General features: G+C 52.9%; 3 protein-coding genes across 6 annotated transcripts in view; 2 read left to right on the top strand and 1 right to left on the bottom strand.

Moving 5' to 3' along the window:
- The window catches only part of NUAK2 (NUAK family kinase 2), a 17913-nt gene extending 5627 nt beyond the window's left edge, over window positions 1–12286 (top strand). Inside the window, exons 2-8 of one of the 2 annotated variants that reach the window (XM_082865605.1) lie at window positions 3465–3585; window positions 6162–6313; window positions 6668–6733; window positions 8657–8776; window positions 9326–9458; window positions 10142–10711; window positions 11758–12286. In XM_082865605.1, the coding sequence (XP_082721731.1) occupies window positions 3465–3585; window positions 6162–6313; window positions 6668–6733; window positions 8657–8776; window positions 9326–9458; window positions 10142–10711; window positions 11758–11912 (1317 nt within the window). In that variant the 3' untranslated portion in view covers window positions 11913–12286. Of the gene's footprint in view, window positions 1–3464; window positions 3586–6161; window positions 6314–6667; window positions 6734–8656; window positions 8777–9325; window positions 9459–10141 lie in introns of both variants that reach the window. The other variant, XM_082865604.1, reaches the window with a different exon arrangement.
- A 3048-nt stretch (window positions 12287–15334) lies between these two features.
- On the top strand, window positions 15335–15901 carry LOC309976333 (large ribosomal subunit protein bL32m-like; the record flags this gene model as incomplete). The annotated part of the gene is made up of 1 exon (XM_082861909.1): window positions 15335–15901. The coding sequence occupies one exon, from the start codon at window positions 15335–15337 to the stop codon at window positions 15899–15901; it is 567 nt and encodes a 188-aa protein (XP_082718035.1).
- An 18061-nt stretch (window positions 15902–33962) lies between these two features.
- On the bottom strand, window positions 33963–69288 carry TMCC2 (transmembrane and coiled-coil domain family 2; the record flags this gene model as incomplete). Of its 3 annotated transcripts, XM_082833388.1 has the most annotated exons (5): window positions 33963–34274; window positions 34536–34671; window positions 35872–36812; window positions 56813–57343; window positions 69082–69288. In XM_082833388.1, the coding sequence occupies 5 exons, from the start codon at window positions 69286–69288 to the stop codon at window positions 33963–33965; spliced, it is 2127 nt and encodes a 708-aa protein (XP_082689514.1). The 3 variants fall into 3 exon arrangements, with proteins under 3 accessions (XP_082689514.1, XP_082689516.1, XP_082689515.1); XM_082833390.1 differs by lacking the exons at window positions 56813–57343; window positions 69082–69288 and adding an exon at window positions 44949–44975; XM_082833389.1 differs by lacking the exons at window positions 56813–57343; window positions 69082–69288 and adding an exon at window positions 43941–44123.
- Window positions 69289–70000: the final 712 nt, after the last annotated feature.

Raw genomic sequence — 70000 nt, 5'->3', positions numbered from 1 at the left:
TGGTGTTCACATTTATATTGTCATTGTTGTGCCTCTGTTTCCTGCCCCCTCTGAGTAGGGTGGCCGTATAATATAACATCTCACCTCGAATACTTTGCGGAGTAAAAGGGGCACTGTTAATAATTATACGGGATGACCCAGGATTGTCCCCAGGGAGGTGGCCTTCCTACCTCTGGGTGATCCATTCAGCGACTGTTTTTCTCTTCCTTTCCTAGTCACTTTCCTTTTCTAGTCACTATATTTGAATGGTTGCTCAACTATATTGCAGATGAGAACAAAGGTCACTCAAAATGAGTTCTCACAAACATGGCTGACTCTCCACCCATGCCTTGGAAAAAGGGCAGAAAGTCTTATCTGGGCACTGGTGCCATCAGTCAGGGATCAGCCCAATGACTTAACCAATAAATATATATTTGTGATTTGTGTTCACCAGTAAACAGTTGAGGTCTGTCCAGTGGGACTAGGATAGATGGGGGAACAGTGGCCCAGCCCCACCATGGCAGTGATACATGGCTCTTCTTGTCTGTCACCTGCTTGGGGACTGGTGGAGGCATGAGGACCTAAGTTGTTTCTTTCCTGGGAAGTACCAGCCAAGCTGTGGTCTCCTAAGACCTAATATAGACAATGCGGGGTCGGGGGGTGGGGGGGGGTCCTTGACCTCACCCCCTGAGGCCAGAGCATGAGCTTGCAGGAGGACGGAAGTGTCCACTAAGGATCAACAATTCTGATTTTAAACAGTAGACTTCCAGAGTTGAAAGAAATAGATCTCAGGATTCAACTTGTACACCCTCTACCCATGCAGGGACTCCTTCTAGCACCCCTCAGAGCCCTTTATTTTTTTGAAACCTCATTTCTTTTAGGCCTTGTCTTCTTTAGAGCTCTGCCTCCTAGCCCACGATGATTTATCTCATTGTATATGTTTGTGTGTGTACAACTGTACATCCAAGATATGCCTAGTTTTTGCATATGTGTGTTTCTTAAGCTCTCAGATATTTGTTTCATTATCTAGGTATGTGATTTACATGTGATTTTTTTTTTTTTTGCTATCTATTAATTCAGTTTTATGGGCCTTTATCTGAAGAGCTCATGGCATTTTATCTATTGTCTGATTTTTTTCTTTTTAACAGGAGAAAAACAAATTTAATTTCACATGTACAGGAACCCCCCCCCCCCAATTATGTGGCTTCCCAACAGTCAGGCAATTGAGGCTTACCTGCCATCCTGAGCTAAGGAGAAGGGGGCAGGGGTCTGGCATTGGAAAGGGGAGGACGGCAATTCACAGAAAGATGGGAAGAGCGAATGCTTGGTAGATAAATGTTTGCTGGGCCATGCAGATAAGTCTTCCTGATGAAAAAAGTTATCTCTGCTAATAGCGCTCTCTCTGGTACAAGCCTCCTATCTAACTTCTTTAATGCAGTTAAGGGAGGGATAAAAAGCTCTTCTTGAGTCAGCTTCATTGTCTTCAGCTCAAAATCATCCACATGCCAAAGTGACAGTCTGGGGTAGCCTGCCCTGAGCCCCACCACCAAGTAATGCAATTACGTTTCAGTGCAGGCATTTATGTTCATATTTATAATCATCATAACATTTAAAGTCTCGGCAAACATGTTTAGTTGCCACTGGATTGGTGTGTCCTCATGTACAAGTGACAACTCTTTCATTTGTACCTAGAGTTCATTTTTTGCAGTTATAAGACCATAATTCTTTTCTGCAGTGATAATTCATAACTGAAAAATTATTAGAACATTATCTGATATATCAAGACAATTGCAGCTCTGGAGTTTCTATGTAGGAGAGACGTTAATGGCTCTAGTGGGTTGGAATTAGGAGCAACAAGAGTTGTCTTGAAGCTTCACTGTATTGTCTGATTTTTAAAACAAAGAATTCAGAGAGAAAAGAACGAGTCCATAAAATCTCCCCTTCAGGGAGAGAAAAAGGGTCTGGAGAGGTGTTCAGGAACCAAGCTCCAGGCCGGTTGGAGGAGGATTTAAGCCCCTTCCCCCCATCCCCACCCCCTGGGCAATTCTAAGCCGGGGATTTTTCTGCTTAGCTCATTGGGGTGGTTTGGAGCAGAAGGGGTGGGGGGCGTGAAGAGAGCGCCTGAGGTGCAGCCCGGCCCCTGCAGCTGCAGCGTGGGCCCCTCCAGGGGCTTGGGCAGGAGACTCCATGGTGACCGTCCCTCCTGCTGCCATTGTCCTCCCTGCCCTGCTCTGGGAGGGCGAGAGAGCCGGGCCTCCCCTCTTTCATGGATGCAGCTCCAGGGGAGGAGCGGGGCGGAGGGCACGCCATCCCTGGCCTGTTGCCGGGGTGACCAGGCCCAGGGCATTGTGAGCTGCTCCTCTTACAGGATTACGGCTGTTCCGCATTCTTGTCTGAGGGGGACATAGGCCCGAGGCCCGCGGTCCGCAGCGGAGCCGGAAGCCTTTGTCTGCCTCCAGAGCCCTGTGAAAGGGGGATTAGAGGCCCCGCCCCTTGGGCTCTGGGTTCCCTTTTTTCCACCTCCTTTTGAACCTTGAGGGGAGGCAAACCCTCCTGGGAAATGAACGAGGAACTGTTTTCCTCAGCCTGTGCCTCGGGATTTCTCCTAACTTGCCCCGCTCCTGTGAAGGGGAAGTCTTATATTTACCATTTGTGTCCTTGGACAGGACTTGTCAGGAACTGACCAGCCCTGTGACACCCCACCCCATACCCGCCCAGCGCCTGATGCCAGAGTTGTAGCCTCCGAGGGCCCCGGGGCATTTATATGGTCACTTCACAAAGTCAAAGAAGGAAAGCACCCCAGACATCTTAGTCCAGCCTGTTTATTTCACAGAAAACGAGGCTGGGAGAGGGCATGGGCCTTGCCCATGAGCACAGCAACAGAGCCTGGAGGGCCCAGGTCCCCTGAGTCACCACGCGGTGTCTTCCCCACACACTGCATGCGCTGTTGGTACTCTGTCACCATCGCTGCTCAGTGCGGTGGAACAGAGAAGGGGGCGAGATGCCTCAGTCTCTAAGAGCTTTGCTTAAGCTGCTTCTTGGCGGTTCATTCTCCACTTCCTCTTGCCTCCCTCCACCCTTCCTGAACCCACCACATGTACCAGCCAGAGAGTTTAATCCTTAAATGGCATTTTCACCTTTACGGACAAGATAGCAAAGCCCAGAGGACTCTGTTTAACTGTCTAGTTGTTTGTTTGTTGCTGGGGGAGAGACATTACTTACCTAGACCGAAGAGACTAGCATTTTTTCCATAACTTTTTTGGGTGATTTTTGTGTGTGTGATAAAGCATATGTAACATGAAAGGTACCCTCCAGCCTCTCTGCCGCCCGCCCCAGTGAAGGGTGGAGAGGCTTCTCTGGGTGCGCGCTGTGGCCTTTGCAGCGGCTGTAGGCAGATCACCAGGGTCAGGGCTCCCAGAGTGTCCTCAGGGACGCCTTTACCTGCCAGACCTTTCTCCTCACTCTCCTGCATTCTCTGCTCCCAGGTGGCCATCAAGTTGATCCAGAAAGACAAAATCAAAGACGAGCAAGATCTGATGCACATTCGGCGAGAGATTGAGATCATGTCATCACTCAACCACCCCCACGTCATTGCCATCCACGAAGGTACAGAGGTGGAGCATTTGAAGCTGTGTGTGTGTGTACGTGTGTGTGTGTCCAGGTGGAACAGATGACACAGAGGTAAAAAAGACACAGGCTGGATTTGAAACCCAGCTATATGACTTTGGGCAACTAATTTAATTTTGTCTCTGGGCCTCAGTTCCTCATTTGTAAAATGGGATAATCCCACCTACATCACAGGGTTGTTGCAAAGATCAAATTAAATGTCACCAGGGAATTCCCTGGTGGTCCAGTGGTTAGGACTCTGTGCTTCCACCTCAGAGGGCACGGGTTTGATCCCTGGTCAGGGAACTAAGATCCCGCATGCCCTGTGGCACTGCCGAAAAAAAAAATCAAATTAAATGTCACCAAGTGCTCCTCTCATGGGAGGAACTCCACAGATTGTAGGCATTTTTGTTCTTAGGTTTTCCGTACTGGAACACTGTTTCCCCAGACCAATGAGATCCTTAGCAATCTGGGGGAGGCTGAAACATACGGGGACCTGCACGTGTCTCAGGTGTGTGGGTGCTGTTTTTCTTCATATACAGGAGCCAGACCTCCTGTCCTCTGAATCATTCCCGCCATGGGGCTGGCTTCTACTTCTCCTCGTCTCTTGGAGCCTCCTCTTGCTCTGACATCGGTGCTGGCTTTCCACTCCAGCTGCCCTGTTCCCTGTGACCCAGACAACAAAGTGAGCAAGAGAGGGTGATGAGGGAAAGAGGGGGAGCAGCCTCCCACACACACCTGTCTGCTTCCAGCCTTTACCTAATATCAGTTAGACAGGAAGCGAGGAACGGCAGGAACAGCAGGAAGGAGGAAAGGGAGCCTGTGGCTTTGCCCTCAGTCTGAATATTCCTGATAGGAAGAAAGAGAGGTCTCCTCTCTTAAGTTCTGTTTAGAGGAAGACTTAGGGCAGAGCCACTGACATGGCCCTGTGGCCTGAGCCTTTCCCATGAGCCCTAGCAGGTGGCTGGAAGGCTAATTGTTTCTCTGTTTATTTCCCCCAGGGAGGAGTTGGTTAAGCCAGGCTAAGCTTGGTGATTGGGCTGTGTGTGTGTGTGTGTGTGAGACTTCTTCCCCACACCCATTATCTACAGCTAGGTCTGGGAACTGAGCTCTGAAGCTTAGGATGTAGCTGCTACTTACTGCACCTTCAGATTCAGCAAATGTTGGGGTGTCATAGTTACTGTGTATCTGGTAGACCTCCCCCAGATCCATCCCCATCCACAGACTTCAAGAGATATGGACTGGGGGGAAGGCTGCAGTCCTGGGAACTGACTTCCAACATAGCTGCTCTCCAGAATGTGCCCTGGCTGGCTCCTGACCCCCAATTTTACGGCACAAAGTTTGCACACATCCTGCAGAGATGTGGAGAACCACAGGGGTGGAGCCTCAGCTAGGCACCCCCCAGCATTCTGGGCCACTGTGCTCCCCTAGGAAAAAGCACAGTCCTCCTGACCATATATCCAACTGCCTGGGAGCTGGGACTCTTCTTGGGAGAAGCCTCCTCTCTTAGCTCCTTCTCACAGGCTAGACAGTAATCTCTCTGGGGCTGGCTGAGCAAGCCAAACTCATAGGACTCGTTTGACACAAAGATGCAATATCACAGACACATGTTTTGACACACACCCTGCTGAAGGGCCAGTTTGGTGAACCAGCCATTCCCTACTTTTCCAGGAGGCAAGACAAGGCCTGAGGTGGCAATAGGGCCCCTTCCTCACATGGAGATGAGCCAGCTGGAGTAGGCTGGCTGCCAGGAGCCCAGCCAGTCAATTAATTACCAAATATTTATTGATCGTTTCTATGTACAAAGCCCCAGCCTGGATATTCTGGACGGGAAGTCAAAGATGTTAAGGGTGATCACTATCTCAGCTTTCCATGGTACTTTACAGTCTACAAAGCACTTTCATACTTTTATTCCTCTTCTCATCCTCAAGTCAGGCATTATTATGGGCATTATTTTTCAAGTTTATGCGTGAGGATGCTGATAATAAATATAACAGTAGGTACAGTCTGTTGAGTGCTTGCTTGTAGTCAGAGCCCACACCAGCTTGCTCCGCCAGCCTGAGAGCTGTGACTAACTTTTATCTATTCCTCGCCCCAGCTCTGTGACGTTGCTATCATTATCCCTCTTCAAATGAGGAAACTGAGGCACACTGATTGAATAACTTGCCGTGGTCACCCAGCTAGTAAATGATGGGGGCAGGATTCAAATCCCAAACCTACATTCTTACTGATGTATCTAGAAGAGATTTGCCCAAGGTCACGAGGCAAAAAAGTACTGAACCAGAGAGCCTGGTTTTTCATTCTCATCCAGTGATGTCTCAGAATTTGCAGGGTAGTGTTAAGAATCCTCCAAAGCCTGAACTTCCAAGGAAAGGGAGGGTGAGCCAGTTCCCTTGGCCTTAATTCGTTGCTACTGGAAGGTGTTGGGAGCATCAAAGGGCACTGTCCTCCCTCATTAGCAGATGTCTCTGGTGGGAGGTCCTGTCTGGTTTGGGGGCCTGGGGGTGATCCGTGTTCCCTAGTGGGGAGCAGTGCACTCTGGAGGGGCCTGACATTCCTGCCTTGCTCTGCCCCAGTGTTTGAGAACAGCAGCAAGATCGTGATCGTCATGGAGTACGCCAGCCGGGGCGACCTATATGACTACGTCAGTGAACAGCAGCGGCTCAGCGAGCGCGAAGCCCGGCATTTCTTCCGGCAGATTGTCTCCGCCGTGCACTACTGCCACCAGGTGAGCGGCACCTGCCTCAGCCCTGTGCTGAGGGGGTGGTCCCTGGGGCTCGGGGGCTGGTTTCACCAGAGAGATTCCATGACTGGTCCAGGATCACACAGGGAGATCGAAAGGGGCAAGACTCAGTTCTGGACTCAGCCTGGGGAATGTTGGTGTCTCTGGCTTCAAGTCTCTTGGCTGGGGTTGGAAGGACCATGATTTGTTGTAGTACGTACCAGTAAAGATGGGCCTCCCAGCCTACCTGTGCTCACCCCCACGCGGCCCCCTTTGTGTTTCCCTCACTGTCCAGACCAGGTCCTCATGTCCTTCTCTCCCTGGTGGCCTTCCCCTGACCCTCCTCCCTCCCTCTTTCAGAACAGGGTTGTCCACCGGGATCTCAAGCTGGAGAACATCCTCTTAGATGCCAATGGAAATATCAAGGTGAGCCTCAGTTCTTGTCTAAAGCTGCTTCCCTACCCCTCCCCAGCCTGTCTGCACTGTCCCTTGCCAAGCATCTCTAAGCCCCTAGGGGGTTCCAGAAGGAGTTGAGCAAAGCTCAGACTCTTATATGGGTGCCGATAAGGACCTTAGCCATCATCCGCTTCAGTACCTCATTCTATGGATTGAAAGCTGAGGCCTTATGATAAGCAGTGATTTGCATAAGGTCCCACGGCTAGCAAGTGGCTGAGCCTCAGCTAGAACCAGAGTCTTCTGACTCCCTGACCAGTGCTCTTGACGTCACAAGGCTGAAGGAGTCTAGATCTAAGGTTGGCTTCTGCTCACAGCCTTGGGACTGGCACAGAGAGGCCATGGCCTGAGTTCTCCCCACCTGCACGCATGCACATGCACGCACGCATGCGCACTTTAATCTGCCGCAATTAGGTAGCCCTTTAGCACCTTTCACCACAGCAAGCACTCCAGAGCCAGCTTCCTGCTTTCTGCAGCTGCTGAATTCCCGTGTCTAAGTAGTTAAATTTAGGCCTGAGAAGTTCAGGTCGATGTGATAAACTCAGGTCTTGGGGCTGGAAGGGGAGACGGCAAGGGCTGGCCCCTGCAGATACCTGGAAGGGCTCTGACTCTGCAGTCGGACCCTCCTCAGAATCTTCCCGAACCCAGATCATAGTCCTTTCCCCAGTGGCCCCTGACCTGTGCCCTGAGGTGCCCTGAGGCGCCCTGGCACTGAGTTCATTTTCCTTACCAGTTCCCGGAGTAGGTGGGGCTCTCTTTGATGCTGACCAGGAAGGGGGAAGCCAGAGCCAATAAATCCACACAACCCAGGCAGGCACGAACTTTCCCATCTGCACCAATCATCTGCCTCATTATAGGCTTCAACTGGTAACTGCCTGATAGGAGGCCGATAAAACCCATAAATGAAGGAGCCAGAGTTCATAAACAACTTCTCCCCACCCTGGGCACACGTGACCGTCTGCTGGGGATGAAGAGGTTGGGAGCAAAAGGGCATTGGCCTCAGCCTTTGTCTGAGGATAGCTGGCGGAAGGGTCTTTCTGAGGAATGAGAAGATGGGCTTGGGGCCCCTCAAACCTTCAATATCAGAGGGCTCAGGAAGTCCTGTAAGAAGATCCCTTCTACTGGGCTATAGCCATGACCGTAATCTTTGTTCTTCCTTCAGTACTGCTTCTCAGCTATACTGGGCTGACCCCACTCCCGCCACCACGTTCCTGCCCGGGTGTGGGCAGAGAGATGCATTCTTTGCTGGGAAGGGCAGCCCAAGCCCAGGTCATGGGGTAGCTTGCTTCTGAGGTTCATGGCATTGGCATAAGACACTGTCTGTCCCCCTCCAACTGGTAGACCCTTCCTTTAGTCAGTAAGTGGCCATTAGTCCCACCCATGGGTCACAGCTGTGCTAGGAGTTGCAGGAGGGGTGGGGGCAGGAGGTCAGCATGGGAAGCATATTGACGTGGCAGTATGAGGAGACGGAACTGACAAGCAGGGGCTACCGTGAGCCACTGCAAATGGTAGGGCTTCATGGGAGGAGGAGATCTCAGGGCAATGGAAGGCTTCCTGGAGGAGGTGGGCTTGCTGGGTCAGGAGGATGTGTGTAGGCAGAGAGAGCATCCCTGGAGTAGAGTACAGCGTGAGCAAAGGGGCCTGGGGAACAGTGAGGACCCTGGAGCTCCCCGACACCTCTGCCTACGCTTTCCTCATTGACACAACCTCCAAAGGGCTCTTTCTTCCAGGGCCTGAGCTGTGTTGGTGGTGCCCGGTATGGGGTAGGGGTCATGGGCACCCTTTCCTGCTGCTAGGGCCTGGGTTTCCCCGGGGTCTGGCGGGGGGCAGACCAGGAGCTATAGAACAACACAGGCCTTGGTGTGACCCCTGCCTGTGTTTGACCCAATTCTGCAGATCGCTGACTTTGGCCTCTCCAACCTCTACCACCAAGGCAAGTTCCTGCAGACATTCTGTGGGAGCCCCCTCTATGCCTCGCCCGAAATCGTCAACGGGAAGCCCTACACGGGCCCAGAGGTAAGTGTCTGGACTCCTCCGCCAGCCTGCCTCAGCTTAGATCCTGAGAGAGGGATGCGCTACTTTTCTAGTTATTCCCTTTCTCAGATCACAAAACTCACTTCCCCACCAAAGTAGTGTGTGGCCGGGTCTCTAGCGGGAGTGGCAAAACTGGAACAAGAGTCTTCTGACCCCCAGTCTGGTTCTGTGCCCCTCACCTTCCACATTCCCATTTCCTTTCCCAGCCCCCAGCCAGCCTCCCTGGAGGGATGGTATCTGTCACAACCAGCACTCCTGGCCCAGAAGGGATGACCTTGTCACTGATCTTATGTTTGTGGCTGCTCCTCCCAAGGGGAGGCAAATGACAGCAGCTCTCCATGAACCTCAGTCCCTTCTGCAGCGTCACCCTCTCTGCCCCTGGGTACTAGAAGGAGGTGGTCCTCAGATACACTGGGCTCTGGGTTCTCCAACATGGGCTCCCTTTTCCCCATGGTACTGAATGAAGGTGAGGCTGGAAGCCCTCTAGCCTGTGGCATGAGGAGGTCCTGGCTGATCCTCTCTCTCCCTCAGGTGGACAGCTGGTCCCTCGGTGTTCTCCTGTACATCCTGGTGCATGGCTCCATGCCCTTTGATGGGCAGGACCATAAGACGCTGGTGAAACAGATCAGCAATGGGGCCTACCGGCAGCCACCTAAACCCTCTGGTGAGTGAGAGGTGTAGGTGTTCTCATCTAGGTGCTGGGTGTCCTTTGCTCAGTCCTGAGGCAGCAATTAAACAGTGACAGTAAAGTGAAGAGGGCAGCCCACTGTAGCTGGAGTGTACCTTCCACCTCAACTCCTGCTGTCATCTCTTTGCCTCCTATGTCTGTGACCTCTGAGGAAGGAAGGGATAGCTCCTTCCTTCCTTTATGGGCAAGCTTTATCATATTTGGAAAGTGCTTCCTAAGGTCTAGCTTAGATCCTCTTTGCTACAATCGTCTCATTTCCTACTGCTTTTGTCCTTGTCCTTAGAAATCTTTTTGTCCTTTCATGTACGATGTGTAAGGCAAGAAGAAAGATGTGAGGACCTTGGTTTACTCTTGAACAGTCCCTCCCCTCAGAGGGTTGCATGTCAGTGGAGCAAAGGAGGATACACACTAACACATAAACATGGCTGTGGTCCTGAGGGGTGGTGGGATGGATGAGGAAATCCGACAGTCAATCCAGGGAAGCTGGAGACTGGGGGGCCGGCCCGGGCTGCAGCGTGTCTGGAGCCCTAGGTGGGAGTGGCATATCTGACACAGGAGTGAGCAGTGTCTTAGCACAAATGGGGGTGAGCCAGTGAGGGGGACTGTGGGTGCCCATGCTCATGCCTATGGATCTGAAACCCTTCTCCTTCTTCTTTTAGATGCCTGTGGTCTGATCCGGTGGCTATTAATGGTGAACCCTACCCGCCGGGCCACCCTGGAGGATGTGGCCAGTCACTGGTGGGTAAACTGGGGCTATGCCACCCGTGTCGGGGAGCAGGAAGCTGTGCACGAGGGAAGGCGCACCGGCGGTGACTCTGGCCGGGCCTCCGTGGCTGACTGGCTCCGGCGGTCCTCCCGCCCCCTCCTGGAGAACGGGGCCAAGGTCTGCAGCTTCTTCAAGCAGCACGCGCCTGGAGGCGGGAGTCTCGCCCCTGGCCTGGAGCGCCAGCATTCGCTCAAGAAGTCCCGCAGAGAGAATGACATGGCCCAGACTCTCCAGGGGGACCCAGCTGCTGATGCCTCCCCTCGCCCTGGCAAGGGCAACCTCAAGCTGCCGAAAAGCATTCTCAAGAAGAAGGCATCGACCTCCTCAGAAGGGGCAAGGGAGGGCCCTGAGCTTGGCCCCGTCCCTGTGAGCCCAGGACAGACTGCCCCCCCGCTCCCCAAGAAGGGCATCCTCAAGAAGTCTCGCCAGCGGGAATCCGGCTACTACTCCTCTCCTGAACCCAGTGAGTCTGGGGAGCTCTTGGATGCAGGGGACGTGTTTGTAAGTGGGGATGCCATGGGGCACACGCCCCCCCAAACCTCAGGGCTGCTGCTCCATCGCAAGGGCATCCTCAAACACAACAGCAAGTTCTCCCACGCAGCCCTGGAGCTCACAGCCCACACCGCTTTTGGTTCTTTGGATGAACTGGCCCCACCTCACCCTCCAGCCCGGGCCAGCCGCCCCACGGGGGCAGTGAGTGAGGACAGCATCCTGTCCTCTGAGTCCTTTGACCAGCTGGACTTGCCCGAACGGCTCCCTGAGCCCCCACTGCGGGGCTGTGTGTCTGTGGACAACCTCGTGGGGCTTGAGGAGCCCCCCTCAGAGGGCCCTGGAAGCAGGTCCCTGAGGTGCTGGCAGCAGGACCCCCTGGGGGACAGCTGCTTTTCCCTGATGGACTGCCAGGAGGTGACAGAGGCCTACCAACAGGCACTGGGGGTCTGCTCAAAGCTCAGCTGAAGGTGGGGGGCGTTGCCCCATCCCGGCTGGCTCTAAGACGCAGCTGGCTGCACCCTGAGGGGAAACTGCCTTCTTCCCTGCCTCCCAGGACCAGCATCCCAGCCCAGAAGGCAGGGATGGTTTGCAATTGAGCCCTGGGGAGGGCTGGATGTGGGAAGTGGGCAAGTGAAGTGTACTGAGGGTTCAATGTCTTCAGCCGCATGGAACCAAGAAGGTAGTAGAAGGGAAATGAGTAGAGAAGTAGAGAGGAAGGCCCAAGGCTGAGTCCAGGTTGCCTGTTTCTTGTACACATAGTAGGGCCGCAGAGAGCTGGAAAGAGCGCTCCCAGCGCCCAGCTCCTATAAAGAGTAAGTTTTGTGCATGGTGCCCTCCTGCCAAGGTGGGGATGGAAACTCTTGAAGTTCACATACACATTCCCATCTCCACCAACCACTCAAACTGGAGTGTGGCACCCCCCTAATGTGCCTGGGGTGTCCTGGGAGTGGTCTTCTAGAGTGTGCCCTTCCTTATTTATCTGAGCAGTAAGAGAACACAGCCTCTGTTTCCTCAAAGGTTCTCTCCCCTTTCGCATCCTCCAAACCTGGCCCAAGCCTCCTGGAGTCGCTGCTATGAATCTAAAAGACTTGAAAAGGCTCGGGCTGCTACTGGACATCATCTCAAGGGGCCCGGATTCCCCTGGACCCCACCTTGGACCTCAAAGACTCTGAACTTCTCTAGCCTCCCAGCTGCTCCTGCTACTGAGAATGGATGTGTCTGTTTCTCTGGGCTTTCAGGGCCTAGAATGTTCTTATTTATTTTTATGTTTTCAGCTCTGCATTTTTAAAATAGTGACTCTTACTGTTTTCAATAATGTGAATACTATGTTCTGGGGAAATGCACTATGACATCTTAAGTTTTGTGTACAGGGAGATATTTTTGCAATGATTCCCTACTGATCAAGGGGAAGCCGGGGGCCTTTTATAAATCTACATGTCCGATCGCTCTGTCTGGAAGGGGTCTCTGGCTCCCTCACTCCACGCCCTGATTCTATCTACCTGATGGTCCCTCTTCCCTTCTGTGGTGGCTAGAAAGAGCCACCCATTAAAAACCAGAACGATGATTGGAAAATAGCTTCTGTGGTTCTCTTTGGGGAAGTGGGGGCACAGGTCTTCGAGTTTTCTCTTAACACACACTCCCTTGGGCTCTCACAGATGGAAAAAAGAGAACCTGCTTCATAAAAACAAAACACACACCAAAAACCGAGCTCTTAGCTCCAAAGGACTCCCTGTTACACCTCCATCAGCGGTTCTGCCCTTGTAAACACCCAGCGGGGAAGGTGCCCTGGGCTAAGGGTCCCAATTTGCTCCTCCTGCATTTAGCACTAAAAAACTGGGTTTGGCAGACTATACAGCCCTGCCCCCACCCTTCCCCCTCCTCTCCCATCCCTCCCCCATCTAGCTCCGTCCCCTGCTGCTTGTAGGCACCTCCACCGCCTTTATTCTCTCCCTCCAAAGAAATCCCTTTCCCTCCAGTGCAGGCAGCTGCTCCCCACTCCGCCCCCCAACCGCCTGACTCTTAGAGGAAGTAAAGAATGCTTGGAATGCCCCCCTCGTTGGCCGTCCCTCTCCACCCCCTGCAGAGCATTCCCCGGACTCCCGCTCCATTGAGAAACTCCCAGGCTCTGAGGGCTAGGATGAAAGGGAGGATAAGGACAAAGTGCAGGCAGGCAGCCGGCTGGCTCCAGCTTCAAGCAGGCTCCCTCCCCCATACCTCCCCCGGCTCTGGTGTTCGCAGGCCCCCAAACAGTCTGCTCCCCGTACACCTGCCCGCCTGCCGGTTTGGAGCGTCTGCACTGCCCTCCCCCTCCCTGCATCTGGGGAGCTGGCAAAGTTGCTGAGTCTGGGGAAGAAGTGGGGAGGCCAGGCAACTATGGGATCAGGATGGGAGAGTAAACAAGAAACCGTTTAGGCTACAAATGGGGTATTTCAGTCTGAAAATTTTGAAAAGGCTCCACATCTCCTGGTGATGGGGTTCCCACCTCCAGCCTTTTCATGGAGACTGTTCAAAGCTCTTCCAGCCCCGAGGCTCCACCACTTGAAAACAAGGCAGGTCCAGCTGAGGGCTGGAGCTCTGGGCTAGACTGTGGGTAGACACAGGAAAAATATAAGGGAGGGTCTTTACCCAAGAAGCATAGAGTTCAGATGTGGAGTTAACTGTGTTCATTTATTCATTGACTCAGGAATCAAGCCCTATTGTGTGCTAAGCTAGCTCCGCATAAGATCCTAACCTCAGAGAGGTTGCACACTGAACAGCAAGCCAGCATGCATAAAAATAAGTAAAATTCAACAGAAAAATTTTTAGTTCAGAGAATGTTGAAGGGGAGTTGGGATGATGAGAGAGAAGAATTGCAACTTAGGAGGTAACAGGGCTACCATTTTTTAAGTGCTTATGTATCAAACACTTGATATGTTATGTAATGCCCAGGAAAGCCTTGCTAGTTCGGCACAATGTTTATCATTCTCGGGTCACAGAGGAAGAAATTGAGACTCAAAAACATAAAGTAACTTGCCTAGTTAGCAGGTGGGAAAACTCAACTCAGATCCAGGTCTGAGGGATGCCAAATCTTAGCGGAGTGGGCGACGGGGGGGCTCATTTAAACTAGATTGGGTTTGGAGAGTTGGGAGTATATCAGTGAATGGAACTACAAATACTTATTGAGACACTATTACATGCCACACTCTCGTCCAGGCACAAGGAGTATGGCAATTCCTTCTGCCCCAGATGCCTTCCCCTTACCTCCAAAGCCCCAGAAGGGAGCTGGGAAATAAAGGGTGAGTGAGAACACGGAGAAGCTAGAGTGGGGAGACAGGACAGGAGGAGAGAAGGGACGCCAAGCCCCTGCAGCCCATCCTACTAACACTGCTGGCGGGGCGGATTTCTAGGAAGAGGAGGGGACACAGAAGTACTTGGTCCTGAGATCTTTGTCCTCTTTGAGGTCTGTTTGCTTAACCTCTTCCAAGCCAGGGGCTGGGAGGGGTGGGCAGGAGAGGGGATGGATGTGGCGGAAGCCCGCTGGGGAAAGAGACTCTGGGTGGGAAGAGAATGTCTATTACTCCAGCCCCTAGAGACCCAGGCTCGGGGATTCCATTTGCACGGAGTTTCCTTCCCCTCACTTGCCAGGATGCTTCCCCTCACTTGCCAGGATGTTTCATACCAAAAACATTCCAGAAAGGAGGCTCAAAGAGATGACTCTGGGCCCCAGGGGGGAAGGCTGAAGCCCTAGGAATATTTAGTGCCACATCAGTGCTTCTGGAATGTGAATAACCCAGACAACCACCGGGGGCAACTTGGGGAGACAGGAAAGGGCCTTCAGAGACCAAGGCAAGAAAGTCTTGGTCAGAATTCTCACCTTAGCCTCAGCCCTTTCCTGGGGCAAGTCCATCCAGGCTGTCCCTGAGTGGAAACCCCCTCACTGGGTAGTACCGAGGCTCCTCTGCGCAGAGCGGGGAGACCCCCACAGCAGGCATGTCAGGAGGAGCCCTTCCCTTCTCCCCAGACCCCAGTCAGGCTGCCTTGGACCTTCTGATGGGCTGGTGGGAAGGGGAAATGGCGATGCAACAGTCCCCTGCATGGCACAGTGCCCACATCCCACTAGAGCGTCTGCTCAGCTCTGCAAGCCAGAATCCAGAGACTCACTGACAGCCAGAGCATGTCTGGACTGTGATGAAGCCAGGACAAAGGGCGAGCTGAGGAGCCTGGGCATTTTTAAGAGGAGACTGGGGTTGGGGGGATACATTTGTATACAAAACGGACAAAAATCTCTACCCTTACGCGGTTTCCATTCTAGTGGAGGAAGATAGACAACGCAATACATATAATAAATAGGTGAATTATATAGTATATTAACAGGTCATAAGCATATGAGGAGAATGGGAAGGGGACAGGGAATAACGTTTTAAATTGGGGTGATCAGAGAAGGGCTCATCGAGAAGGTGGCATTTGTGCAAAGACCTGAAGGAGGGAGGTGCTAACCACATAGATATTTGGGGGAACAGTGTCCCAGGTGGAGGGAACAGACAATAGAAATGCCTTAAGTGGGAGCAGGTCAGGCTAGTTCTAAAACAGCCATTGAGGTTTTCGGTCGAGCAACATGGCACCTGCCATGCCTATGCTAATGGTTCCGCCGTGGCCTGCAGCCCAGGGACTCCTCCGGAACTGTTGGGAGCAACTGCAGCGGAAACTTCGGCAGAGCCGCCCAGGCTTTCCCAGTCCTCAATGGGGACCAGCATTAGCGGTCCAAGGTCCAGCTATATTTACAGAACCAGCAACTGATACCAATGGAAGGAAGGAGATTTCCAGTTTTTTGGAGAGCATCTTTTGGATGGCAGCTCCCAAAGACAGACGCAGCATTGAAGTTAACAGGTGTAGGAGAAGAAACCCTCATAAGCTTATTAAAGTTAAGAACAATATAGACGTTTGTCCTGAATGCGGTCACCTGAAACAGAAACACGTCCTCTGTGGCTATTGCTATGAGAAGGTGTGTAAAGAGACAGTGGAAATCAGAGGACCGATAGGGAAGCAAGAGGGAGCCCCTTTCAAGGCTCCTACCGTGGAGATCATGGTGCTGTACTTGGGGGAGACACCCTCCGAGCAAGATCAGGGTAAGAGGATCATTGAGAGAGAACAGAAGTGGCCATCCTGGTTCACCCAGAATTGACACCAAACATGTTTCGAGAGGATAACTTCACATAAGATGTTTCTCCTGAAAAAGAGGAAGACTTTGTTTTTATGTTGGTTGTGTGCTTGTTTTTAAATCATCAGCATAGCCTAAAGCATTCTCTATAAGCAGTTAGGTTTTTTGCGGGTAATTTGAAGAATGCCTCAGGAGTAAAGTCTGAAAATGTTCGTTTATGCAGAGGCTCAATGGATTTGTGTGTCTGTTTCTATTATACTATGCAGTTTTAGTACACAGAATTTTCAGGACAGAAAAATAAAACCTAATTTAAAATTCATAGCCAGAATTATGCGTCTGGGCTCTGGTTTTGTTTGCCACTGGTTTTGCTTACAAGAATACTTACACAAATGCTTTTGTTTAAGTAACACCTGAAAATAGGTTATTTAAATTCTGGGTATCGCTTTTTTAAGATGGTAGATATAGCAGTAAGAAAAAGTTCGTTCTGTTTGGTTTTTTGTTTGTTTGTTTCAGCAAATTAAAATTGCCTTTGTATAGCACTTTAAAACAAAAAAAGCCATTGAGGCTGGAACAGAGTGAGTGAAGGAGAAAGTAACAGAGAGAGGGTCAAGATAGGAAGCAGGGGTCGAGCAGTAGAGCACCTAGGGCCTTGTGAACCATTATACAGGTTATGGTTTTTTTCTGAGCGAAATGGGGAGCCAGTGGGAGGTTTTGAGCAAAAGGAATGGTGTAATCGGACGAAGGATTTTTTTTGTTAACTCCTCCGGCTGCTTGTTGAGAATAGCCAGGGGGTGGGGGTGGCCTGAAGGACTTGAGGGATGTTGCGTCCACTATTTGAGTGGGAAAGGTGGCAGGTGGAGGGGGGTGGGGGAAGCTAGGGAGCACTTCAACCTCCAGCGGCGATGAGAGGTATAAGGAGTCTGGAATTTGGGAAAGAGATGTGAGTTGGAGATAGAGATTTAGGAGTTGTTGCTAGGAAAGAATTTCTGCTTTGGGTGGAAAAGCACCTTAGTTGATCTCTGAAGTCCCTGAGTTCTAAAGGTTCTAGGATTTTATTGAATAGGAAAGCAGTTATTTGTATAGCTGATCAGTTGTTGGTGAAAGCTTGACAGCCTTGACAGCGGGGGAGGTGGGTGTTGCTGAGCTGGGGAGGCAGTTCTGCCTGTTTGCAACTGGCTTTCTCCTCCTGAGGAAGACAACGGGGCTTCTCCCATCCTTGGGAGAAGGCTGGGGGGCGGGTTGGGGAGGAATGGTCCGTTGTAGAACTGAGTCTTCCTGTACGAGAGGGCTGTACTAAAAGACTTCTCAAGACCCTCCCGCTCTGAAACTTCACGGCTGTGCATCTTCTAAGGCTTTTACAGGTTTTATAAGAACATGGGAAATGTCACCCTTGGGCCAGGGCTCTGCCTCTGACACTGGCAGAGGGGATGGGAGTTGCCTTGTACAACCCAGGCCCCAGAGAAGAAGCCGGCTCCCGGATTCCCAGTTCTCTTCCTGTGTTTCAGAGCTTCCTGCTTCAGATCACTGGGGAGCTTGAGCGCAGCCCACAGGGGCCTGGGAATCTGCATTTTTAACAGGCCTGGTGATTGGTTCTGATGACACCGAAGTTTGAGAACTGACTCCAGGTGAGAGCCTTAACTTGCCTCTACAGAGCTGCTGCCTTTAGAGGAATTTTATGCCACTGGGCACACAGCTTCTCTCTGGGATACAAACCTCTTTCTCTTTCTCCCTCTCTCACTCTTATTCTGCCTCCTTTTGGCTCTAAAATGCTCCCATCACTGATTGTTTCTCGGAAGAATTCCCCATGCTTTTCAGGCTCTTCCCTCCTCACTCCAGGCACCAGTCCTCTCCCCCAGCTAATCCCACCTTCTCAATTTCACCTTTTCCCCTCTGGGGGCATTTAGGTCATGTTGGGAGAATGAGTCATCCTAGGGTTGGGGAGGGGGGCTTTAAGTCCATAAATGGGCAAAAACTCTGATTTCAGGTCTCAGTCTCTAGGAAAGAGCCAATTTCTCCCCACCGTCCCCCGCCCCCAAAGGAATTCCCCAGAGAAAAGGAAGGCGTTGGGAGAGGTACTGACCAATGAAATTCTAGAAACAGCAGTTTTTTAGGAGATAGGAGACTGACTCAGCTTCCCTGATAGACAGTGCGGGCCAGGATTTTCCCAGCCCAAGAGGCCAAAATCCCATTTCCGGGCGGAAAGGAGGGCCCAGCCAACACCACCCCCTCCCTACTCCTCACTGCTTTCCCCTCCTAGGAGAATGCAGCTCCAGGCGGTGCTGACCCGGGCTCTGGACAGCACAGGCTCTCAGCTATCCCAGCAGGGCTGACCACATGCCTCACCCAGACCCCGGGGAAAGGGTGCTGTGACTTTTTAAAGTTCCCTGGCTGCATTCTGAATCACCCTCCAGCCTGGCCTGCAGTGTCTTCCTGATCCTTGGCTGTGCCCATCAAGCAGGTGGGCCCCTGGTTGGTAGCTGACCAGCCGCTGGCATGGAGCCCCCCCTCTATTAAGGGACCCCTGGCTTGCTCTGCCTCCCAGCCCAGTGCTCAGTTCTCTGTGAATGGAAAAGCCATCGGCCAGGTGGCACCTGGGGAGAGCGCGCTGTCTCCTCCTCAGAACCTCACACAGTGGCCAGGTCTCCCTTGAGATCCTTTCACAATTCAGGGTCTGGGCCTCCTGTGGCTCCTCAGAAACCTTGCTTGCAACAGGCCCAGGAGACTAGGGGGCAGACTCACAAACCTCCAGGAGACGGACAGACACAGCCAGAATGCCAATTTGTTGATTCATAATGAAAAATAGAACTGCTGTGAAACCCACCAGACACTCGGGTTTGCTGATGAGCACGTTCGCCGTCTGTTGGCCATTTCACACGAGGGGAAGCCGAGACTCAGTGGGACGGTTACTCGGGCAGCACAGGAGCTGGGCAGGGAACGCTGTGGCCATGAAGGGTCTTCGTGGAGTACCAGCCTCTCAGCCAGGACGCACCAGGTGGCCGTGCTCAGGACGCGCTTCCCCCGTACAGCTCTGGAGGACATCCCACACATGTATTTGTTGCCCCAGAGACAAGCTCCTGGCTTAGCACATTCCTCCTTTAGGCAGAACACAGGGCAGTCACTTAGAGAGCCCCTTTCACAGTACACTCACACCAGTCCTGTTTCCCCAAGGATTAAACTGGGTGACTCATCAATGTGCTTTGTAAGCAACACCTCCCCAAAGAAACTAAGGAGTGGGAGAAGGTACTCAATAAGTGTTTAATAAAGGGCCTCCACCTGCTCTCCTGGCCCCAGCGCCTTAGAAATGGGAATCTGATAGTTGAATCAGTGAAAAGCCATCCCCTAATAAACCCATCAATGTGTATTGAGACCTTACTTTGTTCTAGGTGCTGTGGAAAATACGGAAGCAATAAAGGCATGGTTCCCTCCCTCAAGGAATTTGTATATAATAAAGTTGAAGCTATAAAATAACATCTACAGGATGATCGTGAACAGCCCAGAGGTGAGTGTGCTAAGGGTGTATGTCTGGTACAAAACATGTGTAGTATGCTCATGTTCTATTGGACTTGGTAGTAATGGGACCACTTGTGTGGATGAGGGATGGACCACTGGCTGTTTTGGGTCCCCACTCTTTTGTCACTAGATTGGTCAGTAAATGAATAAGCCCCCCACTAACTAAAGTCTCTAGGTGTCTAGGCCCCAAGGCAGGGTCTCACTTGCGTCTACTCAGTTGAAATGCGAGGGCCCAGCTGTCCTTCCTCACAACCACTAGCCGTGGCAGGAAATGAGAGAGAGGGTCAGAACGAGCAGATGAACACCAGGGAGGGACGGGGGAGTAAGGTGGTTAGCTCCCTCCTTGCCAGCTATGGCTGGGGCCGGTTGGGGCAGCGAGCACACTGGTTCTTTGACCCTGTCCCCAGCAGCCCATCCATTCTTTTCTCGCTGCCTGGAGGAGTTTACCTTCTTTAGAGCCTCTCAGAGCCTCAAGATGAGGCAGAATTGTAACTCTCTCTCTGAGTCAGCTTGGTCCACTTCATAACTTGTGTGCCACCCCTAGGGCCCTTGGGTCCAAGTCTTTCTAGACCCATTTTTTTCCATCCCTGCTAAGGCACTAGACGAGATCCGGCCTCAGCCTCCTCCCACCCCCACTACCTATCTCGGAAATAACCAGCTTGGAGTCACATTAGATTATGTGTGCAGTGTGTCATACACCCACCCCAAATCAATGTCAGGGGCAAGGCTGCTGCTACCGGTCAGCACTGAAGTCTCTGGTGTTGCTCTAGAGCACCAGCTCTCAAAGTGTGGTCAGGGACCCCTGGGGGTTCCCCAAGTCCTTTCAGACGAAAACAAGGTCAACACTGTTTTCATCATAATATGAAAACATCATTTGCCTTTTTACTTTCATTCTCTCATGAGTGCACAGTGGAATTTTCCAGAAGCTTCATGGTGTGTGATATTATAACAGACCGGATGCTGAAGGAGACATAAGAATCCAACTCTGCACGGCAATGTGAACATACTTAATACAATCAAACTACACACTTAAAACAGTTCGGATGGTAAATTTTATGTTATGTATTTTGTTACCACAATTAAATTTTTTAATTTTAAAGAAAAGAATCTGTCTCTTTTTCATTAAGCCAAATATTAAAAACATTTGCAAAACATGTAGAACAATGCCACTCTTCTCACTATTTTTTGTTTGTTTGTTTTGGAAAATATAGCAAGTTTTTGTAAAAATGTTTTATATATGTAAATGTGTAATGAGTTATTACTGTCACTTTTTAAAACTTATTTTAAAATAAATTAATAAATATTTTTAAATTTATGTTTTAATTTCTAATATGATAAACGCCAGTTCACCCACATAAATGCTCTTTGAGTGTCCTCAATAAGTTTTTAGAGTATAAAGGGATCCTGAGACCAAAACATTTAATAACTGCTGCTCTACTGAGAAGGAATACAGCAGGTAGGGTTGCCAGATAAAATGCAGGATTCCCAGTTAAATTTGAATTTCACATATACAACGAATAATTTTTTAGTGTAATATTACCTAAAACATGCTGAACTAAAAAATTATTTGTTGTTTATGTGAAATTCAAATTTAACTGGGTATTCTGTATTTTTATTTGCTAAATCTGGCAACCCTGACAGCGGGAAAGATTTAGGTTAGACTGAGAACTTGAGTCAGATGTTGGGATTCTGACCCAGGAAAGGATGGAGAATTTCTGACAGCTTTGAGAAAAACGAATGGTTCTGAGGGCCCTAAATGCTTAGGGCTAGGGGTTACAGCCAGGAGGTGGGGCGGGGACAAAGGGTCTTCCCTGAGCTGGGCCCAAGACTCACTCCAAGAAACCCAGGCAGCTGGAGGATTAGCAAAAGCAGTGGAGAGTGAAACCCAACGTTGGGAGGGCTGAGGTCTCTGAAGGATGTCAAAAACATGAGGCAGTGAGGTCATCCGGCTGCCCCTGAGCTCTGCTAAAAATAGTTGTGGTTGCCATAGGGGTGAGAGCTATCAGGAAGCCAGGGTGAATCTCCATGTCTGGTTGGGACTGTGCAGAGATATAGCTGGGGCGGTTGGGCCGTCAGGCCAGGTGGCAGGAAACCTAAGACACACGTTTGGGGCTAGAAATAACAGAGACAAAGAATTAGTCTTAGGAGCAGCCCAGGGGAGAAGGGCCCACACCTCCAGCTAGAATGGAGACCAATGACAGGTCCCTCCTCCCATCAGCATAGGGAAGCTCTAAGAAGCTCTTTCCTTTAAGAGAGGCAGGGGTGCCCCAGAAATAAGACTAGCAGGGAGGTTTTGGTGCTTTTTTAAAAAATTATTTTTTTTTTTTGCCTTCAACATGTATTTAGCATTACTCTATACTTGGCATTGTACCATCCCTGAGGATTCTGAATTGAATAAATGTGGTTCCCACCCTCCAGAGTCCGGTGGAGGAGACAGATGCATAAAACCAACACAAATTCATGAATTCTTTTTGATAAGGGTTAATGATCAAAGGCCCGAGCAGCAACCCACCCACTGCAAGCCAGGCCCCTCCCTTTAGCAACCCCCAGCCCCAGTCGGGCTGCAAACCAGCTGAGGGTGGAGAACCACCCAGATGCCTGCAGAGCGACACTCCAAGTTCCAGACCCTTTCTCTGCCCACACATCTCCGCCAGCTGTTTGGAGCAAAGGAAAATAACCCAGTTTGGGGAAAGACACAAAAATGACAGTTTTCTGTCTTGAACCTTCTCTCTCAGCCCATCCCAGCCTGGGAAAACCTGCTAGATGCTTCTTGAGAGGGTTCCTAAAGGCCATTACTGGCTTCCAGTTAAAGTGGGCGAGTGTGTGTATGAGGCAGGCTGGCCTTCGTTGACCATGGAGGTTTGGGACCCGGTTCGAAGTGACAGAACAGGTAGAGACAAAAGACAGTCTCATTTCTGGTGTCTAGCGCTTACTGAACAAACATGGATTGAGCCCCTATTGCCAGGGACCAGGGTGGGATGTCGAGTCCAGAGCTCCAGCCTGCTAGGGGCACCGTCATTACACAGGACACTGGGGAAAGCTTCATGGAGGGAGCGAGCTGCGTGTTGCAGGCTGAGTTTTCTGGGTCAAGTAGAGGGGTTTTTAAGGAGCAAGAATTCCTTGAAAACTTAAACACTGACTTCAGACAGTCAAGTCTGGTGCCTGTATGTAAACCTCATTCACTCAGTTGTGCTCCATATCCCAACTGCCACCCCCTCTCCAGCCCCATTTTATCCTCGGATATGCTCCTGCCAAGTAAGGTGTCTGCTCTGTAGGGAGAGGCAGGTCCAGGGGCTCTTTCTCTGTCCCCCGGGTTCCTGGGGTTCAGGATCCAGGCCTGGTTTCTGCCCTTGTCTCTCCTCTCTCACAAGCTGCAGCCTGGTAGCTTGGCCCCTCACTGCTGTGCCAGGAGGGAGGCTGTTAGAAGCACAGCTCAGCACGGGGGCAGGCGGGGTGTGTCTCTCTGGAGCTGCAGCAGGAGCCCGCTGGGCACGGTCAGGAGCGGTCAGGACCAATTTCCCCTGCAGCCAAGTGCAGCCGTTTCTCTGTTGTGCCTTCCCTACCGTCAGACAGACTGTGTTGGCTCCTCTGAGGCCCCATGTGAGAAGGAGAGTGTTGGCTCTGCCCAGATTGGCTGTGTGACCTTGGGCAAGTCAGTGGACGTTGACCTCCTATTTGTTCAAGTATAATCTGTACTCTAGGGTCTGTCCGAGGCAATATGTGTGAACACACTTTGTGAGCTGTAAACCACAGCACTGGTGAGAAAGGCTGTTACTTTGTGGGAGTCCAGAGCCCCCCATGGTTAGAACAGGGAGGCTGCCTCAGAGTTTACTTTTCAGGCATCATCTTCCACATGGGGATTCCTAACCTGGGGTCCTGATGTTCTGCAGGGAGTCCTGGTGGCATTTGTAGGTTTTTTGAGAAGGTACATTTTCTGGGAAGATGATGCAGAGCTTTTCATCAGACCCTCAAGAGAGTGGACAAGTGAAGACCTGTTGAGAGCCACTGCCTGAGCCTTGGGCTTCATCCCTGGGGGTCATCTGCCAGGGAACCCCGACCCAGGAAGGCCAAGGGGCCTCCGAATCGTTGGAGGCAACAGTCATGCAGGCTGAGTGACCTATGTGTGCCCACCCAACAAGGACATGTCTAAACAGCCACATGAGTCCAAAATCGCCAAGGAGGTGTTTGCTGAGCCCAAGTTCTATGCAGGCCAGCAAGACAATAGAGCTCATGGGATCTATATCATGCCAAAGTCTAGGAGGTGATTGCTCTGTACCATTCTCTATGTTGGCCTGATTTTGACTGGAAGGCCAAGTTCCATTCTAGATACCATGTTACTAGAAGAATGCAGATAAATGGAAATATTTCCAGGGGACACAGGCCAAGCTGTCAAAATGTCTTGAAACCAGTCTTAGGAGGAATGACTAAAAGAACTGAGGGTATTTGGCTCAGAGCAAAGAATTACAGAGTAGATGGAGACTGGGAGTGGACATTAAATTCTTGACATGCTCTCTAGTGGATTCTATAGGGAGGCAGATAGTAACTTAGTAAAAGGAAATACTTTCTAACAGTGAGCTTCATGGAGTGGATGAACTGGAACTCCCCACTACCCCACATATTTGGTCTTTTGGAAGGGAATAAATTGCAGCATCTAAGCTCTATCCCAGAAGAGGAGGAAGAAGAGACAATGACCATTCCTCCCTTGGGACTCAGGGAGAATGGGTGTTGTCTTATAGAGGGGAGAAGGGGCAGGGCAGGGAACAGCAAGCCAGATCTGGGCCCCTGTGGCCTCTGCCTGCTTTCACAAAGGAGTCTTCTCTGACTGCCCGGATCAACTGTGGTCAAATCCCTTCCTCCATGGTCCCTGCTGTCTTGCACACAGGTTTCCCACTCCTGCCCTCACAGCTCTCGGGGCCCTCCTGGCCCACCACCCAGCAGGGCAGGTCCCGTGAGCTGGCCTTGGATGGATGTTGAGGGGAGTTTGTCCACCTCCGCTCACACTTCACGATGGATGGGGGTCCCACAGAGGAGCCCAGAGACGTGGTCTGAGGGGGAAGCTGCCCGGCCCTGTCTGGCACAGCTGAGGAGGCTGGCAGGCGTGCCCCCTCTCTAGTGACCTCACCTGAGCCTGCCAGGCGCACCCTCCCTGCCACACCCTTCCTAAACCTCCTTCCAAACCTGCCCTCACCCAGCAGGCCTGTCGAGCACCGCGCCCCATCTCAGGGCCCCAGGGGAGCCTGGGGAGAGTGAGGTAACTGTGGGTCAGCCCCTCACCAGGGCCTGGTCTGGTCTGAGGGGCGGGGCTGGCCTCCTGCCTCCAGTCAATTCTGGGTCCCTGATGACTTCCGGGGTTGGAGGTCACAGAAGTGCAAAATGACAGACTGTCAGGGTTGTTATATACATGGGGAAACTGAGGCTTGCAGAGAGCAGACACAAGCAGCAGGACGCCCAGTCTGCAGTGGGAAGCTGGGGGACTGCATGGCAGGGGACTGCTGCCCTCCTGGCCCCGGCAGGCCTCTGACTTGGGAAAAGTCTGAGGTTTAGAGCCACCTGACAGTTCTCCTGCTGCCTCCCTTGCTTCTTTGCTTTTTTCGACCCATATGAAGGTGTTCTGGAGCGTAGGAGCGAGGTTAGGAAAGGGATGGCCCTGTGGGGTCAGCAATGTGGGCTTTGGAGCCAGACAGGCATAGGTTAGAACCCTGGTTCCTGCCACCTCCTGCCAGCAGGACCTTGAGAAGTACCTAGGTCTCGCTGAGCCTCAGTTTTCTCATCTGCAAAATGACAATAATTATTATCTAGAAATGCAGAATGTGTTACATCTATTATCTCATTTAACTCTCACAGCAAACAGTTTGAGGCAGATATTATCTCCAACGTTCAGATGAGAAAACTGAGGCCCAGATACATCGTGCAGGATCTCGGGAATCCTGATGAGTGGTAGAGCTGGGACATAACCTGTGACTGTCTGATCCCAGGGCCCGTGCTCTGGACCACTCTGCCATTCTGCCGTGGCCTTGGAGGATGGCTGGGAGAAATGACAGGGGTGAAGTAACAGGATATAGCGCCCCTTCCCCAGGCCCTGATGAGGTGTCACAGGGAGCAGGGCTGGGTGAGGGAAGAGGAGAGAGGGGCTTCTGGGTCCAAAGCAGAGGCCACTGTGAGGGTCCCGGGCCTGTGGCACTTCGGGTTAGTGGAAGGGGAGGGACCGGAAGTCTTCTCGAAGGTGGATGAGGGCAGAGCCAGTGAAATAGAGATTCTGTGGTTAAAGCAGCCCCTCAGTGTTCCTGAGACTGTGGGGCTGAGGGAAATTCAGACTCAGGAGGAACACGTGCCAAGCTGCTGACAGTGCTTTCCCCTGTGGAGGGACATTTTTACTCTCTAGCCCCCATATTGTTTGCATTTTTTACACCGACTGTGCATTATTTGAATTTTCTTGTAAAGGAAAAATAAAGGCTAGAAAGATGTATGTCAAATGCTACTAGTGGGTGGAGGGCATCATCTGTGACTGAAGTTCCCTCAAATTTTCTACGACAAACATGTATTAATCACTCTCAGAAAATATTATTTAAATGAGATTATACATGTAAAGTGTCTAGAACAGCACTTCTGCCATGATGGAAACGCGTTCCGTCTGTGCCGTCCAGTACAGCAGACACCAGCCACACGTAGCTCCTGAAATGTAGCTAGTGCAGCCGAGGAAATGAATTTTTAATTTTATTGAATTTTAATTAACTTACATTTAATTTTAAGTAGGCCTGGCCTTTGAGGGTTCAATAAGACAGACTGTGCATGATGGTGCGGGCTTTATTTATTTATTTTGGCCGCGCCACGCGGCTTTCGGGATCTCAGTTCCCCGACTAGGGATTGACTGAACCCGGGCTGCGGCAGTGAAAGCCTGGAATCCTAACCACTAGGCCACCAGGGAACTCCTGATGCTGGCCTCTAGAAGAAAGTGTGCTGCCCTGTCACCATCTGAACCCTTCCTGACGAGTGCCCTCTTCCCTGCCCTCGCTTTCCTCCCCGGCTTCAGAGCTTCCTCTACCTTCCTCTACTGCCTCCCCCTCAGCCACCTTACCTTCCTTCTCCAACCCTGTACAGAGCGCAGGGGTTCCTCGGTCAAACCCCTCCAGGTGTGCTTGTCGTGATGTGCACATCTGCAGGTGAGAGCCCAGGCTCAGCACCGCCTCACTGTAGCAATCTCGAGAAAGTCACCGCCTCTATCTGGGCCTCAGTTTCCTCATATGTATAATGGGAGTCTTGGCCAGAGATTCCATAAAGACCTCACGGCCCTTTACCTAGCTGCTGAGGTCACAGGCTGGGATCACTGGGCATGGCCAGGGGTACTGGGCACTGCTGAGCAAGAGGTACTTAAGTGAGGTGACAGAAAGGACTGTCTGGCTGTCAGGCTTCTGAGGTGCTGGGACGGGCGAAAAATGTGTGATGAAAGATGTGTCATGGAGGGAAGAGAACTTTGCTAATCCAGCTCCCCTCCAGCAGCTAGCCTCTCTTTCTTAGATCATAACTTCGTTTTAGCAGTTACCAAGCTCCATTGTCATTTTTTTACCTCTGTCTTCCTGGATAGATTTTGAGATGTTCGAAGAGAAAGAGTTTGTCTAGTTCACCTCAGTATCCTCCATCTCTTACATAAAACAGATGTTCATGTAAGTTTGATGAACAGATGAATAAATTGTTCCTTTGGATCCTCCCTAGGCTTTTCCCTCTGGGGTTGGTATTAAGCTCTGTGGCTCAAAGGACTCAGCCTTGGGAAAAAATAGAAAGTCAATGGAATTTGTAGAAAATTGTTTTTCCCTTTCTGCCTCCTTGAAAATGTTTTTTCTTCAACCTCTCAAACCCTAACCTTCTCTTTCTCTGGCAGAGTAAAGAAAGTGTTCAATGGGAAAAACGAATTCATACTAAGGTGTGAATGGCTCAAGGTTTACCCCTCGTAGGGTCATCTGCATTTGTACATGTAACAAGCAACACTTAGCGTACCTGTGGGTGTCAGGCTTCAGCTACAGCTGCGGCGGCGTTGTCAGCAAGCCTGGGTTTGTCCTGGGGCAGCCATTCACCGGCTGTGTCCGTGAGTAAGTTCCCCTCATCTTTCTGAGACTCGGTTTGCTATCTGTAAGCGGAGTCTTATGTCACCTCTCTAGCTACCCACTAGGGTTATGGTGGAGATAAAATGAATCCATGTACACAAAAAGCATTGTTAGCTGTGAGGTCTTGGATAGGAAAAGGGATTGATATTGCCATGACTTCAGGCCAGGGCGGAGGGGTCTCCCCACACCCTCAAAATCATACCTGAGCAGATGACAGCTGTGCGTGGAAGCCACCACCCTTTTAATCTCACAGCTGCCAAGTGGAGAAGAGAACCCTGGCATTCCCTCATCTTTTGCCCTGCTTCCAGGGGAAGGTGAGAGGGAGGCCAGGAGAGCCTTTGGAGCCAACCTTGCTCTCCGACTCACCTCCAGATGCCCTCGTCGCAACCTGGGCATCCAGCAGTGAGGACTCCCCACGGTTAGAACACCGGTCCCGACTCCTCTGTCTGCGTGCGTTCCTGCTCACAGACCTCTCCAAACCAAGCCGCCTCTCCACCACACTGGGAGCCTGCACTTGAGTCCGCTTCACAGAGATACTTTCTGGATTTCCCAGAAACTCACTAGCCTCGTCAATCTCTCCATCTTAAATTCTCCATTTGTGTGAAGGTGGGGACCCTAAGGCCCAGAGAGGTTGCATGACCTTCTCAGTATCACACAGCATAGTTGAGTGTTAGCCCCCAAGTCCCTAGACTTCCGGATGGTCCCAGATCTTCCTGAGGAGAATGCTCACCCTTTCCCTTCTCTCCCCAAACTCCCCTCACCTTCCCTTTCTCTTTCAAGCACAAACAACCCCTCTGAAACCCCCAAGTCCCATAAGTTCTGGTGTGGGGGTTCCCTTCCCCTCTTTCCTCTCCTTCTCACTGGAGTGGCCTTAGAAGCCCCTTCCCCAGGTATCCTGCCCTCTGGGGTATAGGCTGGGCAGTACTGATGCCTGAAACACTGCATATCCCTTCAAACCATGTAACGATGCCTCTGTCTCACCTGCACGCCCAGAACCTGACCAAAACCATCTGCTTGGGACACTCTCCGTTCTTGCCTCTTGCCCGTCCTTCAGTGCTCTGAGAAGCCTCCCCAAAGGTCCCTATCAGAGTGGAGCTCTCCTCCCTGGACTTCCCACCCCGTCCCCTGCTGCAGCACTTATCTCTTCCTGCCTCTGTTAGAGGGCTGTGTGTGTGTGTGTGTGTGTGTGTGTGTGTGTGTGTGTCCCCGTTAGGCTGTGAGCTCCATGAGGGCATGGACCATGTCTTACTTTTCTTTGTGTCTACGTGCCTGGCACAGAGCAGGTGTTCAAAACTGCATTTCTTGAATTTCATTGAACCTAAGCCTAGTGGTTTGGGCTACAGGCTACCTGGGCCACAGGCTGCCCACCTTTGATGAGAGCTCCAAGACCAGCAGAGAAGGAAATGGAGAGGAAGGAACGGGGCCCCTGGTCAGCCCCTTCTTCCTCAGCATCCACGCTGCTAGCGCTCAGGTCTTCCCATCCTTGGCCTGGCGTGGCCCTGCCTGACTGAGAAGATGGAGAAGGGACCAGCCAGAGACATATAACAGGTCTGTGCTGGTGACTTGTCTCTTGCATGAGTTTATTTAATGCCCAGTTTCGTGGGAAATCTTCTCCTCCTCACCTCCACCTCAACTCTGGGTGCTTGGGGCTGGGCTCAAGTAGAAAAAGAACAAAGGGACCCAAGAGAGTGGTACAGAGAGAACTCAGCCTTCCTGCAGGAGCCCAGAGATCAGAGCGCCCAAACCAGCTGGAGACCCAGATCCTTCTAAAGGGTTTACTTTAGTCTTCTCTTCAGTGAGCTGAAATCGCTACAAGAACAACCAGAGTAAGGCAATCAAAGGACCTTTAGGCTGGGAGGTGGGCGGGCAGCAGGGTCCAGGCACCCAGAGCTTGTGGAATCTCCTCCGGGTGCTTTTGGAAGCAGAGCCAACTTGGTGGGTGGCTGCCTGGGGGCAGGGGCATGGCCAAGGTGGTCTATCGAGCACCCCTGGGCCCCTCATCTTGAGCTAGACTTTGGATAGGCTACCGGGGAGGGAGGGCACTTCTGGGAGGACCCGAGTGTGGGAAGCAGTGCCGCCGTCACCAACCTAGACTGTCCTTCTAGCTGGGTGACTCAGGTCCTGCTGGCAGGTCTGGATGTGCTGGGGCAAGTCCCAGCCTTCCCTCCCTCTCCACCTCTGTCCCAGCACGTCTGGTGGAGGCCGAGCCTCCTCCTTCCAGCTCCACTGGGGGGTTGGCTACAACCGTTCAGCCTGAGGGGCCACTGCCAGCCACTCTCTCAAGCCCTGCCCCAGGCTTGGCCCCGAGCAGCTCAGAGCCCTCTGTGGGGACCCCAGATGGCCCAGCAGCAGCCTGACAGTTGTCTCCCGTAGGGAGAGAGATCTGGGAACCTGGGGTGCAGGCACCCATATCTGACATCTCCTCCGAGCCTCACGAATGCCCTGCCACTTGGGCAGCCCAGGCATCCTTATCTCGACGAGGAGACGAGAGCCTGCAACCCCTGCCACTTGGGCAGCCCAGGCATCCTTATCTCGACGAGGAGACGCGAGCCTGCAACCCCACAGCCAGCGCTGAGTGGCTGAGCCTCCACCCAAACCTGGGCCTCCTGATGCCGATTCCTGAGCACACACCTGGGCCCGTGGTCTGGAGGAGGCTGGGCCCCAAGCACTGATATATTCACAGGACCCGGGTGGAGGCAGCCAGCCTGGGCCAGGCAGGCCTCATCCAGTCCTGTCTCAAGCTGGGGCCTGACTCCCTGGGACTGGGCCGGCTTTGCCTGCAAGTCCTAGAGGAAAGGTGTCTGGAATAAGCAAGCTCTCAGCTCGCAGGGAAGGGGAGCTGTGAGGGCCTCTACGGAGCCGTCAGGAGTTGGAGGCCAAGACCTCCTCAGTCGCCCTCAGCCTTGCTTGTTTCTGTAGGGTCTGCCTCAGACGTCTCTGAGCAGTTCTGCACTTGAACATCCCCTTGGCTTCAGGAAGGGGGAGGAGTCATAACTTGCCTTGGTTAGTTCCTTATTAGGTTCTAGGTGCCAGGCTAAGGTGTGACACGCAGAATGTCCTCTCTCCTGCACCCCAAACCTGTGAGCCAGATGCCATTTGCTTTCCTTTGGGCAGAGGAGGAGGCTACTCTGAGACTGGAACCTTGTCTGAGGTGGGTGACAGCGCTGGGACTGGAGCCCAGAGCTGCAGGCTCCAAAGCCCAGGCTCTTACGTTGGAAACTTGACCTCACTTAAGGGCGCCGTCACTGACGGGGGGCCTGCCACGTGGATCCATCCAGGCGTCCCAGCTAAAGCTCCCCTCCTCTCCCACCCTGTGGCCCCAGGTCTTTCCTCCTTTCCCTCCCCTTCCCCCCAGAATCACCTTGAGTCACCTGGAGTGGTGGGGGTCAGGTCACTGCCCTCTGCCCCGTGCCGTCAGAAGGCTTTGGTGTGGGCCCAGGCTGCACCTGCTGCAGTGCCACCGTTTCCACGAGGCTGGCAGGGAGCACCAGTTCTGCACGGGCACAGCAAACATGGCACAGCAAATACGCCGGCTCCAGGCCAGCCAGCTGCCCGCCAAGTGCTGCTGGAGCACTACCGCACCAAATCCAAGCAGAGATGAGTTCTCAGCTGCCCCCAGCCTGGGCCACTGAGGCTGCGGGAGGGTGCTGGCCTGGCCGGGCCCTGTGAACCCCAGGTGTGGGGCTAGGACCTGCAGGACGGACCCCCGGGGAGAAAGCCTGCCCGTTGGTCCTGCAGTCTAAAGGAGGGTGGTCCCCTGCAGAGGCCACCCTGACTCAATGTCTCACCCTGTGACCCCTGGCGGGAGAGGCAGGCAGGTCCAGATTGGAGCAATTTGTCCCCTTTTTACAGAGTGGAGAGAGGCTCAGACATGAACAAGGAAGGGCAGTGACTGTCAGAGGAATGAAACCCAACTCCTAGTCGGGGCCTGGGCTTAGCGAGAAGCCCCTTGTCACAAAGAGGCAAATATAGGGTCTGCCTGTTCCGTCCTTTTTTGCAGAAGATGGCTCTGTAGCCGGGGGTGGGGGTGGAGGTGGGGCTGATGTTCCCCTCTCCTAGGGCTGTTTACTCTGCAGCCTCAGGATCAGCTGAGAATGTCACGCCCCAGCCTCCCTCTTCCCTCCTCCCTTTCAGTGTGGACTGTGGCTGGCAGTGACATTTAAGAACCAATGCAGGGAAGGCACCTGACCTTGGGGAGGAATGTGGGAAATGTCTGCAGCCTGGAGCAGCCACCCCCACCTGGGGCCCAGGAACGTGGGCTCCTGGCCCAGAGCCCATGGCCCCCAAGGGAGGTGTGCATGTGGTTGGAAGAAATGGGGGGGTGCAGGGCCCAGGAGTGACATTGTTGGAAGGCTCTGTAAGGTCACCTGGTGAAACTCCTACCCGGTTATAGAGGGTGAAGATGAACCATCAATGCTGCCCTCCTGCCAGCGCCGGCGCAGCGCCCTCTCTGATCCAGTTAAGGGCACAGTCCCCGACGCCTAAGTCCCCTAAAGCCCAAGGTCACGGATACATCTGTAACTTGACTTCTCAGACCTACAGAACCACAGAATGTCAGAGCCCTTTGAAATTAGCAGCTACTGCATCCATCCATATTACAGATGTAGAAACTGAGGCCCAGAAAGATGGGAATTGGCCACAGGTGCGCTAATTATGGGCCAGGGCTCTGGGGTAGGTGCTTTCCCTACAGCCCTCCTGCTTTCACGAACTGGGGGCATCTCCTCGCAGTAGGGAGACTCAGGTGGGCCAACTGAGCTCCCACAGGGTTCCTGCTGGGAATCCAGTGCCTTCTGTGGGTGCCCTTAACTGTCAGAGGTGGGAAATACAGTCACAGAGCAGACACTGAGGGCCTCTATGCTCAAGGCAGGTGATCTCTGCTCTGGCTGGACAGAATTGAAAGGCCAAGCTAATGCCAACAGATGCTAGTCTTTGGAGCTGAACCCTAAGAAAGTGCTGAATAAGGGCTCTGCTGCCCTCCTGTGGCCATATCTGGGCATGACTGCTGTCATCAAGGCCTCCAGCTGCTTATGTTCTCCAAACTAAGGAAATCTCTCCCCATTTCCCTCCTAGAAAGCACTCCAGGGAGGCTGGACGGGGTGGACATCATCTCACCTCCCTATCACCCAGGCCAGAGCTTTGGCTGTGGAAAGCAAATGGGAAGGGCGGATGACGCTTTGTTCAATGTCAGATCCTGGAGGATGAAGGCCACAGGCCAATAGGTGAGGCCCAGTCTGTGTTACCCAGAATGCTTGAGTGTTGGGAGAGACTCGGTGGTTTCCATGGAAACAGCCTAATCAACCAACGCTAGACAGGATGGTTTGAAAATTTAGAGGATATTTATTTCTCGGGAAGGTCCACAACAGCTGGCAGGCACTGCCCTCCCCTGTTCCAGGGGATTTCTCTCTCCTTTTCTGAGAAATCCCCTCTCTTCTTCGAAGTGCCCTTGGGGAGGCTGGGATGTGAAGAGAAACCATACACAACACTCCAGAGCCTTAAAAAAAAAGAAAGCAACAGACAACCTCCCCCACACAGATACACACATACGGAATAAACAGACATATAAAAGAGGCTGAGGCGCCGCTTGGGAGAGTGGGGCTGGGCGGCTCTGCCCCACTTCCCCCAGCCAGGTGTCTCCAGATCTAAATGGCATGGAAGTGCCCGACAGCCAAGCAGCAGCCCTGGCTTCAGAGAGAGGACCGGAGAGGGGGGTGGGGGTGGGACCTCTCCCTGGAGCTCAGGGGAATAAGGGACAAAGGAACAAATAAATAAATAAATAAACAGAACCCTAAGAGCTTGGGCTGAGGCTTGGGACCCCTGGGGCCTCTTTCCCTGAAAAGAGCAGATCCAGGGACAGGCAGAAAGGATAACAGGGAACACACAAATCCAAAGCCACACCTAACTGGCCTCCAGAGCCTGCATCCTTCAGATCCCAGAAGGGCCCAACCCAGAACCCAGCCTCAACCCAGCTCCGGAGGAGGGAGGGGTGAGCTGGGGAGCTTCCCCGGGGCCAGTGGAAACTCTTGCCTTCATTCTGACCATCTCCACAAAGAGGGAGCTGGAGCTGCCTGAAGCATGGGCTCTTCCCTAGGAAAGCCGAGGCATGGCCCTCTCCTGCCCCTCTTCTCATTGGCCTTCCTGACCCATGGCATCTGCGTCAGCTGGGAGGAGCCCTTGTGTGACTGTAAATAATCAGAACAGTCCATCCAGGTGTCCTCTGCTGCATTTGGCCACCGACGCCCCCACCGCCTCCAGCCAGGGCTACACTTACGGCTCCCTTCAGGCCAACAGGGAGGAGGCACTGGACAGAAGAAGCAAGGACAGAGAAGGGGGCAGAAGTTGCTGGAATGGACAGTTTGGCCAGGAGGCCAAACTGGACACATGATGAAGTCCAAGGACTCGGGAGTCCCAGGGTTCCCCCGGAGAAGCATGGCCAGCTGGGGGCTGGGGAGAGCACGGGGTCGGGACAGGCCGGCCGCTCAGCTGGGCAGTAGCACGTGCTGCAGGAGGTAGGTGAGGGAGTCCCAGTGCTTCCAGAGGAGGAAGAGGACGAGGACCAGGAGGGCAGTGCTGGTGATGCGCAGGCGGGTCTTCATGAGTGGTGTGATGAAATTGGCGAGAGTGGACACGAACACCAGCAGCACGGCCATGAGCGCCAGGATCACGTTGATGAACTTGCCCAGCAGCGCCCGTGCGTTGGCGTTCTCCACGCCCTCCAGCTGCACCACCTGCTGCTGTTGCTGCTGCAGCTCCAGCTTGGTGACCCGGGTCAGGCAAGACTCCACAGCCTCCTGCAGGGACACAGGGGTGGGTGCATTGGAGCTCGGGGCGGGCAGACCCCCAGCCTAAACCCTACCTGCCCCTCCGAGGAGGTGACAATGCACAGGGTGCCCCCTCCGAAGGCCAGGCAGGGTAGAGGGTGATCAGCTGCAGCTAGGGGCCCGAGTCCTTTAATGATGACTATCTGGGGAGGACGGTGGGAAGTGGAAGTCTTGATTAAGGGGAAGCGGCGGAACCAGCCCACTCCCGGATTCCTCTTGAGGCTGCTGTACCTGGATGTCCCGGGCCCTTTCGTAGGACTGGTAGGCCACCTTCTCCTCCATGCTGGCCAGCTCCTGCTTCAGGTTGGTCATCTCATTCTGGTGAAGCTCGGTCAGGTCGTTGAGCTGCTCCTCCAGCCGCTCATACCTGGCGGAGGGAGAAGGTATGACACCAGTCCCAGCTCCCCAAGCCCCGTGTCTCTCCCCAGGATCAATTTCACTCATTCTCAACAATGACTCAACCCACCCCAGGTGTCCAGCCCTGTCCAATTTTAACAGCAACCACAATGAAAGCTACTACGTACACAGCACTTCTTATATGCAGGCCCTGGGCTAGGCACTTTAGCCACATTATCCCATAGGATCCTCCTCCACAAACCTTCAAGATAAGTCCTAGTGTCATCCCCATTTTACAGACGAGAAGACTGAGGCATAGAGAGGTTGAGGAACTTGCCTGAGATCACAGAGCTCATGAATGGAGGAGTCAGGGATTGACTAACTTCAACAACCTCAACCCTTAAGCCCTGGGCTAATAGGCTCTCCTGGGTACCAGGGACCCAGGGATATAGAGACACAATCCCTGCTCTGAAGGCACAAAATATAGAAGATGACTACTATGGCGGGGGGGGGGGTAGTTAGCTTTCAGGCAGGTTTCCCCCTCAATTTTCCGAACCTTCTTCACATATATAAAGAAGAAAAGGTGCTAACTAAAGAACAGATCCCGAAGACTCCCAAGGAGCAGGCGCCAAGTGGCACACGAGAGGCGCAGAGCAAAAGCAGAGCCGACAGAAGGGAAGGAGGGGACAGGCTGACTCGGGAGCCCCGGCTGAACGATCACATGGGCCATGCCAGACACCTACATACGGTGACTTTACAGGTTTGGACTCAATCCTCACAAACCCTGTGAACAGGGCTTCACGTTATTCCTGCTTCACAGAGGAGGACACCGGGTACGAAGAGTACTAAGAACTTTGTTCAAGGTAAAGAGTAGAGCTGGGATCTGAACCCAGGTAACCTGGCTCCAGAGTCAGCGCTCTTAGCCAGACTCTCTCCAGATAAAAGGCCATGTAGCTGGCTCCTGCCTCGGTTTCCCCTTTTGTACAACAACCATGTGATCATCAAGTAGGGATGCTCAAAGCTCCTGAGACGGGCAGAGCCTTCCTTCCACAGGCCCCATAATCCTAACTTCCAGCTGCCCTGGAAGCTGGTGGAAGGGTCCTCAGAGCCTCTTCCTGGCCCCTTCCAGCAGCCCAGGACCCTTCTAGATGCTCCCCCGTCTGCTGCTACCACCAAGTCTGAAAGCCGGTGCTCGGCTCCTCTCCCCAGGGCCGGGCCGGGCGGCACACACCTGTAGCGCTCCTCCTGCAGGCACTGGGTCATGTAGGTGTAGTCCCTCTGCAGCTGAGCCTTCAGGTCCTCCATCGAGTCCTCCAGGTGGGACTGGCCCTCCTTGATCTCCCGCAGCTCTTCCAGCACGGCATCCATGTTTCCGGGGGCACCGTACAGCATGTTCGACTTGGGGCTTCCCAGCGCCGCAGCGGGCCCGGCCCCGGAGTTGCTGCCCGCCCCAGCCGAGCTGGCGCTAGCGCTGGAGCACTCATCGTCGCTGCCGTACTTGGGGCTGGACACGAGCGTGGCACTGCCGCTCAGCGCCCGGGCCGCCTCCTCGGGGGGCCCGTCGTCCAGAGGGTCCTTCAGGTGGGCGATGTTGTCAGCGCTGCCAAACTTGTTCCGGATGAGGCTGGCGAACTCCCGGGGCTTGGACACCACAGCGGTGTGGGTGGCCTGTGAGAGGCCGGAGAGGCTGCCCTTCACGCCCTCCACCACGCCACCCCCAAAGCCGCTGATGCCGGCGCGCATGTTGGCACCCACGTCCTTCAGGCCCTGCTGCATGTCCCGCAGCACATCCTTGGGCTGCCGCGACGGCCCGTTCTGCTCGATCTCCTTCAGGCGCCGGCGGTAGTGCTCCAGCTTCTTGTGCAGCTGGGCGATGGTCTGGGCCGACTTCTGGTTCTTCTTCTCGAACACCTGCTTGATGCGGGACACCTGCTGCTTGTCCGCGTTGTTGGCCAGCTTCAGGTACTCTGCCACATTGTCGTCCCGCGCCTCCTGCTCGATCTTGATCTGCTCTGTGATCTTCAGGATCTTCTGGTGCAGGTGGTCGATGGCGGCCTTGGTCCGCTGGGGGTCCGGGGCCCCGTCCGGCACGTCCAGGCTGATGGGGCCATCGGCGTCACCGTGGCCAGGGCCGCCAGGGAGGCTCAGGGCCGCGAGGTCCCCCTTGTCAACCTGGGGAAGAAGGCAAGCAGAAGAAGCGTAAGTCAATCAGGAAACCAAGGGAGGGGGCCCACAGGGGTCTCTCGTGTGTCCCTGGACAACTCTGGACTTGGTTTTCACTGCCTGGAAAACAGATGCGGGATGAACAGGAAACTTTAAGGAAAGAGTCCGAAAGGATAATGGCAATGACAACAGTATTCCCTCACAGCTGCCATTTAGGAAGGGCTTGCACATCTGCTATTTACCCAATCCCCACAACAACCCTAAAATGCAGTCTAGGCAGACCTGCTCCTCCTTTGGCCCAGAGAGTTCAAGCAAGTTGCTCAGGGACAAACAGCTTCAGGAAGACAGAACTGGCAGCCCAGAACTCTTTTTGCCCCATCACATGAACCAAGCAGGTCTGAGGCTTCACTGCAGTCACGGGGTTATTTCTCGGGGGTGAGACACGCTGTCCCTCTGGACCCAGCCCTCCATAAGGCTCCTGCCTGGAGCAGGACTCTCCCTCAGAGCTGACCAGAGCCTACACTTGGGACCCATGCAGGCACAGGAAGCACTTCCCTGCACCCTCCCCACCTGGGCTTCCCCAGTGCAGCTCAGTGGGCCACCTGCCTCAGCGGACACCTCTCGCAGCCCTGCCCTTACCTTCCAGCTCCCTGGGGTCGTCAGCAACCTCTTCCGCTTCATGATGGCGGGAGCGCCCGGCCCTGCCCGGTCTCCCAGGACAGGGAGAGGGGCACACCCCCACCTGCCTGCTGGCTGGGTCCCCAAGGGCTCGAGTCCCAGAAGTAACCCACAGGCTGAGGGAAGCGGGGCCCAGGCTGGGGGCCTGGGGGTACCAGCCATCCAGCGTGGAAGGAGGTGGATGTGCAGGAGGGAGAGGACAGCGCCTTTTCCTCGCAGGCAGGCAGGCTTCCTGAGTGCATCAGGGTGGCACAAAGAATGGAGCAGAGAGACTGAGAAAGGATAGGGGGCAGGGAGAGAGGGGAAGGAAAGGTCACAGAAGATAGGAAAGATGGGAAGCAAGGTCGGATGAAAGCAGGCGGGCCTGGAGCCCCACTCTCCCAGGGACAGACCCGCCTCAGCCTGTTGGAGGACCGCTGTCCACAGCCGAGTCCCAGTGTCTTATCTCCATGCAACAACGGAAGCAGCAGGAAATGGCTCAACCCCCTGTATTTTTACACACAGCACACCCTGGGCCGGTCAGATATTCGCTATTTTTGTGTATGTGGGGGTGGGGGCAGGGTGAGGTACACATCGGGGAAGGGGTTAAACACAAAGAAAGTGACCCCAGCTCGCAGCTCACGCACCGGAAGCAGCCCGTGCCAACTGCAGGCAGAAGCCACTGGGCTCCATTTCTGCAGAGGTGCAAAATTATTGGCAAACGCTGTTAAAAACAATAGCCCTGCCAAACTCAGGAGCCAGAGGAGGGTGTCTCCTCTGTGGGCTTCCTCGTCAGCCTTTTCAGGTCCCCATTCCACTGGGGAGGCTGGGTACAAAACCCATCCCTTCCCATACCTCCTGAAGTCAGGACTTTCCTCTGACATATGCTTTGGGTCTCCCCGCATGTCCCTTTGCCCTCTGCCGGGTGCCGATACCTTCAGGACCTTGTATATCAGAGGAGCCAATTCCACAGTCTCCCTTAATGACCCGTCCCAAGGTCTACTCGTTGCAGCAATCTGACTTCAAACTGCATCGTGCAGTGAAACCCCTTCTTCCTGTGCTGTTCCTGCAGTGACGGCAAACACCCCATCTCTCGATTTTCCTGACCCTCAGTATTCCCCCCTGTAAAATGGGGATAATCATATCTCCTCTCAGGCCTTTGGTGAGGGTAACACAAGATGATGTGCAGCGAGCAGTCGGCACAGCACAGGCAGAGGCACTCATCGGTGCTGTCTGCATCTGGCAGCACATTTTGTGTGTGTGGCGGAGGAAATGAAGTTTATTTAAAAGATTATACCAAAACATTTGCTCAACATTGATACTATGAGGCAAACTTTAATTCTATATGCAACACACAGCTTTTAAGATGAAAGAACTTGACCCCTTTATGAGGCCGCTGTGCTTTCCAAAGAGACTCAACACTTTCCCTCTCTTCCACTCGCTGCGTGGGAGAAAGAATATTCATTAAATGAGTTGGGATCTGGCGGCCTCACTGCCTGATGCTCAGCTAGGTCGCGGGCTCATCTTTATAAAGAGGAGAGCGTCGGTCCCACCTACTTGGAGGCGTGTCGGAGGACCTAATGAGACATGGACTCGCTGTGAAAAGCAAAAGTGCTTTGGACTACAAGGGAGTGTAAATTCCCTGCCCGTCCGGGCTCCAGTCTGGCAGCTTAGAGCCTTTTACCCCTCGATTTGGTGGCTGTCTGGCTTACAAATAGAAAAGCAGAGCTGAAGCTGGCTGTGAAATCCCCATGAATGAGAGAACAGGCGCTCCAGGAAAATCAGCAGGGCCTGGTGGTGAGCTGAAGTGGGCTGCAGTCCCACCCGTTTCCCCACCACCCGCCCCTCTTCTCTGCCCTGGGGCCCAGACTCAAGCCTGGGGTTCCTGCGGCAGGACCCCAGCTCCTTCCTGCCCCTCCACTGGGTCTACAATGCCTGGAGCCTCTGGCTGGCTCCAGTCACAGAACATGCCTCTTTGTCCCTGCCCCCAGGGAGTTCTCCTCTCCCCAAGCTCACCTCTCCTCTCCCCAAGCTCACCCCCCCCCCAAGGCTGCAGCGCCCTTTCAGGACGAAAGGGAGACAGGGTGACCAGGAAAAAAGAGCCAAGGAGGCTGCAGACAGACAGGCAGAGCTACAAAGAGGGATTATGCTTTAACAAAGGAAGGAAAATTAGAGCATTCGAAGAAAAAAGATGAGAAAGCTGTTAAGAGGGATGAATCTAGCAGAGCACGAGGAGAATGAGATTTGCTCACAAAAAATAAAAGAAGAAGAAGAATCGCAATGAGACAGGATACAAGGCCCATGCAGGGCAACGGAAAGGGCACTAAGTGTGGAAGCAAACACCAGTTTAGAATCCTGGCTCTGTCACTTACCAGCTGTGTGCCCTTAGATATGTCATTAACTTTTCTGGGACTCAGCTTTCTCATCTAGAAAAAGGGGGTATTTCTACCCACCTCAACGGATTGTCAGGAGGATAAAATGAGACCATGAAGGCAATGATCACAGTACAAACTCAGGGCACACGGCAGGTGCTCAAAAACAAATCACAATCAACTGACACTTCACGTCCACTAGGACGGCTATAATTTAAAAAGGAAAATAACAAGTGTTGGCGAGGATGTGGGGAAATCAGAAGCTTCACACCTTTGCTGGCGGGAATGCAAGATGGCGCAGCTGCTGTGGAAAACAGTTTGGAGGGTCCTTAAAAAATTAAACATGGATTTACTTTATGACCCAGCAATTTCACTCCTAGGTGCAGCCCCAAGGAATCGAAAGCGGGTATTAAACAAGCACTTGTACACATATGTTCACAGCAACACTATTTACAATAGCCAAAGGGTGGACACAACTCAAATGTCCACTGATCGTTGGGTAATGGGTAAGCAAAATTGGTAGAGTCACACAATGGAATCTTATTTGATTATAAAATGAATAAAGTACTGATAGAGGCTACAACGTGGATGAATCTCAAGAGCACTACACTAAGTAAAAGAAAACAGATACTAAAGGCCACATACTGTACAATTCCATTTATATGAAATGTCCAGGATACTTAAATTCATAGGGACCGAAGGCAGACTAGCGGTTGCCAGGGGCTGGGGAAGGGAGAAATGGGGAGTGACTGCTTAATGGGTACAGGTTTCCTTTAGGGATAATGAAGATGTTCTGGAACTAGAAAGAGGTGATGGTTGCACAACCTGGGTGTGGAAGGCCAGGGCCCTCAATCTGCTGGCCTAGGTTGCAGGGCCAGCCCATGTCCTATTACAGAGTGGGTCTGCGGGAGGGTATCTGAGTCCTTCATCTTATGGGCACATTTTTAACACAGCAGAAGCTCTAGCTGAGACTTCCCTGGCGGTCCAGTGGTTAAGACTCTGTGCTTCCACTGCAGGCATGGGGCACAGGTTCGATCCCTGATCGGGGAACTAAGATCCCACACGCTGCTCAGCACAGCCCAAAAAAAAAAAAAAAAAAAGGAAGAAGCAGCTCTAACTCACTCACTAAAAAGAGGAGCAATACAGAGCACTGAACTCTCGGTCACTAGCAGGTGAAAACTCCCAGGGTGCCCCAGCCTGGAGCACAGCAGTGGGTGGCCTACACAGGCACTGCTGTTCCTCTCTCGAAACTGTCACAGAGCCTCACATGGCCCAGGCCACCCAGCCCTCTGTCCATGCCTAGCCACCAACACCATGGCCTCCTCACCCCACTCTCCTGCCTGAGAGGGGCCAGACACTCCGCAGGCACCTGGCCCCAGGAAGAATCCCTGTGCACAGGGGGGCAAGTTCTAAGAAGAGGAGAACCGTGGAGAGTGGCCCATGCTTCTTCCATGACCCCTATCCACACAAGGCAACCCAGAGGCCAGGTCACGCTCCCTGCTCAGGGTGCCCACCAGCCAGGGCTGAGGTCGCTGACACTGTTCTACACAGACAGTGACGTTCGAGAAGTGCTGATGAATGTTCTGGAAGAGCCAGAGCTGGGACGCTGTCAGAAGTGTCCGGGGCACAACTTTCCCTATTCGTCTCCCTGCTCTGGAGAGACACACCCCTGGGAGCACCCCCTCCACGAGGCTTCACAGCCCCTCAGACTCTTCTCCCTGCCCGCTTCCAGCAGAGCTTAGCGAAGCCGGATTAGGCGCTCTGCCAGGTTACAGGGCTCCCACCTCCTCCGGGGCCTGAGCTCACATCTCCATGTTAACCCGGCCAGACACGGGCCATGGGTCTTCCTCTCACACACTGGCCCGGCAGCCTGGGTCCCTGAGGCAGACACTGTTGGGACAGAAGCATCCAAGCTTACATGAAGCTCCTCAGTGCAAAGGGGAAGGACGCTAGCCATGTAAACCGTGAGATGTGAATCATGGGTCTATTTCTCTAGCAACAGTACAAACACATTATAAACATGCTTCAAGATGGACCATATCAACAATCACACTTGCAAGGAATGCGTGCTCCACACCTGCGCTCCCAGGTTCCCAGGAGACCGGAGATGGCCCCCAGCCTGTGACTCCCCTCCCCCAGGGACAGGCAGCCTCCTCCTACATTTACAAAGTGCTCTCCTGTTAGCGTCCCCAGAGCAAGCCGCATAGAAGATGATTCCTGTCCTAGCTACCTGCTCAGGGGTTGGAAAGAACACTAAGGTCACTCTTGGAAACAAAAAAAGAGCAAAGAAAAGAGCTTTGGGGCTCCTATGCTCCCCTTTAGGAGAGCAGGGTGGCCCTGTCATCCCGGGTCAGGTGGCCTGTGTGCCCCCTCCCAGGGTGGAGAGCAATGGAGTCAGGTGTCAACCCTGCTTTGTCTGTGGGTCTGACCAGATGGGCTGAGGTCCATGCAGGGTGCTGCTCCTGGGCTGCAGTGACTAAGAGCCCCGCAGGTGAGTGTGACAGGCCTGTCAGGCCCGGGTGACTCAGCAGAGATGCTTCCATCTGCTGACTTCTCGCCCTGTGACTCTGATTTGAGCACCCTTCTCAGGATGGAGAACACACAGATTCCCCTCTTTCCTCGAGGGAAAGGGAGGTAAGCCAGGCCAGGATGGAGAGGAACAGCCATGGCCAGCAAACACCCCATCCCCTGCCCAAAGAGGCAGTGTGACCCTACAATGAAGCTGGGAGGGAGGCAACCTGACATCTCCCACACCAACCTGATGCTCCAGCCAGAGCAGACAGGGAAGATTACGCCAACCCTTGGTCCTCAGCCAGGGGCTGCTCCCATTCTCCCAGGTAATGCAGGTGCTATGAAGCCGCTCAACCCCGGCTCTGGAGGCATCATCACAGCTAACCCAAGCCAGGTGCGGGAGGGGCGGGGAGGGGCAGGAACGGGCGGGGGGGGGGGGGGGGGGGGAGGGGAAGGCACCAGCCCATCCAGTGGTTCCATTGGTGCCTGGGAGCCCACGTGGCTTTTCTCCAGAGGGCAGGGAGGCAAATGCTTAGATAAAGGGTACACATGGAGGAGGATATATTACATATATACACCTGGGGCTGTTCACTGGGTAAGAGTAAGATGAAAAACTCCTGCAGTGAGACCCCAGCTGCCACACGAGGGATTCAAGGGCAGGTGCGTGAGGGACCTGGCTCTTCCTGCAGTGCCCCTTCCTCGTTGCATGAGTGCCCTCAGCGGCTTTACAAGGAATTTTACGCTGCTACGAGGGACTGCAGGGTGCAGAGTCCATACAGATGAGGAAACTCACTCTTGCATCCTTTCATGCAGCACCTACGATCTCCAGGCAGCCGGGCACTGGGTGGAGGCTTCAATCAGCCTCCTCCTGCAGCCAGCAAGTGCTTCCTCCCGCCCTGAGCCTAAGGGTGACTCTTCCTGGCAGAGCGACACTCCTCTCATCTAGCCCTCGGATTCCAGTCCTTTCTGATAGGTCCACCCCTTGGTTCTGGTCAAAACTACATCCTCGGCTCAGCCGCCTCATTCCCTGCCCTGCTGAAAACAATGCCCTTTTGTCCACACAAATGCCCTGCTGTGCTGTTCCCTCTGCCTCCTCATACCCACACCCTGGCTGGAACCCCGGAGCTGCCCTCCCACCTTGGCGCCTCCTTTATTCTCAATCCTCCAAATTCTCCCAAAGCTCCAAGCACCCAGCACTTTGCTCCTTCCGGACCCTCCTACTGGGATCGTGCTCACTGGCCCTTCACATTCCTCCCTCCCGGTCACTGTTTCTCTGTAGACAGAGGGAGCCACAACCAGGAACACCCCTTCCGCTTAATTTCATGTCAGCTCCTCTGGCCCCACGCGTTGTGACGTCTGTAGGTTTCTGTGCCAGGGCTCCCTCACCCAACCCCAAGGGCCCTGCCAGCACCCGTCAGCCTAAGCCTGGAGGCCTGGTGTTCACCCCTCCTCCCTTCTCCCATCTCTATAATGGAGAGAGAAGAGGAGAGGGGGCCACAACCCAAGAGACTGGAGGGGAGCACAGCCCACCTGACAAACTCCAGAAATGGCTTTCTTCCATCCCCCAACCCCACCCCCATCCCTACCAGGGCCTCACCTGTGTAGGTACCGTTTCCCAAAGCCGTGCTGGTGTTGGGGTACCAGGGGCCCTGAGGCCCCAGCTTTCTGCAGGCTGTGCCAGGCCCCCGGGATCACAGTCCCTGGGCAGCGCTGGGCTTGCCAAGGAAAGCCGGGGTCTGCGAGCAGGTGTGCCGGAGCTCCCAGGCTCTGCAGCCGCCATCTCCAGTCTGAGGCCCAGCCTGGGGATTAGGGGCGGATTGCGCTGGGAGATTTCTCCCTCCCTTGGGCTCACGGCTGCTCCTTCCCATCTGGGAGGAGACAGGGAGGATCACCAAGCGGGTGCCCTCCTTCACCCTGCCCATCCCCAAGTCCAGCTGTTGCCACTATGAGCCCAGTGTTCATGAGGACATCCAGGTGTGACAGACAGCAACTCCTGCCTGGGGGGCAGGTTGGGGAAGCACATGGCAACACGTGCACCTGCATCTTTCACCCAACCGGATGGATGCTCCGCCCCTCCCCTCCTCTCCCCGCCCCTCCCCTCCTCTCCCCTCCCCTCATGCACAAACAAATGCCTCGCACACAAATGCCTCTCACCGTCAGAAGCCCCTCTCACAAACAGGCACAGTCCCATCAACTCCCTTTTTCAGCCTCAGAACAGAAGTGGACCTCCTAGCCAGGCTTCCAGGATGGAGGCAAGCTCTTCAAAGCCAAAAAGGCTGGAGCCTGGAGGGGACTCTCTGGCAGATGCTAACACAGCCAGCTCAGCCTGCAGTCTTCTGCCTCTTTCCCCGCTGCCCTGCCCACAGGCTGAAGGCACCATCACTCCCAAGGCTTCCTCCCTACTCCAATAACTGCCTGGAGGAAGCAGACAGTAGCCAGCCTCACCAGGGGATTTCCTCTTCTCTGAGATCCTAGAAATCGACTTTCTGCTCTGGACACCGCTGCCAGCTACTTTCCCGATAGCTTCTACTTCCCATTCGTCACACCCCCCCTCCACCCCACCCCAGCAAAAACACCCAAGATAAAACATGGATGGCAAACTCACAGCCGTCTCTTCCTCCTTGGACTTCATCTTGACAGTCCCAGCAAGAAATCCCGTGAGCGGCCAGCAGAGGGGGCGAGAGACCCACAGTTGCGGAGAGCAAGCTGTAAGGAAGGTGCCGGGGTGGCCAGCAGAGTTCTGGGATCTGCTGGGCCTCTCTAAGGGCAGCTTCCCACAGCAGAATCACCAAAGACGACGCAGATTCTGCACCCACTTGAGCCTGGTGAGAGACTCAGGGCTTAAATATTAAGGATCGGCATGGATCACGCTGACGGGGCGGCCCAAATTCAAGAAGGTGCACGGAGATAAGGGCCCAGTGCTATCTCTAGGGCCCAATGCCAGGGCCCTCAGCCAGAACACCAAGAGCAGAAGTCCCCACACCCTAGGCTCGTGGAAACCTTACAAACATTTGTGGTGGCAATGACTTGGGGTCTGTGAGGACAGGGGCCTAGCAAGGGCAAAACACTGAGGTCCCAAGTTGTGGGGCCGGCTCGAGCATAAGCAGTCAGGGCCATGTGGGGTCAGGGACGCTTCCGGCAGCTTCCCACACCTGTAGATGACCTCCCGCCTACGGCACTTGAGTTTTTTCTTCATGCTTTGGGCATGTGCACTGTTCCTCTTGCATAAACAAGTCTTAAGTCTTAATGATCCCAGGAAGGCAAGGATCAGATCTTAACTATATCCTGGTCCTTCACTGTGTCTAGCGTAAGACTGACCCTCCCTGGTATTGACGTCTGTAGATGACTGCCTGATCTATCCCACTGAGCTGAGATGGAAGGCAGTCCAGCTACTGCAGTCTGTCCTAGGTAGCCACGGAGGCAGCCTGGTCTTCTCACACTCAAGACATCCCTCCTCTGCCCCCCACCCCCTTCTAGGCTCCGCCAAGCTAACATATGTAACCTTTTCTTACAAGCAAAACGGGGGGCGGGGAGGAGAAAAAGGAGAAGGCAGTAGCAGCAGAAGCCCAGAGGCAAGGAGGGGGCTGAGTAAGCCGAGCCCTGGGGCTCTCATGACACCTCACAAGGTCTCACTCCCCAGCTGCCCAGGATCATGAAGGCTCAGAAGCACCACGAAGAGGTTCCTTCGAGGCCTCACTGCACCACCAAGATGACCCTGAGGTGGCATCTGGCGTCTCCCTAATGGGAGGGTTCAGCTCCCCTCCAGGGACAACTCACCCATCAGCACAATAACTGAAGAGCAGGAAAAAGTGGGGTGGCGCTCAGGGTGAACCATTAGTCTGCTGAGAGAAAAGGGACGAACAGGAACCGGGGTGATGTCTGCCAGGCAAACCAGCAGCAGAGAGGTCCCTTTTCCTCCAGAGTATGTTCTCGTCTTAACATGTCTGAAACGTTCCCAAATCTGCCAGGGATGCAGAGCTTCCTGCCCTGGGGGTGGGAAGCAGGAGCCCAAGGTGCCATGACGTGGTGGAAAAGGTGATGACCAGGGTGTGGGTCTCAGCTCCATACCTGCTATGGGAGCTTGGTCGAGTGAGCACAGGCTCTGTGACTCAGTGTCTACCGCTGCACTGGGAGGAGTGCGTGAAGGTGGGGGGGCTTGGAAAGCCCCGGCAGGAGAGGAGTGTGTTGCAGGAAGACACCTCGCTCCCTGGGGGCAGGCTACACCTTTCGGCCCACGGCAGAGGGCTCGGGTCAGAAGGCCTGCTGTGACTCCTCATCCCGCCACTTGCTAGCAATGCGGCCTCCACAGGCCCTGTACACGCCTCTTCACAACTCCAAGAGGAGGCGGCAGCACCCACAAAGCAGCAGTCTGGAGAAAAAGGCCTCAGGGATGAGACCAGTGGCATCCGGAGCTGGAGGAGAGGGTGGGTGAGCTGAGCCCTGGAGATTCTCTGCAGCTCAGCTGCAAAATCATACATATGATCCTTATCTCCCAGGGCTGTAGGGAGGGGAGGATCAAATGGGAACATGAGTAAAAATGCCTGACACATCATAGGTTTTATTGAAATAAATGACTAAAGACCTAGCAATCCTGGGCATATACCCTGAGAAAACCATAATTCAAAAAGGGCATATACCCTGAGAAAACCATAATTCAAAAAGACACACGCATCCCCATGTTCACTGCAGCTCTATTTACAATAGCCAGGTCATGGAAGCAACCTAAGTGTCCATCGACAGATGAATGGATAAAGAAGATGTGCTACATATATACAGTGGAATATTACTCAGCCACAAAAAGAAACAAAATTGAGTTATCTGTAGTGAGGTGGATGGACCTAGAGTCTGTCATAAAGAGTGAAGTAAGTCAGAAAGAGAAAAACAAACACCGTACGCTAACACGTATATATGGAAACTAAAAAAGAAAAAAAGGTTCTGAAGAACCTAGGGGCAGGACAGGAATAAAGACGCAGACATAGAGAATGGACTTGAGGACACGGGGAGGGGGAAGGGTAAGCTGGGACGAGGTGAGAGAGTGGCATGTCCATATATACACTACCAAATGTAAAATAGATAGCTAGTGGGAAGCAGCCGCATAGCACAGGGAGATCAGCTCGGTGCTTTCTGACAACCTAGAGGGATGGGATAGGGATGGTGGGAGGGAGATGCAAGAGGGAGGAGATATGGGAACATATGTATATGTATGGCTGATTCACTTTGTTATAAAGCAGAAACTAACACACCATTGTAGAGCAATTATACTCCAGTAAAGATGTTAAAAAGAGAAAGAAATGACTAGTCCTGAGGCTCCTTCACATGCGTATGTACACACACACACACACACACACACACACACACACCCCACAGTTATTCTAGGAGGTGCCTGGAAGACTCCGCCTGGGACAGAAAAAGCCAAGTAGCTACATACGGAGCAAAGTTGAGAGTGGCAGCGGACACAGGAAGAGCTGCAGCTGCACTAAAGCGACAGGCTATGGAAAGACATTAGCCACCGAGCAACTGGCCTTGTGCAAAGAGAAGTGCTGCTGGGTAACCGCCACCAAGTGTGCTTCCTGGCAAGTCCTGGCTGCCCTGCCACCTCCTCTTTGGCCTGGCAGAGACAGGCTCCATCTGAGCAGGGGGACAGGGCAGTTGCTGGCCCTTCGCAGGCTCAGGCAGCTGAGCCAAGGCAGGCGTCTCCGGCCACACTCTTTCCGCTCTCGCAAGTTACCCTGAGTCCAGGGCGACAGACGGGCTCCCGTCATCCTGGAAGGGGACCCTGGAAGGAAGCCTGGACCCTGAAGGAAGCCCAGGTCCTGTACGCCAGGCTCTCCTCTGCATGCCCAGCAGGTTTCAGCCCTCTCTTTCCCCGGGTTCCCCTTAATTTAGTTTTTTCTTCCTCTTCCCCTCGTTTTCATGCAGTGCCCCTTCTTTCTTTAATACTCTTAAATATTAAGTTTTTTCTTGTCTCTTCCTTTGCCATTGTTATTACTCTTCAGGTCCCCACACCCACCCCCCACAACACACATTCTTTAAAAAAATCTTCTTATTTTTCTTTCTTCTGCGGGGGGGGTGGGGAAGCACACACACACACACACACACACACACTGAAGGGTGGGAAACCTGAGAAGTCATAGGCTTCAGGAGCAAAGACTAATGCTGAAGAGCAGCTAAATTTAGTAGCTTCAAATACAAGGTGATGTCTTCAAAACATTTCAGGCTCCAAATGTGCTGTGAAAATCTCCCGGTTAGGATTCCTCCATGAAAGGCTGGCAGCTGCCCCAACGCTCACCTCTTGGAAATGGGGGTTTGGGAACTGGTCAGTACTCAGAGGTCCCTCTCCTAACACTCACTCTTAGAGCCAGCCAGTTGGTGCATTTTCTTAGAAACTCATGTCACCAAAGAGCCCGGCTTCCCTCTGGGGACACACAGGAGGAAGGGCCACCTTCTTCAGGGTGAACTAGAGCAACTAAGGTGGGCGCATTTCCTAGGAGCATGTGGAGAGGCTCGGCCACATGAGCTGGAAAAGCAGACAGGAAAGGCCAGAGTAGAGAGCGCTGCAGGGCGTGCACACACCACACCACCTTGCAGCTGCTTCCAGGGAGGGAGGAGGCCATCTCTTTCGCCCATGGGTCCTCGCCCTGTCTAATGCCATGGACACTCCTGTTACAGAGTTCATGATCATGAGCCAGACGCCGGGCAGTGGAGAGGACCACACCTAGGTCCCTTTTAGGAAAATCAAATCTGGTGCCAGCTGGGTAGGAAAGAGGGACAATTTCCATGCCTTCTATAGCCACTCTATTTCCCTGGGGGAGGCGACACTGGGAACAGGCCTGGGAGAAAGTGACCCAGAGAGGAAGGAGTGTCTCCTTTTTGGGCAGTTTTTAGGAAGCAAAGCGCCCTCCGCCCCACCCTATTTGCCAAGAATAATTTAGAATGACTCCCTTCTAAAAGCAGAGGACTGAAACATAGAACTCTTGGGGCGTCCTGCTGACTCAGGGCTCAGAGGTCACCATGAGCTGACGTGATTCAATGAGAAATGTATGTGAAAGCAAAGCGGTCTGCAAACTGCAGCATGCTGGCCAGTGGGCTCAAAGGGACACGCCAAAGGCCATGGTTGGCATGGCCTGGGGGTGTCCACAATGCCCTGAACCCTTGAGGAGCCAGTAGACAGGCATGGCACCCAGATAATATTTGGGTCTGAAGCTGCCTTCTCAGGCAGCAAAGAAACCTTATATAATGAAGTTAATATTACAGAGCACTTTTCTTTCCAGGGCAGGGTTCGCCTTTCCGGCCACCCAAAGGAGGCCTCCCGGTCACAGTATCACTTAGGATCTGATTTAGCTTCTGCGGATCATGCTGAATTATTCACTAGCTATGGATACTGGCCCAGCTCTGGGGTCCCGGTGGTGGGGTACCTGAAGTGAGCACACTCCCCAAATCCAGACTTGGAGGAAGGTCAAAGGGACAAAAGAATCAGGGGCACCAGACTCAGGATGCGGAGGATGTGGGCGCAGGAGCTGGGGCGGCGGGAGGGCTGGAGGCAAAGAACAGTCAGACAAGCTGCCTGCAACACCCCAGCGCCTGCCACTGGAGAGAGAAGGGAGGTCAGAGAAGGCTTCTGTTCCCAGGAACTTTGCTCACTGCCTCCAGCCCTCACTGCAGTTCAGGGGAGCCCTCGGTTCCCTAGGAGCCTAGAAGGAATGCAATGGGGTGTGTGCACTCATCACTGCTCCTGTTTCAGAGTCCTCTGCCCTGTGGCGCATAGAGAAAGCCCAAACTGTGCCTGTGAAAAGAAAGAAGCAGAGCAGGGATCAGGTAAGTGATACTGTATTTCCATTGCCTCATCTGGCACCAGAAGAGACCAGGGTCACGTTTCACATCTCAGGGATGTGGTGAATCCAGGGAGGAATGTGCCCGGTGGCTGGGGAGACCTGTGCTAGCTGCCAGGACCCATGCCCACATCACCAGCGCTGGCTCCTTGTCATCTGGAACAGATGACAGACAGCTCGTCTTGCTGCTTTTATCAGCTCTGTTATCACCCAAACCTTGAGCACACCTTCCACCGGGGCGTGTCTGAGGGGGCTGAGGCTCCTGGCGGGAAGGCTGGGGGCCTGACTGGTGTCTCCCACCCGTGTCTGGGCTGGTAGCATCTCACACACACACCCCACCCCCGGGGTTGTGCTTAGAGTCAGGTGGGTAGAGAAGGCATGACATCAGGTCTTGATAGGTAACTTGGACGGTATCTAACTTCACCCCCTGTACCTAGGGGAATTTTGTACTCCCAGAAGCCAGAGCTAATCCGGAGAGCACTGGGTACTTTCTATCTAGAAAGAAAGTCATGGATGTCAGTAGGGAAAAGACGAATAAAGGCTAGTTCCAGAGGCCAGCTGCCTGCTGGGGCAACTGAGTCCAAAACCCTGCTCTAAAGTCAAGAGGCTTCTGCTGTTCATGATCTCTGGTGTCAGAGCTTTAGGTAAGGGGCAGAGTCACTTCTTCGGCCCCTCTCCTGATTGGACAGGACCCTTAAAAAGCAAGGGGGCTTCACCTGAACATGAGGAACTCAAATCGGACTAAAGGAAGAACTTAACTCACCAGGTACCTCAGATATACTGGTCAACAGGGGCTTTTAATCACTGAGACAGGGAGCAGCAGCTCATGGTGAAGCACAGAGCTGCCCTGCCTTGGCCTGGTGGGCAGCTGGCAGCGTGGGCACTGCCTTGGGAGGCCCTCCTGAGGCCGCTGGGCTGGCTGCCCCTCTGCCTAAGGAGCCTTTCCACACAGAGGAAGAGAGAAGGGAAGAGGGGATGAGAGAGGGTGGAAGAGGGGAACAGAGAAGGCAGCTGTCCTCCCCAGCCACTGGGTGTGAGTCCAGGCTGGCACGGACCGGCGCATGTACACGAGCGACTGAACGGAAAGAGTGTAACGCAGCTCTAAAGGTGGATGCGTTTGTGTGGACAGGCCAATAGGCCAGCCGGACAGGGCCCCGTCGGCCTCCCACGGAACCTGGGCGACAACTCAGACACATCAGGAGGCCTCACAGATGGACAGTCCAGCCTCCCCCAGCTGCCGAGGGAACCTGTTTGGAAACCTCTCTCAGCAGAGCTGGCCCCACCCACCTCTGAACCGGCAGGCTTCCAGACATTAAAAAAACCAGGCTCCTCGACACCTGCCAAGACCTGTCTTCTTGGCAAGAGCCTAGGGCTAAGGGCAGCCCCTCACCTGCCATTCCTCAGAGTAAACAGGGGTGCTTATTTATGCCCCTTATTTATTAGGGCAGAGGAGAAATCTTGTTGTTGGAGAAATCCAGCGGGGGAGTGTACAGGACAGGCTGTCCAGAGTCTGCTCTGGTTTACGTGATGAGCGGAACGTCCCTGGTCTCCCCGTCTGGGGCCTGGAGATAACACCTCCATGAGGCCACGGGGAAGCGACCATCGTGGCATCATCTCCACACTCTCCCCCTCACCCCTCAGCACCTGGTCCTCTCTCCGGCCCTGCCTACCCTCGAAGCCAGGGGGCAGCAGGCTGGCCTGTCGGTAAAGTCCTGCTGCCACTGAGCATTCCGTGCTGGTCTCCTAAGGCTCTGGACATCCCCTGTGAGCTTCAGGCTTCCACCACCCCAACCCACGCTGCTCCTCATCTTCTGGGGACCAGCCACACTGCACAGACGGGGAAGGATGACCAGGGCAAGGTCAGGGGCCAGGCTGGTAGAGCTGGCTGTGAACTCAGCACTCCTGCACTCTTCCTCTCCCAAGACCCTCCAGCTGGAACACCTTGCACAAGCCTTCTGAATGCGGCGACAGCTGGAGAGAGCTTTTGAACAAGGCCGAGAGCGAATCAATGACCAAGCCAAACGTGGGAGAAAGGGAAAACAAGCCTCTGACCCCTGCAAGGGCTAATCCACTCTCTGAAAGTCTGGGAGCAGGTTATCAAGGCAGGACAGAAGAGTTGCTAGATTTTCCGGAGTGTACACTATGTCTTCTAGGAACTGCTGCTCAGTTAAAGAGAGACCCGGAAGGGGGGCGAGACTCATCTGCTGAGGAACCAGGAGGGCCAATTCCTCTGCCACTGCACATATAACCAGCGGTCCCTGCTGAAAACTCCAGGGCCCAGATTTCCAGAGGTTAAGGCCACACGCAGATGGGGAACCCAGATGTCACCTGCATTCTCTATTTACCTGCCGATGCCCCAGGGCACCAATAATGATGACTTAATTTTTCCACTTTATAGACATAAGACAGAGAGTGGTTACCTTGCTCAGTGTCACACAAATAATAGAAAGCAGAATGGCGAGGTTGAGATGACAATCTGTTTTTGTTTTGAAAGGGGAATCATTTAAGACACAACCTTGAAGACAACCAAGTAGATCTGGAGGGAACAAATGACAGGCGAACAACATCACTAAGACTGAGCTGCTTCCTGGGACTGTGAACGCTTCTCTGTGCCTCTGCCGCACCCCTGCTCTCCGTGGGGCTCCAGGCCCCCTACTTTCTTAGGGAGGGGCCGGGGTGAGCCTCACAGGACAGCTAAGGAACTTTAGCTGCCTCCCGGGTGTTTCAGTAATTCAACCCCTGATAGGGCCGGCTCTGGTCTGAAAGTCAGCTGCTGAGCTCTAAACAATGGCAAGGGGTGTGGGTAGTGGGGGAGGCTTATGAATTAAAAATAGATGTTAGTAATCACCAGGGAGCTTGCAGAGAGCATGTGGGGCTATGTTTACTAGAGAGAGAAGAATCCCTTCTATTCATGCCCAGAGACCAGGGTGGAACCACCACCAGCTTATCACACCAGCCAACGGCCTCTGGGTTTGGGGGAGTCAGCTGACCATGCAGGGTTTACTGATGGCTGGAAGACCCCCTTCCTCAGGACATGGAGGGACCCCCTCTTCTCAGCATCCCCCAGGGCCACGGCCATCCCTGGGGGGACAGCGCCAGATCAGAAAGGATGTATAACTGAAGGGGAAATTGCAACCAAGAGATAAAGCCACCGTCCTTGGGCTGAGGCAACCCGCTCATGATGGAAATTGCACAAAATGGTCCCTGGCGGTTTTAGTGACTTCAGATCTCAGTCTGGTCTTGTGGACATGCTAGAAACATGGGGTCTAGTCTCCTCTCTGCCATGAACTGGCTGGGTGCCCTTAGGCAGGCAGCTTCCTGATTCCTATAGGCCTCAGTCTGCTCATGTGTGACATGGAGATAACAGTACCTGCTCTGACAACTTCACAGGGATGTTATTAGGAGTAACCAGGGAGTATATGTATGACAAAGCTTCGGAAAGATGAAATTTCTCAATAAGGATATAAAACAGTCATAGGAATAACCATTTTCCCCATTCCCAGCCTGAACCCAGGGACCCTTCCCCCCCGTGTGCTCACCCAAGTCTCCTGGCCTGTCTTCCACCAGCAACAAGAACAGAACCCTGCCACTGTCACCTCCTGGATACCGTGGGGGCGGCGTAAAGACCAAACGGGAGCCTGCAGAGAAGCTCCCCAGCTGATGGGCTCCCCACCCCCTCCCCCCTGCATTCCCAGTCAGCAAACATCAACAACCCCTCACCAGCCTCCGAAAGTGCCTACCGCGCACCCGCTCGCACAGCCTCAGGACTACAAGGTTCCCGTTCTCCCTCCTCGCTAAACAGCTCTAGGACCAGAGACCCTGGCTTGACAGGACTGTACTAATTTGACTTTCAAAATGTCTCCGCTGACTCAGCAGTGAGAGGCGGGCTTGGTAGCTGCTGCAAACAAAATACTTGCTCCCTGAGAATCCCCTGCAGTCCAGTGGTTAGGGCTCGGCACCTTTCACTGCCGTGGCCCGGATTCAATCCCTGGTCGGGGAACTAACACCCCACAAGCCAGGCTATGCGGCCAAAGAGAAAAAACTTGCTCATTAAGGGCTGAACAACTGGCTCACCCTGTGGGTCCCTCTGGGTCTCCCTTCCCTCCACAAGGCCACGTTTCCCTTTTAGCCGACACATCCAGATCTCACTCTTGGCACAGACTTCTCTGTAGTTAAAACTAAGCTTGCAGATGGTCCAGTGCCATCGTTTTAAATACTCTCTATATGCTGACAACCCCCAAGTGTCTGCCTCCAGCCTGGGTTTCTTCCCAAGATTCCAGACTCCGACATCTGACTGCTTATTTGGCCTCCCCGTGTGGATGTTCAACAACCATCTCAAACGTAACGTGTCCAAAGACGAGCTCTTATTGCTGCCCCACAGCCCCTCCAGATACCTGGTCCATGTGCTGTCTTCCCCAACTCAGTTAGGCAATTTCTTCCTTCCAGCTGACAGGCCAAAAGCCTGTGAGCCATCGCTGCCTGCTCCCCTTCTGTTGTGCCCCACATCCATCAGGAACCTTTGTAGCTTGATCTCTGAAGCAAATCCAGAATCCAGCCACTTCCCCCACTCTCCCCTGCAGCAAGCCACTGCCACCTCACCCCTGGAGGCTTCCAGCAGCTTCTAGCCAGACTCCCTGCTCACGCTGTGGCTCATAGCCTTGTCTCCGCACAGCAGCCCGAGCGGTCTTCTTCAAGGGTGTCACTCATCTGTATAAAACCTAATGACTTCTCATCTCACTAGAGAAAAAAGTCAAAAGCCCTTTTCCTGGCCTACTAGTGATCTGTAGCCCTCCCTGCGCATCTTTTAAAAACTAACAAAAACCAGACTGCCTCAACGAATATTGGCCTCCTTTCTCCTCCCCGGAAGAGCTGACCCTCCACTTCCGCCATCTCCTCAATCTACTAAAACTGGTTACTTGCCACAGTTATCAATGATCCCCACTGCTTGATACTATCTACGTACATTTCCAAATCCAGATCTGACCTGTCACTCCTGCTGCGTTTCACTCTGTTGAATACTTACTTCCTCCCTCTTCAAACTCCTTTCTCCTTATACTTCGGCATCATTTCTCTCCAGGTTCACTCCTGCAGACCTGGCTGCTCTGCCCCTTATACGTCATCTCTGTCCTTGGTCTCAGCCCCCTCGACACATGCCCTTCGACCGTCTCATCGCACCCAGGAGTTCAAGCTCAGTACTGGCTCCCAGCGTGCTCGCCCCAGCCCAGACCTCTCCCCCAAGGCACTGCCAGTTGGTACTCTTTAGATGGACAGCTCCCAAAGGCACCTACAACTCAACATGTCCAAAAGTGAATGCATCACTTGGCTCCCAAAACATGCTCCTTCTGTGTTTCCTCAACTAAAGAATGCCCCATTCCTAAAGCTGCTAAGCCAGGAAACTAGAGTCCTCCTCTACTCCTCCTTCGTCTTCCATGTCCACTTTCTCGCCTATACTATCGATGAGAACTGCCAAAGGTCTTCTGAACTTATCTCTGACTTTCCATCCTCACTGCTGAAGCCTAGACTCCGGCAATAGCTCCAATAACGGTTTATTTGACTCCATTCCTGTCCCCCTTCCTAATCTACTGTCTACACTAAGACCCAAAGGGACCTCCTCCTGCCATTTTCCTGCCTAACACCCTTTGATAACTTCACACTACCCCAGACTCAACACGGCAAGGCCTTTTGTGACCTAACCTCTACCTACCTGTCAGCCCCCAAAAGTGCTGGACGCTCCAACGACAATGAAGTCCGGGTAGTCCCTGGCATCAGCTCGCTTGCCTTCGTACACACTATACCGTTCCTCCCCCACCCTTCCTCCCAATTCTCTGGCTAAATTATACTCCTTCTTCAAGATTCAGCTCGATGGCTTCCTCTAAAAGGTCTTTTCCAACAAGCTCCCATATCCTCAACACAGCCTCATCAACCTATCTTGTCCATTCACCAGTCTGCCCCCCCTCTATTCAGTGAGAACAGTACCTCCGGCTTATTCGTTCTTATAGCACATAACAAGTAGGCAAGAAATATCAATACTTATTATATGAATAAAAGAATGAATATAGAGATTCAGAAAGTACCAAACTAGATTTTCTCCTTACCAAACAGCCCTTCATGGATTCCTCCTCTAACTTCTTTGGTTGGTAACAATATTAAAAACCATACTGCGCCAGGCTCCATTCCAAGTATTTGACATATATGAACCCATTTAGTCCTAGAGCAATTCTACTATTATTATCCCCATCTCCAACTGGGAAAACTGAAGTACAAAAAATTAAGTGACTCAGGCAGTAAGTGGCAGAACCAGGGTTGATGCTAGACTGTGCTCTCAACCACTGCACGTATTACCTCATGAGAGCATGTTTAAGGAAAGCAAACCAAAATTACTATCAGCCTGAGCAAAAAATAATTTTCAAAAACAAATCCCCAAACAAACAAAAATCAGCCTTTTGGGGATCATCTCTTGCTTTTGGCTTGTCCTATCTCTGGCTCCTTCAATGAGACACACAGCTCTGCAGATGGCAGCGTGTCCACACCCACCAGGCCAGGCCCCAGCTCAGGTCCTCAAGGCCAGAGGCCCCTGCGCAGGTGGCTCCTGCCTCTGAGTAGCCCCGACCCGGAAGGCCCTCCTCTTGCCCCGCCTCACCTTGTCGCTGAGACCCTCGGCCTCCTCGACCAAGAGGTTGCCACCATCAGCCAGCAGCAGGGACGTGTCAGTGGTGGAAGAAGACCGGGGGCGGCACTGGTGCTGGTGCAGGATGGCGGCCAGGCTGCTGTCCTGGGGGGCCTTGCGCAGCAGGTGGGGGCTGCCACGCTGAGGCTCCAGGGAGCTGCTCTTGGTGCGCCGGCTACTGCCCCCGCTGCCGCCACCCCCACTGCTGCTGTGCAGGCTAGCACCCCGCTTGATGGAGGGCCGGGAGCGGATCTGCTGCAGCACGCGGTTGAAGGCAGTGGGCCTGGCGGGCAGGTCGTGCAGGGACATGGCATAGGAGACGCGGTGCATCTCCGGGGAGCGCTCCTTCTCGTCTGGGGAGTCATGGTCGGACATGCCCTGCGGATGCTGCTGCTGGGAATCCTGAGACGTCGGGTGTTCCCTCTCCCGTGACCGGCGGCGGCCGTGGAACAGGTGCTTGAAGCCGTGGCCAAACATGGAGCCCTCTGAGAGCTGCTGGATTTTCTTAAGGAGGAAAGATGAAGAATCTGGTGAGTGGAAAGCTCTCGAACGCCTAGTCGGTTGCGGGCAGAGGTGAGGGGTCCCTTCCTGGGATATGAGTGTAGCTCCTACAGCCATCTGAATCTGGAAGATCCCCATGAATGTCCTGTCATGCCTTAAAGGTCACCTTGCAGAAAGGTGGCAACCCAGACCAATTCCTCTCATTCACAAAGAAAAGTACCTGTATGGCTTCCCACAGGACATTCCAAATCCACACACGGTTCAGGATTACTGGTCATGATATCCTTGTGCCTACAGTCTGGGGCTCAGTGGCACATGCGGGCAGCACTTGGCTCATGAGGTTTATCCCTCTGGACTGATTCTCCCTCCATCCCCTAGTCCCTTTCTCCTTCCAATTAGGTCCTTCCTCCAGATGCTCTTTTGGCCCACCAAGAATCCATTTCCAAAGACGCCTCATTGCAACACTCCCTGGGAAAATCAGGGTCATACAATCAGGTTATACAATTGTAGCAGATATTGCTAATGACCTACCAATAACTATTCTCCTTTCTTCCTTACCAAATTGCATGGCCTTATTGTGCCATGCTAAAAATTCTTGCTTCATCAGACCCCCTTGCAGCTAGGAGTAGACACGTGACATAGTTTGGGCCAATGAAAAGCAAGGTGAGCGTTTCTGGGGAAACTTTTGCTTACCTAATAAAGGTACTAGCCCTTTTTACTTTTCCCATCTGGAACGTGGAGGCAATGCCTGGAGATGCAGCAGCCGTCTTGCAACTGCAAGTAACTGGCACGACGATGAAGACCTACACACAGATGGTAAAGCCCCCAACAACAGGCCTGGGAACTTGAAGGCCTTATGGAATCACCAACCCAGCTGTGAATGACTACGCTGGGATTCTTGGTTCATGAAATAAACAAGTCTATCTTTATCTGTACAACTCTAGAATAATTTCCTCTTATTTATAGCCAATCTCATTCCTGACATAGCCGTAAAATAAATTTTACTGAAGCTTCCGAGTTGGTGAATACTTCCACATGCCAGGAGGGTGACACATCCCAGTCCAAGGGCCCGAGAAACTCCTGTACTCAAGACCTTCCAAACCTCACCGTATGTGCCTCTTCATCTGGCTGTTCATCTGTATCCTGTATAATAAACTGGTAAATGTTAAAAAAGTAAATAAACTACCTCAATAGGCATACCTTGTAGTGCGGTCGGTAACGTGACCACTTCTTTAGAAGACAATCAGAATACAGTCTTAGTGTCTTTCCACTCAGACTGGAACAAACCAAAGGGGCTCTGGAGCCCAGTGCTGCACTGGCCCCAGCCTTCCCTCTTAGCTCTGCCGCTGAGATGTTCCACCTGCTCCCCAGGCGCCACTGCTCAGCGAGAGGCGGCCCAACCACCCGGCCAGGGCGAGGCAACGTGTGGGATAACTCCAGACAGCTGCTTCTGTCAGGGGGTCGGCTCATGTGGCGGAGCCGAACCCTCGGCAGAAAGCCTCAGAGCCAACAGGAGGAGGGGTGGGACTTTGAGGACCAGGTGAGAACGCCCACTCTGTAACTCCTGAGAGGGAAGCTCAGAACCCAGCCACATGGGGTTCAATGTCTTCATCTGTAAGGAACAACTCATCACCTCAGGAGGCAGCCTCGGTCATCTACGACACCTTGCAAAGAATTACAAGTGCTGGTTTTTCTTTTTTTTCTAGAAACAAACTTACAGAGCAGAAAACTTGAACCATGCAGACACCAAGGAGAAGACCATCCTCAGATCTTCTGAATTAGCTGACCTCACTCTCACTGTTAACTTCACACCTCAGTGTGGTTTGTGCAGACACTACTGTTAAGATGTAAGCTGCACTTACATCTGATGTCAGTAACAATGCACACTATTGCGGATTACGTCAAAGTGCAGGATTTTCCGTTTTCACCTCGTTTGAGTAGCCCCACAATCCTCAAAGTAGGTGGGGCCCTTGTACAACCCATTTTACAGGCCAGATAAGTTATATCATCACAGCTCACCATGAACTAACGGTTTACAGTTTTCAATATGCTCTTTCTCCTGCGTTCTCTCACTTGATTTTCCCAGAAACTAATAAAGGCAACAGCAGCAACATTTCCATTTTTAGGTGAGGAAATTAAGGTGACCATTACTCCTTCTCGAGAATTTAATCCCGGGGCAGCCCCGCAGATGCTAGGTTTCACAGTGCCAGGTCTCCCGACGGGAGCTACCATCTCCTCGGGGCCAGCCTGAGGCAGAGTCTGCTCAGGGTAAAACCACCCCATCCAAGGCAGGCCGGACTGAGGAGCGCACTCCGCCGGACTTGGAAATGGCCGATCCTGCAGCCTCTGGACCAGAGACAGGCCAGGACACCCTCCTCCTCGTCGGGCCCAAGCTGATAGCAGACCATCCTGCAGGCACCGTAGATGGGGCCAGTTGGCTCTGGCATTTGCCCAGCAACTTCTGCTAAATGGTCACATTACATATTACAAATTGTCTTTCTAGCACATTCTATTCCAAGCCTCTTTCTCCTCTCCCCACCACTCCTAGCCTAGTTTCTCCAACACTGAGGCCCCTCTTCCACATCCACTCAGATACAGGGTTCCCTTCAAAAGACGGCACCGGAGTCCCAAGGCATGTCCTCTCCCTGAGCCTCGGGAGAAGGGGGCAGGCGCTGGGGACAGCAGCCACCACTGTCTGCTATACTGCTTTGAATCCTAAAATCCTTGGTCAAATTACTTTTACTATCATACAACAGCATTTTTCAAAGTGCTTTCCAATGTGTGCTGTCACTCTAACCTGACGCTAGCCTAAGCCCAGGAGGCAGGATGTCACAGAGCATCAGTGTCTTCATTTTGCAGATGAAGAAACTGCAGCACAGCACGGTTAAGGGGCTCATCCCAGTCACACAGAAGAATCTCCAACTCCTAGTCTAAGTTACCTTCACTGGCTCACACACTGATCCCGAGACTAAAGCAGATACAGTATTCACATGTGTCCCAGAACAGTATCACAGGCAGGATCAAAACAAAACAAAAATGCCTGGGCCACGGGGGGTTCCGCCCCCTGAACTGCAGCGGTGAATCTTCCCGTGCCACATTGTAGGACTGGGGCAAGACCTGTAACCAGTGTGGGTTTTCCTTTCCCACCTTCCCATCTGTTCTGCAGGTAAAGGAAAGCCAGGGTGACCCCAGGACCTTTGCCCCAGCAGCGCTGAGGAGTCTGCTAAAGTCTATGGTAGAGATGAGGGAAAAGAACAAAAAAGAAGACAAAGAATAATGGGGGGAGAGAGATGGCACCAAATGCAGGGGTTTTTCCCTCACCTATAAGACATGGGCTGGGCTGTTTCTGCATGTGGGTGTCAGGGAGGAGAGAGTTAAGGAGTTTTGACATAACACGGTGAGTAAGTGTTCAAAAAAAAAAAAAAAAGAAAGAAAGAAAGAAAAGGAAACCAGCACATACACATAACCAGCCACAAGTTTTGGAAATGAGGAAAACCATGGTGACTAGCTTGAGGGAACTCAGCCACCAACGCGGCAGAAAGCACCACCTGCTCTGACTAACAGGTTCCAGCTACTAAATGTCACTTGCTTCTCCACATTGACTATTGCTTTTCCCCAGCTGCCAGAAACCATTTTGGTGGCCAAATGAAGCCATGTATTTATTAGGAAAAGAGAGCTGAGACGTTTCAGAGCTAGAGATGAGACACAAACAGCTCTCCTGATCCATGAGAACAAGCAAGGGCTGTCCCAGAACTGCCCAGAGGCCAGAAGCAAGGCAGAATGGAGAGCATCCTGAGGCCAGGTGCCTGTGCCTGGGCAGGTAAATGACAGAAGCTTGCTGTCTTTCCCTGAACTATCTTAAAGGGCAGAAAGGACGCCATCTCCCTGGAGTGCTATCATCGTCTCAGGAAGAAAGCGTAGGCTAGATGGTTTCCGAAAGATCCTTCCTGAGAAGGCTGTGGTCTCTGAACAGTTAGGCTTCATCCCCTTTCCTCCCTGGGTGTGGGTCCCCCAAAGGGGAAGTCTGCTCCAAAAGCTGCAAACACAGCTGCATGAGGTCAAAAGTAAAATGCTTCGGGGTGCAGTGACTTTGGCACCATCTGGTTTAAAATAGCCAGAAGCAGCTTCTAATTCCTCCAAGTCCCTGTGTTCTTAACAACTCCCATTAGAGCTGAAAGGATCTTTAAAAGTGACACTAACCTAGAGTTAATTATCCCACCTGGCAGCTGACCGCAGAGCTGACTGCACATCCCCTCCTCCTGCCTGGGTTTGAAACTCCCTCTGCCCCACCACAGGTCCGGCTGGGAGGGTTCAGGGGGTGATTGGGTTACCGTGAGCCTTAGCAAGCCTAGGTCGCCAACGTTCCTCTATTTATAGGGTCTCTATGGAAACAGGGCCAGCATTAGAGAGCTAATCGCTGTAAAAAAACCCACAGAGTCCTACTCTGGAGATACAAAGTGGATTGCAGAAGTCTTCAATTGCCCTTAGGAGGCCTTGGATGGGGAGCCTGGGGTTGGAGCAGGAGAGGAACTGCCACCCCAGGTTTGGCGCTGATGGCCACAATGATGAAGAGTGAGCGGCTGCAACTGTTTCTCTTAGAAACACAGTGATGAAAGATTTTTGGAAGCATTTTTTTCTTCCCCAGCATCCCAGCTGACATTAAACAAACAGATCTCAACTCAGGGGCAAGTGATTTCCCCATTCTCAATTTTATTTTAATTCCTCATTCCTTTAGGCTCAGAGAATTCTGCCCGAGCCAGTGCAAGTCAGGCAAGGTGACCTCATGCAGCGGATCTTAAGGCAGAATCGGCTCAACTTTTATCAGCATAAAAGATTTTTCTTTTAATGATTTTTTTTTGATGTGGACCATTTTTTAAATCTTTATTGAATTTGTTACAGTATTGCTTCCGTTTTTTTTTGTTTTTTTTTGCGGTACGCAGGCCTCTCACTGCTGTGGCCTCTCCTGTTGCGGAGCACAGGCTCCGGACGCGCAGGCTCAGCGGCCATGGCTCACGGGCCCAGCCGCTCCGCGGCATGTGGGATCTTCCCGGACCAGGGCACGGACCCGTGTCCCCTGCATCGGCAGGTGGACTCTCAACCACTGCACCACCAGGGAAGCCCTTGCTTCCGTTTTATGTTTTGGTTTTTTGGCCGCGAGGCATGTGGGAATCTTAGCTCCCCAACCAGGAATTGAACCCACACCCACCTCACTGGAAGGTGAAGTCTTAACCACTGGACCGCCAGGGAAGTCCTAAAAGATTCTGATTAAAAGTATCTTCGCGGTGTGCCCTCTCTCTGCCTCTTATCCTACACTCCATTCACTGCCCCCCGTCCCATACAGCCTGTCTGACCATGCCGGTCTAAAGTGACCTCACCACCCTGCTCTGAACTCCTGCTCTGAACTCGTCATCTGCACCACTCATCTCGCAATTAATCATGTTCTGCCTTGTGACACGGCTCTGTCAAACTGTTATCCAACTTTTCACCTGCTTCTGGATGGAATCCTCCATGAGCAAATGGAGGGCAGGAGCTATAACATCTATTATCTTTGTGCCCCCAATAGTAGGGGGAGAGACCTTAACACAAACATGGCCATTGCTACTTAATTATTTTCTGAGTGGAAACTGTGTGCATCTACAAGACCATCTTAAAAAGGCGATTTAATCCTTAGACAACTATCTTTTCCAAAGATTTAAAATGCTCATTCACACAGTTTTTTGTGTCTAACCCAGATCCCTCCTGCTGCAGTTAAAACCTCGTCTCAGTCTATCATCTTAGTAATTGCCTGGAAAAAGATGAACACAGGGCTTCCCTGGTGGCGCAGTGGTTGAGAGTCCACCTGCCGATGCAGGGGACACGGTCCGTGCCCCGGTCCGGGAAGATCCCACATGCCGCGGAGGGGCTGGGCCCGTGAGCCATGGCCGCTGAGCCTGTGCGTCCGGAGCCTGTGCTCCGCAACGGGAGAGGCCACAGCAGTGAGAGGCCCGCGTACCGCAAAAAAAAAAAAAAAACAAAAAAAGATGAACACAGACCCAGGAGCCTGAATGTGTTTACTGTCCTCACAAATGGCTTAGGTCAAGGCTTAATGTTCTCACAGCCAGCTTTGTTTTCCAGGTGGACATCATTCAGCCAGCTTGGCTGGAATAAGGAAGCTTTTAGCCATTTGGTTTGAAAAGTCAAATATTGTCTTTCTCACACAATCACAAAACATAACTGCAATCCCTCAACAGCTTTGTTTTAACTTTTCAACATGCAGAGAGGCTTAAGTGTTTGTCTGATAAAGGTGGACCCTGCCTAGTATGGCCTCATTCTAAGAATGCACCCTCCTCATCCATGAGCATTTCAAAGCGAGATGTCTTTCTTAGAGGAGAGATGAAAATAGGCATGAATTTTGAGTTGGCCTCCAAGACCACCACTGAGAAGCCACCTGAGATATTTTTCCCCCTGCTCCTGACACCCACACTTTTTTAAAACTTCAACCCCAAATTCAGGTCCTATCAAATGTTTCAATTCCTTGTTGACGGAGAGATTCTTGTTAATGGGATTGGCAGTTAAGACAATTAAATACACGAAAAGCAGCACATTCTGTAAATGCCGACCGAGCCTGCACGACAGTTCCCACTGGAACAAGGGCAGCTGGGAATTCATCTAGAACCCAACATGTGGCAGGAGAACAGACAGCTTCGTTCACCACATGCTTTCCCGTCGGCCACCAATTCCTCCTCCCAAGCCCATATCCAGCGCTGCTCTGAAAATTCCTGATGGCAGAGGGGGTAGGAGAGGGACAACCCCAGGCCTTAGGACCCTCTGCCCTCCTCACATTAGGTCCAGGTGGGACAAAAACAGGCACCCTCTGCATTCTTCACCACCCTCCACTGTTCCTGACTATTTACAGGGCTGGGGAACTGCTGTCCAGTCAAAAAAGGGCACTGACTTTACAAAGGACCTGGCACGTGCCCTTTCACTTCCCCCACTTAGAAAGTGCTCTCCTCTTCTTTGGTAATTAACGTCTCCACCCTTTACAACTTGCTCTAAGTTCACCTCTTCTGATGAAGCCCATATGTTTCTGATTCCATCAGTGATGCTCGAAGCACCCTCAAACTTACATGTGCTTCAACGGATGACTTTCTTGCAAGTGCTTTACCCTGTTTGCCTGGAGGCAGAGGCAGTGCCTGCTGCCAAAGAACTGATTTCCCATTTCCTTGTGCTTAGGTCTACCGCAATCCTACCTCCCCTGATGAAACCTCTCCCAGGGGTCCTGCTCCCACCTGAGGCTGTGGGAATCTTCACACCTGAACATATCACTTCTGAAGGAGAGCTGGGGGCCTCATGACGCAGCAAGGCCACATAGAGCCCTGCCCTACCATCAGAACCCTTCCTCAGGGTCCCAGAGCACACACAACCCTCCATCCCGCCCGCATTCCCACGAAGTCGCCTGTCTTCTCCATTGAAAAAGTGGAGAAACTGAGGCCCATTAATTTTACTAAAACCCTGGGCCTTAAAAATAAATAAATAAAAGATAAAAATAAGCAGGGGCTTCTTGGGAATGTCAATGTTCTCTCTCTTAATTTGGGTGGCAGGTAGACGGGGTGTCTGTTTTGCTGTTGTTATTTAAGGGGTACATATGTTTTCAGACACTTTTATATGGATGTCGTGTTTCACAATTTAAAACATGCCTTCCCCGATGAAGGCATCAGTATCTGTTAACCCATGAACCCCTTGCTGGCAGGCTCTCTATTGGACCGCTGAACAAACAAGGGGCATCAGGCGCAGGTGACGCATCTGTGATCAGCACAGGCTGCGAGCCAGCAAGGAGAATCGTATAGGATTCAGTTGCGACTTTCCCTCAGCTCTTTGGTTTCTAATCGCTCTTCACTCTGAGCAGACAGGAAGACCAGTGAATGGTGTGGATGAAAGAACCCAAATGAGTCCTGAGTCAAAAGCACTTCAAGGGGCTTCCCTGGTGGTGCAGTAGTTAAGAATCCGCCTGCCAATGCAGGTAACACAGGTTCGAGCCCTGGTCCGGGAAGATCCCACATGCCGCGGAGCAACTAAGCCCGTGCGCCACAACTACTGAGCCTGCGCTCTAGAGCCCCAGAGCCACAACTACTGAGCCTGTGTGCCACAACTACTGAAGCCCGCGTGACTAGAGCCCGTGCTCTGCAACAAGAGGAGCCACCTCAATGAGAAGCCCGCGCACCGCAACGAAGAGTAGCCCCCGCTCACCACAACTGGAGAAAGCCCGCGTGCAGCAACAAAGACCCAACACAGCCAAAAATAAATACATAAAAATTAAAAATAAAAAGCACTTCGAACCAGGATTGGAATGGTGCAACTCAGAGCACCCCCTTCTTCTTCCAGGAAAAAATATTAGTATGGTTCAGAAATCCCTGGAGAAATTGTTTGCAGGGGCTTTTGTGAGGGGAAAGAGAACCTCAGGGGAAGTCTAGGGGAAGGCCTCCAGCCAGCAAACCCAGAGCCTTCCTTTCAGAAAAGGCTGGGGAGAGGTGGAGAGGTCTGCGATTTCCTCCCCTGCCCTCGGGATTCTAAGAGGCATCAGGACAGAGCCAGCTGACTCTCGTGCTGAGCCACTCATCCCAGGCTTCAGCAACATCTACCACATGGTGTATTTTTAACAGGAACGTGTGCTTCGTGTCCCTTTCTGCAGTTTTTCCCTGAGCCCCTCCCACTCCCACTCTCACTGGTACTGCATTTACTTGCCGGAAAATCTTGGTGTACTTTTGGTCAGCCGACACTCTGTGACCAGCAATCTAGCATCTCCTCCCAACTAGCAAGGAACCTGGCAGCAGCAAAGGACTGGATAATGATCACAAATGAATCAAGACATGAACTCAAGTGGTTCAACAGGAATCCAAGCCACACGGGGCAGGGGATGTGACTCTGAATTGTTGGGCTCCTGTTGCAGGAGCGTCTGCCAAGATCACCCCTGAAGGTCACATCAAATGTGTGCAGTAGCTGAGAAGGCCCCCAAAGTACCTGCATACAGTTACAGTTTTATGAGTGCTCCTTTAAGATTGCTGCTTAATTATTTTTCCTTCTTTTCACTGGTCCTCCCCACCCCATAATCACAGATCCCGGGCCACCATAGGAGAAATTTACAGTGCGGTTCTCCACAACACTGAAGGACCATGGAGGGAGACCACGGGAGTCCCTGAAAGCTCTGGCTGCCACTAGCTAGGGCACATTCAGACCAAAGTTCTCTCCTCTCCCTCTGCACAACTTCCTCGGAGGTGCTTCACACAAAGCCTTTTTTTTTTCCCCCCCTTTCTCAAGATGATTTCCTCCATTGCACCTAATCCATCACAATGCCTGGAGCTGTCACAAGAAAACAGAAGTGGGACTTAAGGGACCAAAAGTTCCTATCTCCAAAGTTTAAAATGAAAACAAAAGCAAGCCAGAACTGCTGGTTGCTCCAGGCCAAACACAGGTATGAGACAGGGGGGGTGTTAAAAATCAAACTTACCCCGTTTTGGTACCACCATCAAATCTAAAACAAGTTAGCTTCTACCCAGTGCTAGAGCCGAAGATGGAATTTTTCCATCATTGGAAAACTGTGCCAGCACTGGTAAACAAGTTTGGACACACTTCAATATTCCTGGTCCCTTTCCCCCAGAAAAAAGGCTCAGAAAAGTTGAGTGATGTGCCTGAGATCACAGAGCAAATCAAATTGCGACAGCCCCCAAGTTCATGCCTGGTTCTGAAGTCCCTACGCTGTAAACACGTGATAAAGCAGACAGAGATAAACAGGAAAAGGCCCTGATTGTCTCCCTGTGCTCCCACTGAGCAGGCAGCAGCTAGGTTTTCTCTGGGCTGCCAGCCTGGGTCCACATGCCGGTGGTCACCTCGGTGATACGCTTTCTGGTGGGGGTGGAGGATTACTTGGAAGGACAACATCTTTTCTCACACCTGATCTCAATTTTGGTTCGGGGAAAGTCAGCATTTAACATCAAATGTAGAGTTGTTGCTATGTCTGCCCCAACCAGAATGAGAGTGTCACAAAAAAAAAAAAGAGAGAGAGAGAAAAAGAGAGGGAGTATAAGAGGGTGGAGATGAACGAGCTTCTTTAAGCAGCTTTATCTACAGAGACAAAGACACTGCAGCCCCATACCACAACCAGTCCACCTTCCCTCAGGAAGGCAGCTGGGGGAATGAATGGAGCTGGCCGTTTCCAGTGCTGCCTGAGCTGAAGAGTCGGGGAGTTTCCAAGGCTGCTGCTCGTGGACTCAGCGTGAGAATCCCACCTGGTCAAGGAATCAGGGTTTGCTGGCCAGACCCATCTGGATCGGCCCAGAATGAAGATGAAGTCTGCAGCAGAAGGCTGGCCCCCTCCCCACATCAGCATTAAGAGCAGCTCTTTCCCTTCACCATCTCAGTTAAAACAGGAACCACACCTCCTGACCACACAGGGTGGGCTCAGAAGTGGCAGGTGTGCCAGGTACCAAGGACTTCCTGCGCACAGCCTACCCAGTGGAGCTCATCTTAGACATAAGGCTAGCCCCAAAACTCTGAAAAGGACAGCAGCAAAACCAGAGGTCACATTCCAATAACTACCACAAATTTTTAAAGTACATACATGGAGGTAGCAGTCACCTTCTCACCCCTCCCCAAGAAACACAGACAGGTAACACACAGGTAAGAGCACACTCACCTGCGCTCTAAACTTCCTGACTCTGTGCCGCTCAGGCCAAACGAGGAATGTCATTGGTTTATTCTGGTGAGCTCCTTAGTGGCTGCTGCCATAGGATACAGGCTTTATTTAACATAACGGTCGGAGTCCTTTTGCTCCCCTAGCTAAGACCTTGCACCCTCTCTGGAGAAAATGACCCCAGGCATCAATCTCCGATGCATCTAAGTTCCTTCCTTGGGCTGACATCTCTCTCACCACTGTGGTGAGCTGGCTTGAGAAGCCTGAGCCTGCAGTCCCTGTGGCAGCTCCAGCAAAGGTGCATTATTTATCACAGCTGCTGTTTTAATTAATATAGAGACATCCAATACAGCTCAATAATTGTCTCGGCAACCTCAGGCTGGAAAATAAAGGACTCCCAGCTGCATGCAATCTCCTCTTTCGGATCCTGGTTCTAAATGCCGGCTCTGCGTGTGTGCAACTTGAACCGAGGCCCCAAACCAGCCTAAGCACTAAGCGGCCACCTGTCAGTTCTCCACGCTGGGGTTGGTTTAGCAAGCGGGCAGGGATCTCCAAGCACTAGCTTAACCTCTGGCTCCACCTAACGGCAAGAAACCCACACTCCCCTTTCACAGATGGACAAACTGAGCTTCACTCCAGGAAGGTCCCCAAAGGAGGAAACTAATTCAGCAAAGGAAACTAACGGCCTTTTGCTTGGGCTCCCACGCTGTCGTTGTCTTCCCCTGCCATTTTACAGGAGGGAAAGTGATGTCAACTTTTTAGTTAGCATCTTGGATTTCTCCAGCCCTTTGTCTGCGAATAGCACTTCACACACATTATTCAAACAATCTCGGATGCGTAAGTCACTAGAACGTCTGCTGAATAATGAGGAACAAACACAGAGGCCCGAAATAAGCTGAAAGAAAGAGGCACAAATGGTACCTGACGTCCAGCACAGGGTCTGGCCCAACATCCGCTCATTCTCTCTGACCTTTGTCTGGCTTCCCCATCACTTTTATCCTGTTAAAGCACTTCTGCGTGGGGCGGGGAAAGCTAAGTCGCCGGCTGGACTCGTAAGGGGAGGGTCTGCGCTCACCTTTAAATCGGGAGGCTTGCTTCGGGGACCCGGGTTGGGCGCCGCGGCAGCGCCCGCATCCGAAGTTGGCCCGCCAGCGGAGTTAGCACCCGTGGCCTCCCCAGGCCGGAGGTCCGCGCCCGGCAGGTGGCAAGCTGCATCTTCCAGCCCAGCTCCATCCTCCTCACCCTGTTGTTGCTGCAGCTCGTCCGATTTGCACCTCTTCATGGTGTATGTGGGTCGGCAAGGGGAATCTGTCCTTCCAGCGCGCCTTCTTGGGGGAGACCGCACCCCCTCTTACACTCAGAAACGAGGCTCGGGGTCTAAATGATTAACGAGGAGGGGAGTCGGCGGATCACAATTTCTTGAATTAAAAAAATAAACCTTTTTAAAGGAGGGTGAGAGAGGGGAGAGGAGGGGAGCCTTGGTTACAGCTTGGAATAGTTCATTACGACCTGGGGAGCGGAGACAGATCACAATCGAGGCTGGGCAGCAGGAGTCCTTGGGCAGTCATTGGAGCGGGAGGAGATAGCCCCCAGCCCCCAAACTTTCTGCTTCAGGGCAAGGGCCGGGCGGAGGGGAGCTGGGCGGCACAGCGCATCCCTCCCGGCGGGCCGGGCTGCTGGGCGCGGCAGGCATGGCGCGGCCGGCCGGGCAGGTCCTCGTCGGCAGCCCTCGGCGCCGACTGCGGCCCCCAGCCCTGCCGCGAGCCCCCGCCCCACACTGGCCGGCAGCGCAGCCCGCAGCTCGCCGCGCCCCGCCCCTCCCCCGCGCGCGCGCGCTAGACCCACTCCCCGCCCTCCGCGCCGCCTGCTGCAAAGCCTCGACCGCCGCCAGAGCCAGCGGCAAGCGCGCAACCTACCCCGCCCAGTGCCTCGGCCCGGGAGGGGGAAGGCGAGGCAAGGAGGGAGTGACAACGGCAACGGGCCAATGGGAAGCC

This window comes from Leucopleurus acutus (assembly GCF_964270905.1).
Source record: "Leucopleurus acutus genome assembly, chromosome: 2".
Classification (NCBI taxonomy): Eukaryota; Metazoa; Chordata; class Mammalia; order Artiodactyla; family Delphinidae; genus Leucopleurus; species Leucopleurus acutus.
Note: the sequence above shows the minus strand (reverse complement) of the source record. Positions and strands in the feature narration are given on the sequence as shown.